Consider the following 72,089-nt stretch of genomic DNA (forward strand, 5'->3'; position numbering starts at 1 on the left):
TAAAAGATAACTTTTAAGTGTTTAAAGGTTTATATGAATCACAATTCAAACTTTTTTATATAGTTTTCTTTCACTTATAGTCTGATCTGTACTTTTCATTAATGTAAGATGTGTTCTTTTTGAGTTTTAGGTGTGCAAATAACTTACCAGCCAAAAAGTAGTTATTGAGTTAATATTATGTGCTAACTACTTTTCTAGGCACTGTGAAGCTACAGAAATTAAAATCCTTGTCCAAAAGAAATTTATGATCATGCGGCAGTTAGAAGATTAATTCTACACATGATAGAGAAGGAATAATAAAGCATATAATCAAATACAGAATAAAATGGTATTAGTTCCAGGTGCGATAAATGTTGGTTTATACTTCCTCATTTTGTCTCCAAAAGGATTGGAGACAAAGGATTTGAGACAATTTGTAGAAGTAATCTGGAAAACCTATAGAGAAGACTTGTAGAGGTAAAGAGGAAGTGAGTTTATGCCACTAAAGACACACCCTGAGCCAAGTCACCAAGGTTGTGATAGGCATCCTCTCATATGGAGGCAACCGACCTGACTAGCCTAGTATTCATGGGAAATAGGAAGCAATAGCATGACAGAGAAAGAAGGATTTATATTTGTGGACTAAGAGTCTTTTGGAACTTCAAACAGAGGAATAATAAGATGTAAGGGTGTTTATGAAATTCTGGTAAATGGGTTATATAGGCTTTAGAAAAAACTGAAGTCAAGTAGTTAGTTGAGCATTTATTTGAGCATCCCATACCATGACTGCCTAAGATGGAGTAATCAAAGTCTAAATGGATAGAGATAAATAAATAGGTATTTCAAGGGGGAATTAGTAGGTTTGGGCTAAATTATATACTAGTAATAGGTGACCAGTGGTGACATGAATAGAGACAGAGAAGTTGAAAGAAAATATTTTGTAAAGTATATAATAATTATTCTGGTATTGTTGAGTATGAAATTAGTAGAAAGCAGTGTAGAGTATGAAGTCACAGTGTGAGTGAGAGGTGCAGTCTGAACACAAAGACGTCTGAACAGCTTTCTTGATGAGATATTGTGACATGATTGAGGACCCAAGGCCAGAGACTGAAGGCATACCAAACTTACAAGGTAAAGGTAGAGGGAGGAAGAGTGGACTAACGTGTTAGAAAACAATATCCAAAAGTTGTTCTAAAATAAGCAGGTCATGTATAAATTTTCAGTTAGGAAACGGTAAACAAGTAGAGACAAAATACTGAAATCCTGGAAAAGGAAGAGGGAATAATTGTGGACATGTCTCACTTCTACCATTATCCATCCCTTCCAGAAATGTAAGACTTTAAAGTCACAAGTTTGAAGATTTAACTTTTGAGAGAAGAGGTAGTTCTTATTCTACATACAGGGTGGGTGGGGGGATACTAAGTTAGAGGATAGGCATACACATAAAAAAATAATCTTGAGAGATAGAAATGAGGGTAAATTTGTCCATTCTGTCCATTTTTATTGTACTGTCCATTATTATTGTACTGGGTAGTGTGCCAGCCCAGTGAGAGTTCAGAGATGAACAAGAGAGAGTCTTCTCTTTGCCTTATTACTTTCTGAAGGAGATAAGTACAACATTAACTAACAAGTCTAGCTATATAAATAAGTACAATGTGCTTCTAAACCATAGTGCTCGTAGTTCTCAGACCAGCAGTATTACCATGACCTGAGAATATATTAGAAAAGCAAATTCTTGACCCTACTCCCAACCTGGACCAGCAATCTGTGTTTTTTTGTTTTTGTTTTTACTTTGTTTATTTACTTTGAAAGAGAGAGACCGGGGGGGGGGGTGCAGAGAGAGAGAGAGAGAGAGAGAGAGAGAGAGAAAGAGAGAGAGAGGGAGAGAGAGAATCCCAAGCAGGCTCTGTGCTGACACAGAGCCTTACATGCTAGGGCTAGAACCCACCAATTGCATGATCACGACCTAAGCCAAAATGAAGAGTTGGATGCTTAAACAACTGAGCCACTAGGCACCCCCAGAAACCTGTGTTGTCACCTGCCCTCAAGATGATTCTGATAATGCTAATATTTGAGAGCCTCTTGTCTAAGAGAATTAGGAAGGTAAGGTGAATTAGAGGCTGGGAGTGGGTTGGTTGGGATTTGGGAAGTCCATGAGGCAGACCATCAGCCTTACAAGGGGTATATCTGATAGGGATATAAGTGAATTGGTAGGGATAAAAGATTAAAAAGTTGCTTTTAGGTATCATAAATTAGTGTTACCATTGGCCTTTTGTACACATTCACCTTGCATTTGTTGCCCATTTCATTAAAGACTCTAAATGTGGGCATTGACATGAGAGAAGGGGCATGGAGTTCCACCACAGTAGATAGTGGTAAGATTAAGTGGTAAGTAGAGTCTTGAAATTTCTTCAAAACATGTGTTATGATCAGTAACTACAGGTGCACAATGACACCTTCAAATTAGTCAAGGCCTCTATTTTCTGTAATATTAGACTGTATAGCTTATATAATAAGTATATATTTATATATAATATATTATATTTACTTATTTTGATATAATCTTTAAATGCAGATAAATTAGGGTGAAACATGATGTGTATGATTATAGTTGAAAGACAGCCAACATAATTCCTTCTTGTCCTCTTTGTCTTAATCATTCCTTCATCTCCTTCCTTTGATTTTCTTCTTTTTGCTTCTTAACACCTGTCATTTTCCAAAGACTGTTCTCTGACCTACTTCTCTCTTTACCAAAACTACTTTAACTAGTACAATTTCAAGGATTTCATTTGCATCCCCATTTTGAAGAGTATATTTATTTCTAGTCTTCTCAGAATATTTTTGGAAGTCCAGGGCCATTTCTTGTAATCACAGTCTACTAAATTTTATGGAATTTAGTCTTTGTTTACTTCCAAATGCACACACTCTTATCTAACCACGCATCCATACCTAGAAACATATACCTTAGGCCTCAAATGAGAGATTGTACATTCTGGTGTTGCTTTGTTTTCCCCTAGATTTCTCCACTACTTTTTCTCATTTATATAACTTTCTCAAACTTTACACCTGCTCCCTTGACTGGACTAAGATAAGTTACTTATTCACATATTAAGTAATTCTCTAGTGTTGATTGGTTTCTGGACAGAACTTGACCTGCAAGCATGTTCTGTGTCCTGTGCTCATCTGGCCCAACATAATAAATCCTGACCATTACCCAATTCCCAGTACCGTGTCTCTAACTCCACAGCTTGATATTTCCAAGTGGATATCATTTCAAACTCAACACATGCAAATTAAGCTTCCCCTTTTATTACTCAAATGGGATTTTCTTCCCAAATTGTTAGTAAGAGTGTTCCCCCCCCCCCCCGTCCAAGCTTCTAGGCTTAAAACTTTTGAGGATTGAAACTTTTATTAATGATCCACTTATGAAACCCTATTCTTTGGCTACATATAATCACTTTGTCCCATAAAATTACTCTGTTATTTTTGTCTCTGTGCCTAATTTCTACCTATTCCCCTTATGTAGAAGGCTCTGTCTTCACCTCTATCAATTTTATTCTTAGCCATATTTTATATTCAGCTTAATTTTTATACCTTGATAAGAAATCCCCAATTAACCTGATATTGGCTATTTATCTTCCATTTAAATATTTCCGGATGACTTTCTTCTATTACTTAGTACATGAACTTATTTATTTATTTATTTTTAGTTTCAAATTTTTATTTGAATTCCAGTTAGTAAACATACAGTGTAATATTAGTTTCAGGTGTAGAATTTAGTGATTCATCACTTACATACAACACCCAGTGCTCAGCACAACAAGTGCCCTTCTTAATACGCAGTACTCATTTAGCACATCCCTCTGCCCACCTCCCTTCCAACAACCCTCAGTTTGTTCTCTATAGATAAGGTTCAGTTTTATGGTTTGCCTCTCTCTCCTTTTTTCCCCCTATGTTCATTTGTTTTATTTCTTAAATTCCATATATAAGTGAAATCATATGGTATTTGTCTTTCTCTGACTTATTTCATTTAGCATAATACTCTCTAGCTCCATTCATGTCATTGCAAATGGCAAGATTTCATTCCTTGTTATGGGTGAGTAATAACCACTTCTATATCTATCTATATCTATATCTATATCTATATCTATATCTATCTATCTACCTATAAAATCACATCTTCTTTATCCATTTATCAGTCAATGGACACTTGGGCTGTTTCCATAATTTGGCTATTGTTCATAATGCTGCTATAAACATTGGTGCATGTGCCCCTGAGTATCAGTATTTGTTGTATCCTTTGGGTAAATATCTAGTACTGTAATTGCTGGGTCATTTCTATCAGTGGTAGTTCAATTTCTAACTTTTTGAGGAACCTCCATATTGTTTTCCAGAGTGGCTGCACTAGTTTGCATTCCCATGGACAGGGTTCTCCTTTCTCTGCATCCTTGCCAACATCTGTTGTTTCCTATGTTGGTAACTTTAGCCACTCTGACAGGTATGAGGTGATATCTCATTGTAGTTTTAATTTGTAGTTCTCTGATGATGAGTGATGTTGTGCATGAATGTATTTAATTACAAGTTATCTTCTGCAATTTTCCCATAACATATATAAGACCCTAAGAATGCAGGGTGATTGATTTCTTATTATTATTTCTGTTGTGAACTTTAGTGCTCAACAGAGGATTAAAAATTGAGTAAACAATTCATAATTGTTTAATAATTGATAATTTATTTATATAAACCTCACTTTCCTCCAAAATGATGGCATACTATAGCAACCAAGAGATCAGACTTTGCCCTCAGAAAGATGTAGCTTTGTGGGGTGCCAGGGTGGCTCAATCGGTTAAGTGTCTGACTTCAGCTCAGCTCATGATCTGGCAGTTCATGGGTTCGAGGCCCATGTTGGGCTCTGTGCTGACAACTCAGAGCCTGGAGCCTGCTTCGAATTCTGTGTCTCCTTCTCTCTCTGTTCCTCCCCTGCTCACGCTCTGTCTCTCTCTCTCTCAAAAATAAATAAAGATTTAAAAACTTTGAAAAGTAAATAAAATAAAGATAATAATTTAAAATGATGGCTGGCAAAAATACAAACAGACCAGGAATATAAAACCATATGAATATGTAGATATACAATCCTAGGGTCAACAATGGGCGCTGAAATGGACTGTCAGGTTCTGTTAACCATAGCAGAAACGGAAACACAATCAATTACAAGGTTTGAAATGGACATAAAGGAGAAACTTACAAAGTGTGGTGGAGAAATAAAGTTTTTCCTATTATGTATAAGAAATAAATTTTTCATGCTGAGACTTCTGGTGGAAACACTAAATGATGTGACTGACAACACACTTCACAATATCCCTGGAATTACTGAGATGACACCATTCCTCTTGAAGTTAGCATTCTTACACCTGAGACATAGTCCCAATGCTCAGGTCAGGTGAAGCATCATTGCAGCAGGCTGAAAGAAATGTAGTCCAAAAGTGTGGCTCTCTGTTAACATTTAGCTTAATCCAGAGATAACATCTAGACGATCCAGATAGGTTCTCCAAACAACCCTATGTAAACATCTATAAAGTATTTGAAAGTTTACACATCACAGTGCAAGATTGTTCCAAAAACAATTTAGCTCTATTCTTTTCCCTAATCTTCTCCCAAAGCCCTCACTGCTAGGTTGTCGGATTTAGGGGCAAATATATCCTTAAATTTGCCAAAAGGAGGAATTTCAGACACACAGATTAATTCAATCTTTTTGGGGTAAGTACTACTTAGTTCAGGGTTTCTCCTCCATTCAGGGTTTCTCCTCCATTCTTCTAGCCACAAGGACACTGGGGGTAGATGAAATCTATAGAGCTTTTTAATTCTGTGTCTGTTTTTATGTCCTCTGGATGCTAATTAGTCAAAGTCAAATTAGTGTCAAAGTTCCCTGCACTGCCTGGTAGCTAGGCCTTATGTTAACATCTGCTCTTAAAATTGTAGTGAAACTTGAGCCTATCACTTAGAATGGAGTCCAGTGTCCCTCCCTTGATGTTTTGCTCTCATTTCAGCTCTCATTGGTCCTCAGAATTTCAATCTGGTTGTTCTTTCACACTCTTGGTTTGGGTTTTACATCTCCACCTGCGGCCTCTGTTACAAGGTTACCTCATTCTTTGTTGTCCCTCTTCTGTTCCCCAAACTCTCCACCCCTGGACATGCAGGAAATTGCTTTCTGTGATACTTGTGATCAGAGGGAGATTTGCCATATACCATATTTGCTCTTCTCTCTGGCAAATATGCCGTTCTATCCATGCCACTACTCCATTCAGTGGGAATGGCATACTGGTATGGGGCACTCTTCAATGTACTTTCCTTGTAAAAGCCCATATTAGAAGTGAGTCAAAGCCTTTCTACGTTTGGCCTCCTGCTCTGTATGAAGTATCTACCTTTTGCCATCCATGCTTTATCTCCAAGGATTGCAACCTGGATTTATAGCTGTAGTGCTTATCTGCCTGTTTCCCTTCTTTTGTTCTCTGGAACAAGAAATGCTTTCTTTTTATTCCTTTTCTGTCTATAAAATACTTCTCTTATGTGCTAGCCTCCTCATGCTTGATATATCATTAACCTGTTCCTTTCCTTGGAGCCATAGTGGCAGGCAGGCTTTGTGGGAACACAATTTGAGGGAAGAATAATAGCTATTTCAGCTTATCATTTTTGGAATATTAACCCATTATGTATAATTTTACTCAGCATAATTTGTCATAACTGTTGATTACCAGATAGTCGGAGGTTACTATCAAATGTCTCAAATGGTACATATTTAATTCTTTTCCTGTCACCCTTCACTAGAGCTGCCCAACTGCACGTTTCTAATCATGTTCTGTGTGAATGACAAATGAAGTACTTTGCCATACATAATCTGACTAATGACTCCACACAGCCTAATATAACCACCCCATATGTTCATTTCTAAATTTTTACTGGGCAGCTAATGAGACTTTCCCACAAAGTTTATCCAGACCTTCTTCATAGTGAGTGAAAGGACCAAAGAGAATTGATGACTCTGGCTGGAGTGCAGATGGCTTTTGGAAAGCCCAAGTTTTTCCTGGCTGTGTGCTGAGGTCTTGGATTAGGAAAAGGCCATGCTGATATTGCATTTGTTTATTTATCAAATTTAACAAACATCTTTTGAATGCCCACTATAGGAAAAGTCTGAAATTATGCCATGAATAAGTGCATTAAAATCTCTCAGTCTACTTGACCACAACATGAACCTCTTGGATTTTATTTTGATATATTCTTGGCACAGGGAAAATAAATATCTTATCTTTGGGTCATTGTACAGTTCTTTGTTTCTAGCATCAACTTTCTAAACATTAGGGGGTGGAGATGTAGGTTTTTTTTTATTGACTAGAATAGAACTTGAGGGCTTTTTGTCTCTGTGGGATAACCATACAATTTCTGGATGATCCTAACATCTGAGTCCGTTTTCCCTTCACTAAATAACCAACACACATACCCCAACTCAAACCATCTGCCTATAAAGTACTTTGGATTCTTCACGTGTTTCACCAGATAGAACTTATATTTCATGCCAGAATTTACCACTGTAACTATATCTTTTATCTATTCACCATGACTGTGATTTTTGTATATCTCCTGGAGCCAGATGTTTACAAATTTAACTATACAATCTTTCATACCCATTAAAGTTTGATGTATCTACAAGCCTCTTAGTGGAAAATAACACAGGTCTCCAGCTGGCTATTTCGCAGACACCAACACAAACACGCTAGCTGTTTGAAGAGTTCCTTCATGCTTGTCCTCCTTCAGGGCTGTCAAAGTCCATAAATTTATAAAGTCTAGTTAAGCTATGAGATTCTCCTTTATCCACCAGACACATTGGTCTTGAGATTATTACCCAAGATTTCTGAAGGATGTCTAAGGGAGGTAGAGAAAAATATGTGCCTGTTTTAAGGATTGATCAGAAAACTGAAAGAGCGCCTTTGTCTTTTACTGACCTTAAAGAAACCATAGAGCATGGTGTTCCATACACTTTGTTTTAAAGCATTAAGAGAGTCCCTGAGATGAGTGAAAGCCCACCCCTTATCCAGAACCATGAAATATCCACGGTAGCAACTGCTACATACATGTTCATTCAGGGCCTCATTTACTCCATGAATTATATAGAAAGATGAAAGCATAGCCTCAAATTCAGTAGGACAAAAAAGGTGGACAAGGACCCTCTAAAACAGCAGGGTTGTTCTACGAGTGCAGTCATTGAGTTATTAAGATAAGAGGCTCTTGTCAGTTAGAAGCTCCTGTAACAGAATCAATCCCAGTGTGGTTTCTCTTTTATCTAAATCTCTTCTTTTGTCATGTGTTTATTAGCTCAGTGAACATATTTAATCTGCACTGTTGACCAAATTAATTTTTATTAATAAATTAATTTATTTTTAAATAAACAGCATTCCATAGTACATAGGATTATGTATAGCATGTAGTATTCTATAATTATACTTCTTTTTCCTCCTACAGTGTTTTACAAACATACTCTCAGCATGTTTAAAAAGTATTATAAAGCCCATCAATTTCAGTTATTTTTCCTTGGAAACACTCTCTATTGGGGCTTTTTGTGGTTCTTTTCCAATCTAGACTGGTTGCTCTCCAGATTATATAAAGCTTGTGTTCTGATACTTCCCTTCACCAATATGATGAGAATTTCCTTTTTTTAATTCTCATGCAGAACCTATTTCTTGGAGTACATATCTAATACCTTTAATTATTCTTTTGTTTATTTGTAGCAAATTCTTTAATGGCTTCTCCTTTTTTGGATGAATGGTAAATTTTGAAGATCTTAGATGAATAAGAAACAATTTTGCTCTGCTCTTATATTAAATATTCATTTAACAATTCTTCTTTATTATTTTGTATTATTTATTTTATTTTTTAATGTTTATTTATTTTGAGAAAGAGAGAGAGCATGAAAGCAGGGGAGGGGCAGAGGAAGAGAGAGAGAGAGAGAGAGAGAGAGAGAGAGAGAGAGAGAGAGAGAGAATCCCAAGCGGTTCCATGCTCAGTGTGGAGCCGAACACATAGTTCAATCTCACGAACTGTGAGATCATGACCTGAGCCAAAACCAAGAGTTAGATGCTTAATCGACTGGGCCACCCAGGCATCCCTATTTGTTTATTTTAAAATCAAGTTTTGTCAGGAACTTAAAAGGCTGCTTTGGTTTTCAGAACTATTTCCAATGAGAAAGTTCAAATTTGGTCACACTTAATATTGTTAATTTTTATGCTTTTAAAGTGCAGAAAATCTAAAAGGTTTTTTTTGTTTGTTTGTTTTGGGTGTGGTTTTGTTTGTTTTACTTGAAGAAAAACAAACACACAGAAGTTGGAATAATCACACAAATATCATTATGATACATTTAGTTCCTAATCACTTTTTGTAAGAAAGATTAAAAAAAGAGATAATGGTGAATTAAAATACGGATACTTGAATCTGGCTTCACAATACCATGTAATATAACAAATAAATTATAACTATATATATTTTATAGAATTTATCAACTATTTTAGAAATGTAGTATTTTGGTATTATTATATCTATATATAGTATTATTTAGAGAGCTCAAATTTTGAGAATATTTTGCAGGTTTATTCTGCACATTTTCTGAATCCAATAAATTCATGATCCTCTATGACATTATAAATGGACATACATATTAAACACCAAAATTCTATCATTCTTACAAAGCCTCCACCCTTAATCAGTTGCCCCCAAATACACTTTAGATTGATTAGTAATTATTAATGGTTAAATTGGTGAAAAAAGTTTGCAAAGATCACCTAGACATCTTTAAATATTGATGACTCCAGAATGTTATTGAGATTTGTCATTAAGCAAGAAAAAAATTTATTAAAGAGAAGTTAATACACAATTTATGCAATGTTTTCTTACTGTTTACTAAACTCTTTTTATAATAACATAAAATTACCTGTAATAATTTCATTATCCAAGACAAGAAGGCTGTTACCCTACCTAAATAATGAATACGCATGGGCTTGTGAACTTATTGATTCTAACAGGAAAATGAAAGTGGTAAATTGTAGTTGGGGTATAAAGCTGGGGTACAGAAATAGAAAGGAATGGTTTCAGCAAGTAAGGTTTACAAAGTAAATTGATTTATATTCTCAAGGCCCTTGCAAGGCAGGTGAAAGCAATTGAACTTGACTCTATGGCCTGTGGGCAGCCAACAGAGAGTTACATGTACATGAGTGACATTATTCTATTTGCTTTTTAAGAAGGTAACCAAAAACAACGTGCCTACTGAATGAGAGGAGAGACACTGGAAAATCCTAGGAAAAGATAATGGGATTAACTTTAAGAAATCATAATAATGATTTGGAGAGAGAGAGACAGAGAGAGAGACAGAGAGAGAGGGAGAGACAAACCAAGAAACAGACTCTTAACTATAGAGAACAAACTGGTGATTACCAGATGTGAGGAGGGCAGGGGAGTGGATTAAACAGGTGTGGAGACTAAGGAGTCCTGCGGTCATTATGATCACCAGGTGATGTATGGAAGTGTTGAAACACTATATTGTACATCTGAAACTAATATAACACTGAATGTTAATTAAACTGTATTAAAATAAAAACCACTAACTAAAGAAATAAAATTGAACAGTAGAGAAATGAAAAAAAGTAGTCATAAAAATGATATTTAAAAGGGAGTGGATTGGTGAGATATTCCAGAGATAAAATCTACAACTGATGGTGGCCAAGGGTGATGGAGAGTGGGAGATACAGGCTTCTAGTTATGGAATGAATAAATCACGGGAATAAAAGTCACAGCTAAGGAATATAGTGATATTGTAAGAGTGATAATGTAATGGGACAGATGGTAACTACACTTGTGGTGAATGTAGCAAAATGTATAAATCTGTCAAATCACTAAGTTGTACACCTGAAACAAATGTAACACTGTGTGTCAATGATGCTCAATTAAAAATATATGCACATGTTTTACAAAGTTAGTGTATGTATGAAGCAAGGTGAGAAAGAGTGAGGCACAAAGGATGACTTGGACTTCTGTCCTGGGGGTGACAGAATACAATTATACTTTCTATTTATATAGCATGTCACAATTTACAAAGCACTTTCATGTATGCTGCATTCCATTGTTTCAATCATCTGTGATAAATTAATATGAATTAAATTACAAATAAGGTTTATATAACAATCTTAAAAGGCTCTGACCACTACTAAGTAATTTCTTTGGGAGATACTATATGCAGGTACCTTTCCCAGTGACCTTTCTTCCTTAGAAAGTAGAAGTTGACTTGTGTTCCCCATTTCGAAGATACTTGTGTACACCTATATTGTCTTTGATTCTCCCCATGTTACTAGATGAATGGATTTTTACAATGTCTTATTTAATAGGCATATAGTTGGGTCTCTGAAAAAAAAAGTGATTTAGATAGTACTTCTCAAGCCTTTAAAACGCATATGAATCATCAGAGAATCCTAATAAAATGCAATCTGATTCAGGAGACGAGGGTCTGAAATTCTGTATTTCTTAAGGCTCCCTGCGATATCTATGTTACTAGTCCATAGAACAAATTTTGATTAGAAAGGATTTAGACCAAAGCCACGCATACATTTGTACAGACACACAGACACAAAGACACACATTGACACACACGGAGTGCCTTTGATTAAGCAGGTGTGCCATTCTGGGATATTTGTATCTTACTTCACTTCAAAAGTCACAATTATTTTCTCACAGGTTTCAAGACAGACAAAAATTGCTACTAATTGTATACATTATATGTGTGTTTTTGTGTTTTTCAGGAATGTAGCTACATTCCATTTCTGTTGCTGTTGGCAAGGATTCTCCTAAAGGTCTCTCAACACGTTAGTGGTCTTTTTCAAGACGAGATCTCATAAAGAACCACCTCATTGTTAGTTGTTCATTAATAGTTCTCTTATTGGCAACTTGGATGTATGCCTCTTAATTTTGCAAGTATTTTAAAATTAAAATTACTTCCAAAGCATTTCAAATACTCCTGGCAATAACGTCTGCTTGGAAGCAGAATTTCTAATTCTCCTCCCACAGGTCTTTTCTTTTATGGTTCCATAGCCTTGTGGGTTTCCTTAATAGTCTGAAATTCCACAATATAATCCATGTGTGTTGAAAGACATCTGAAATCATCGACATGCCTCAGGGTCTCAGGATTGAGCAACTATCAGCTCTGTCCTCATGTAATTGGACTCTAAGAGGTCATCTCCCACTTAGGTCCAACTCAGAAATTCCTTCTCTCTCTTTCTCCTCCTCTATCCCCGTACTTCCTCTTAGAGAAAACCCATTTATGGTTCAGACACATTTCTTAAGGAATGCATTTTGATGTCCATGGAAGCCTGTCAAGTCAAACTTCAAGAGATTAGTACCTTTTTGTGTACATGACAGAGAGGTAACCTTGAAGGCAATGGTTGATTTTTATGAGATTCTAAGCAACAGCTCAGCCATCCTGAAGAAAGGCTCATCTGCTCCTTGGGCAATAGAGTCCTTTAGTCCTATATATGCTGGACAGCTATATGAGATATATTGAAAGGTATAGGTTAATCAGTGCTAGCACTAAAGTCTCAAAAGTCCTAGGATCTTTGAATGGATGGCCCCAGAGAGTATGTTGCCCAACTTCCTATTTAGTTCAGGAATCCTTAACACTGTGTCTTTGAGATTCATTCAAGGTGCCAGGCATGAGTACCTTCTGAAGGGGTAAGACACTAGCTGGACAGCTCCATTTGTTGGAAATCTGTAACTGTGAGCAGCCACATGCATTGTCTCAAGCTACTCTAATTTTTGTTATTATTCCTGCTTACCTCCTGTGCTTATATATTCTTGCCTTTTCAATTCTACAGTGTTAATTAATTTCTGTTTACAGCTTTCAGTATTGCACCTTAAGCTCTCCTAAAATGACTTCACTTTAGGTAGGAGCTTAATACTTGCTAAAATATAGTGAAACTTGAACTTTGATACATGTTAACATTTAAGACTGCATCTCATCACTGTACTTTGAAATTCAGAGAAACTTCTGGCTTCAAATGCCTTACTGTTCTCTTCAGGAATTTGATGACGTCAATCTCGCCATAGGATATGTACCTTTTTCCTCCTATTTTTGGCTGCACCAATGAAGAGTTAAACAATATGCATCAGGCCACACATACTGCTGAAGACCCAACTGGGAATATAGCCCAGGAAACTTGGCTCCCAGTCCGGTGTGTTTCTAACCACATGACCATCATTTCTGATGACTGTAAATTCACATAGTACTCTTCCTGCCGAAATATGCAGAAGACAATCACATTGGCAAACTGGACAAGTCAGTGCAGGTTAAGTAAGTTCCTAAACTGAATAGTGTGCATTTTCCAGGATTCCTGTTGCCACTGACTATGAATCGTCCACATTTTACTAGTGATACCATGACACATGGCATTTTTGAGGGTCCTTCCATTGCAGATTGCCCTAATATTCACATTCTTGGCACTTGTCTTGCTGGACACGGCTTTTGCTCCAATGCCATCTTTCTGAGAAGGAACTTCTAACTGTTGTCAGCCAGTTGCTGCTGTTAAATTCTTCATTGCTTCTGTGCTATGCCCTCCAGTATGCTTCCTGAGAGGCTGAACCCCACTCTGCTTAGATTTCAACTATATGTTTTTAAACCTGAAACAGATGTGATCTTGGCTGCTGTCATTTTGTTAGGAGCTTCTCTATTTGCATTATATACAAGGCAGGTAAAAGGCAGGCAATTTGCTGCCTCACTCTTTGGGGAAAGAAAAAGGGGAGAGAGGGTGAAACAAAACAAAGGGAGAGAATAAATACATACACTGGAAGAATAAAGCCCCATGGAGACAGAAAGTACAACCACTTGAGCATCTATTATCCTAATATCATATGCTATAGTTTGGCTACTACTGATCTGCCTGGCATTCCTCTTGAATCATATTTGTGGCCACCCAGATTAATGATGTGAGCTGATCTCTTGATTTAATATCAGCTTGCTCTTTTCAGCTCCCATGTCATTTACTGTCTTTAAAAAAAAAATGTACTGCTTGTTACTCAGCCGTCTCTGTTTTCAAGAACTCAGTCTTCTTTTATTTTTTTTTTCTCTCCTTTTTTATGGGAACCAGGAACTAGAAAGCATTACATGAGGGAAATTAACCACTCACAGAAAAGGTAGAAGCCCAGAGAAAAAGGGGTTTGTCTTTTATGGTTTCTACTTTGTCAGCTGTGGGTGTGACTCAATTTCCTCACCACCCACATAAAAAGGTTGCCACCCAATCACTGTTTTTTTCTATCCCAAACCCCTCCCCTTTGATTTTGGCTAGGAGAGACCCTAAGAAAGACTGCCCTTTCTGGAAGTTGCAGACTGTGACATATAAAAGCTGTTAGCTGCTCCTGCAGCCAGCAGCATTCAAACCTTGCAGAGTTTTGCTCTCTGAGTTTGTAATAAGACACACTCTTACGAGAGTTCATGCTACAACCTAGCAAAGAACTTTAAATTTTTGGAAGAACAATATATTCATTTTGGCATTGTGCAGAGGTAAGCTCTTTAGCTCGACAAGTTTATTTTGCATGCATTGATTTTATACTAGCTCACATTTTTATTTTTATTTTTTAGAAATGAGATTGGCTTATTATAACTTTTTGGTATGTATTCTATCACTTGGTGTCCATATATGTCTGGGACACATTATCAGCACATTCTCTGTTGTTAACTGTGATGCATTTTTCCTTCTCACTCTCAAGAGTAATCTCAATTCCTAAAGAGTTCCCTCTGAATATGTGCAGTAATGCATTATGTGGTACAGGCATTTGGGGCAAGCGGTTCACATTCATTGTAGGGTTTGTAGTCACACTGTTTATTTTTCTCTAGCTATAGGCAGTTTCTCTTAGGTATCTGACTCATAACACCAAGTAAAATGTATAACGACTACTATATAGGTTGTTTCCTAGGCTTGAGTTCAACATTTGTTTGAATTTTTCAGAGAAAATCAAATAAATGCTCCCAAGTGATGGCTTCGTAAATTCATACCCACTGGACCCCCCCCCCTTTTTTTTTTCTTTTCATAGACCCTAACTCTACCTTTCTGCTTTAAAGCAAACTCGGTGGCCTCTTCTCCACCCCTCAAAATGATAGCAATCTCTGCAGTCAGCAGCGCACTCCTGTTCTCCCTTCTCTGTGAAGCAAGTGCAGTCGTCTTACTCAATTCCACTGACTCATCCCCGCCAACCAATAATTTCACTGATATTGAAGCAGCACTAAAAGCACAACTAGATTCTGCGGATATCCCTAAAGCCAGGCGGAAGCGCTACATTTCGCAGAATGACATGATCGCCATTCTTGATTACCATAATCAAGTTCGGGGGAAAGTGTTCCCACCAGCTGCGAACATGGAATATATGGTAAGAGGAGTTTGTTTCCTTTAAGTTCTGGGTGAGGACGCTGTATTTCGATTGTTCGTTGAAGAATCTAAACAGTGGTTATGTGTAAAGGGATATGGAGCCCTGTACACATTTTAACTTAGGTTCTTATGTGCATAGTAAGCTTAAGTTTTGTTCCATCATGGAATTAAAGGAGGTAGGTGGGGGGGGGGGCAGTTCTCATTTTCTTTTGTGAGTCCCATAACCACTAATGAATCAGGTCTTATATAAGAAACAAAGATAAAGAGCGGGGTATGTTGACTGACCACATTTGAAAGGTACACTTTTTAAAGAAGACTCACATGGGATTTTTCTGTGCTTTGTTTATCTAACAATCATATTTATAAGCTCAAACATTTCTTGAAACTAACTTTTTTAAATTACAGGTTTTGTGTCCATGATTTGTCCTCTGGGTAGGTGTCTTTTCCCTTTCTTGGACAAAGCTCTTTCTGACACAGATCTATGTGTATTTTCAGAGAACATGCTGACTTTTTCCTCTTTGTGATTTAGTGCCTTGTTGTTCAGATAACAGTGAAGCCAGCACACTTGCACACTGTTCCAACTTGCCATGGACACATTTTTTGCTCTTTTAAAAATAGGCACGCTGTGTTTAAATCATCCTGCTTAGGAAGTAAAAAAACAAGACAAAACCCTTGAGTTGGTATTGAAAGGATAGATGTCTCTTTAAAGTTACTTTATTTTTTGTTTCGAATTATGCAAGGTTATGGTTTAAAGTTCAGCACCTTCTGAGAGCACAGCTTGGAGACTGTTTAAGGCAATGAAGATCACCAGTCTGGTATTTCTCAGTTGGGGTCGAGGGTGGGGGTGGTACCACAAAAAACCTTTTATAAGTGCTCACCCAAAAATTTAGTATTTCTATCAGACTCTAAATTCACCTTTTATTTAAACAAGCTTTTTAAGTTTGACTAATTGTAGATGTCAGTTACAGGAAAAATAAAGACTTGCCAAATATAAGAGAGTCATAGTTCATAGAAGTACAATTTAGACTCCCTGAAAATGCAGTTTCTTAGGATTTTTTAAAGGAAGAGGAAAAGAGGATATAATCAGTTCTGGTGTATGAATGGCAATATAGTCTCATGACTAAGAATATGGGCTTTGGAATCTAAATGCTTAGGTTCACACCTCAGTCCTGAAATATAACATGCATGAATTTGTTATTGCATTTTCATCACCTTTAATATGAGGATACATGTAGTATCTGCCACTTTGGGTTGTTATCAGGAAGGTATGAGTTGAGGGGTTGAGCAATTAGACCAGAGCCTAGAGCGAAATAGACTTCAATAAACATTAGCACTTTCTAGAAGGTGATACACCGATGTAGCAAAAAGAACAAATAAGTTTTTTTATTTAGCATAAATTGTGAGAGCAATGTGCATGAGATTCTACGTGAGATCAGAAAAGCTTAGTATGTAGACTGTGAGTTTAGGAAAGATTTCCTCTGCCAATCACATGGCTATGCAGACCAAAGTAGGGCCAAGGCCACTGAAGTGCTTTAGAGGCAAGATCCTCTGAGTTTAAACCCTAACTCTGCTGCCTACTTTGTGACCTCCTGCAAGTTACACAATGTGTGTGAGACTCAATTTCCTTATTTTTAAAATGGGAATGATCATGTAGATAATAACCAGGGCACCTGGGTAGCTCAGTCAGTTAAGCTTCTAACTTCGGCTCAGGTCATGGTCTCATGATTCTTGAGTTCGAGCCCCACGTTGGGCTGTGTGCTGACAGCTCAGAGCCTGGAGCCTGCCTCTGATTCTGTGTCTCCCTCTCTGTCCCCCTCCTCTACTCATGCTCTGTCTCTCTCTTTCTCTCTCAAAAACAAATAAACATTAAAAACTTTTGAATAAAAAAATAATAATATAGATAATAACCAACCAATATATAATATAATTCACTATTTTAATGATAGTGAAGGCAGAGGGCTCATCATGAGTAACATTGGGGTACAACACAGTATAAATGGTTGAAAAAAGCCATATTTTTCTGGTTATATTTTCCCCCACTGGTCAAGAATTAATTCATTCCGAATGCGTTTATTTTTTTTTCTACATGCCAACGAGTTGGCTAATTGTTTTTGTAGATGATCTCATTTGATAGCTCACATTCTCCCTATGAGGTTAAGATTGTGATCTTTATTTTTACAAATAAAATCACTTCGACCTAGAAAAGTTAATGAGTAGGCCAAGGTGGTATTGATAGTGAATGGTATTAATAGAGTTAGAATTTAAATCTGTGTAATTTCAAAGCTGATGCCTGTGTTAGGAAGCCTCTTTTCATTTGTTAGGTTTTTATGTCCCATTGGGGGAAACCCCTAGAGGTGTAAGAATATCTTTCCTCCTTTAAAAATACCACCTGAAATCCTATAATATGCATATTCTTTTCTATTAAAATTTCTCTAATATGGGAGCTATGATATGATTTATTTTGTAAGACCCAGATACAGTGCTGGTTGTATCAGTAGATGGATGCTTTATAAATCCTCTTTCACTTAGTCAAGTTAATGAGAAGCAGTAATTAGCACAGTTAATCCTATAAAATAAAATGACTGTCTCAAATTGTCATGTAAATACTGCATGCACTTCATTTGCCCATGTATTTATTCAGGTAATATTTATTGAGCATTTATTCTATGTCAGGCACTATTGTAAACACTGGGGTACATTCATGAATAAAATGCATCTGGTTCCCCTGGGTGGAAAACCAGAGAAAAAAGAAGATAAATAAATAAACTATATGGTACATTAAAAGGTGATAAGGTTGAGGAGAGAAATAAAGCAGGTTGTAGGCAGGTTGTGAAATTGAATAGGGTGGCCAGGGATGGGCTGGAAGGAGTCAGGCACACTGATAGGTGAGGGAAGAGCCTCCCAGGTGGAAGGAAGAGCCAAGGAGAAGGCCCTGAGGTAGGACAAAATTGATTAGTTCAGTTAGAAAAAAAAATGTGCTCAATTTAATGAAATTGTGGGTTAGAAGGATGGTTTGATTAAATTGAACCATTGAAATAATTCATGTGGATCCCTTGTGAAGACTCAGAGAAACATTGAGGGAAGTACAATGTAATTGGCAGCTTGGAGTTGGGAGCAGAAACTGTTAAGTGACTAATCTCTGGGCCAGGTGAAAAATACAGATCTCAATTTAACACCACTACCTTCATTTTAACATGTTCAACATTGATTTAGATTGTGAGCAGTCTGAAAGTGAGCTTAGTTCCTAACCTCTACTAGGTACCTCAAAAATTTAGGATTCTTAGCTCACTAGGACCACCAACTGTGTCTTCAGATTATCCTCATCAGTGAGTGATAGCAGCCATGGGAGCCTCATAGAAGAGGGTATTCAGCTCAGGTCTTTTTCTTTTCTTTTTTATTTACTTTGGGAGAGAGAGTGCGCATATGTGCAAGATGGGGAGGGACTGTGAGGGGAGAGAGAGAGAGAGAGAGAGAGAGAGAGAGAGAGAGAGAGAGAATCCCAAGCAGGTTCCACACTGCCAGTGGGGAGCCCAACCCAGGGCTCAGACTCACCAACCGTGAGATCATGACCTGAGTCAAAATCCAGAGTCAGACACTTACCCAACTAAGCCACACAGGTGCCCCAGCCCAGGGCTTTCTTTAACTGTGTGGCCTGATTTGGGTCCCTTTTACCCACAACTTTTCTCTCTGAACCTTTTTCCCATGCTGCCTCTCTCCCTGTGTCTCCTCCTTAGGTTATTCCATGATTTACAGCTCTGCCCTTCAAGTCTTAGAATGCTGTGTCATATATATATATATATATATATATATATATATATATATATATCCCTCACAACTATATTTGATTTCTCCTTCTTTCAACTTCTTTAAATAACCATTCATGTCTGTTATTCTGCTGTCATCAACATTGAACTCAGTCTACGCTTATTTGTATAGATCTTGCAAACTTTCTAGTTTTAAGCTTTCAGGCCATGTTTATTCACCTTCATATCTCCATGTTTTAAGCAAATTCTTGAGTATAGCAGTGATCAACATTTATTTGATGACTTTAGTTGAAATGTCTATGAATTGTTACATGTTTATAAGTAGCATCAATTTTGGTATTACATATTTTAATGAAAGTATTCTCATCACATATGATATTTTATCACATGCACCTGAAGTTTAAATAAAAGGTTTTTCTAAATTTTAAAAAAGCCCCTTAAAATTAAATGATTTTATCATCTTTTAAGTACTTGGTTATATCAGTGTACCCTTGACAAAGTAGAAGCAATTTGAACTCTGAGTGTTGACATTCATGTTATAGTTGTATAATATTTTCTTTGGATATTTGGCCAGATTTTAGTAAAAAAAACACATATTGAAAAATTTTATTTTCTAAACATAGTATCTTTTTTTAAAAAAAATATTGATAGGGCTTAAGATATGCAAGTCAAACTTCTTTACTCTTGGCCTCTGTTCCACAATTAGTTTATTGACAAATTTCCAGAGCTCCTTGGACACCAGCTGTTTTTCATTCTTCTAAGGGCAGCTTAAACCATGACTCTAAACCACAAACCACACTAGTTTCTTAGAATAAGAATTATCCCTAAAAGAATGAAATTGCAAGACTCACACATAGAGTAAAATTTGTAAGATATTCCTTGAATTCAAGTCAATTGAACAAATTGATTTTAAAAATGATAAGGTCCCTCCATGAGAGGATAAGATCCACTGATAACAGAATCTTTGTCTTTAAAATATAAACAAAACCATAAAAAAAAACAACACAGGAAAGAAAACACTAAGTATATAATTCAGTGTAATACGCTACTGCATAAGATTGATGTAATAAATGAGGTACAGAAAAATACCATGGAGAAATCAAAGAAAGAAGTGATAATCCCTGTTGGCAAAATCATGAAAAGGCTCCTTGAGGGAGGAACATTTGAGATAGATGCTCAGGAAGGGGCAGGCTTGGCTGTTATAGTAGGTAAAGTAACACATGAACAAAATCATCAGGAACAAAAGAGTATAATGTGTTAGCCATACTTTTGAGGAGTTTGAGAAAAGACTGATCATTTCTTCATACAAAAGTAATTAGAGAGACTATAGAGGTCTCGGAGCAGGGTCAGAGGTGCATTTTAGAAAGATGGCCCTAGCAGTTGATGGAGTTTAGACTGCCAGTGAAGTTGATTGGGGAATAGGCAACCACTGGGTTAGGAGTGCCATCCCTTTAGGCCAGGTGAGGAGAAGTCAGACACCTGCACCTGCAGAGCGACAGGTATGAACAGCTAACTGAAGCACGGTGCCTGAGATAGCAGTCTTCATAGACAGTATACAGTGATGGCAAGGCAGGTGAGGGACAGTGAAAAGACAATGATGGATATGTACTGAACAACTTAAAGCTGAAAAAGTGTAATATAATTTCACTATGTTGATAATATGGGCCATTTCATTTGTTTGGTGTCTGTAAATATCCGCAGAGCTAAGAGAATAAGGCTTCCTAGACTTTTCTGGAAAAGAGAAAAATACTAGTTACCAAGTCACAGCAGGTAGTAAAGTATCAGAAAGCATAACTGCAATGAATGAATGGAGAATAGATTAATCCATCCTTGAAACAGCCAATAAACTATTTGCCCACAATAATTTATGACTCAGGAATGATGAAAAATGCTGATTTTGTTCATTTGGGCTTCATGGGAAGAGAATGGAGATAATGTTAAACTCCTTATTTTTTCTTTATTCAATAGTTGACCAAACACTTATGTCTATCCATTGTCTTTTTTTTTTTTTTTTAAATGAAACCATATATTGTCCCAGATGGTGCATTTCCTCTCACTTGGGAAGGATAACTCAATTTTCTTGTTATAAACATGAGAAATTTGATGTGTCTAACCTAAATCTTTTCAATGACTGCTTTTATGACTACTAGAAAGCCTCCTGAGACCCGTTGCCAGCCAGTGGTGAACTGAGAAAGACTGCTGACAGGAAGGCATTTCTCCAGCACATTTGGAACGCCACATTCCTGTTCTCATAGATGTAGAGCCTTTTAAGTGTCTTGGCTTCCAATCGACACTGGGCACATTTTGTAGGAATTTTCTTCCAAGGTGCATGTTGCTTAATATTACTTACTTCGTGTTACTTATATATGAATGTTCAGCTATTCATGTATGGAGTCAGCTGAAGGTTAAGAACATTTTCTTTGCAACCATTTTAAATACAGCCTCTAAAGTGCAAATGTAAATGTTAACACACTTCATGAACAACTTTTAACATTTTCTGGGCACCCAATGTAAAGAATGCATGGCTATGGTGATCTGATGGGCAAGAGTCATTCATTATTCAATCACTCATTCCACAGTATTTATTTACTCATGTGCTGGCACTGTGCTAGGAGATTCAATGGGGAGCAAAGAGACACTCTTTTATAGGAAGAGCTGTGAGCAGACAAGTGAGTGGAAAAGTAGCGACTTGAGTATTGAAGTAGAAAAAATACAGGGTGCTTTGGGATTACATGAGACATATTTTGCCCTGACTTGGACTCGAGGTATAGAGGCAAAGAAGGTGTGGTAGGTGTGGTAAGGTGCTCTAAGAAGGTAAATGGTACACCGAAGGCAAGGATAAATATTCAATGTTGCTTGGATATAGTGTATAAAAGAAAAAGTGGTGTTTGATAAGGCTGGAAAAGGCATGCAAAAACTTGTTTAGTTTTATTTTAAAATCAAGGGAAGTTATTGAAGGTTTTAGTCAGGGAAGTTATATACTTAATTTGCATTTCATAAAGGTCTTTCTGGCTACAAGGTGAGGAAGGGATTAGAAAAGGCAGAAGTGGGGCGCCTGGGTGGCTCAGTCGGTTAAGCGTCCGACTTCAGCTCAGGTAACGATCTCGCGGTCCCTGAGTTCGAGCCCCGCGTGGGGCTCTGGGCTGATGGCTCAGAGCCTGGAGCCTGCTTCTGATTGTGTCTCCTTCTCTCTCTGCCCCTCCCCCGTTCATGCTCTGTCTCTCTCTCTCTGTCTCAAAAATAAATAAACGTTAAAAAAAATTAAAAAAAAAAAAAAAAGAAAAGGCAGAAGTAAAGGCAGGGTGCATAGTCCAGAGGCTGTTCTAATAGTCTGGATAAGAGATAACTGAACACTGACATTTAAGCCCATAGGGATATGACAAAGTGAATTTAGAGATCAAATCAATAGAAGTAAGTTATTTACATTATGGGAGAGATTGAAGATGTATATGATGAAGCAGTGAAGAGGGTTACCTCTGTTTTTTACCAGGACAACAGGGTTTCTCTGGATTTTGGAGAACTCAAAATCAAAATCAGATTTCAGGTAGTTATGAAGTGGCTGCAGATTTATTTTCCAAGGTATGCATCTATAATGATTGAAAAAGGTAGCTAGTATATGGGAGGGAACATTCTTCCTATAAAAATGTTTGGATAGGAATATGCTTTGGTAATCAACATGGACTACTTTGCATAATAGGGGTAGGATACTGTCATGGAGACAGCGTGGATGGATGATTTTATGTCTGGGAATCTACTCAAGAATTTTTGCAAGAAGGTTTCATGTACCTTTTTTTTTTTTTTTTTAAACAAGTACTGAGGCTTAAATCAACACAAATCTAAATCCATTTCAGGGGCCTGGGTAGCACCAAGTCCATCTAGTCATTTTGACACATTCAGGATAAGATATTTTTGGAAACTAATCAGAGGACTTCAGGAAAATAGAAGTTAACTAGTCTGACTGGTCTGATGTCCTGAACTTAGCATATCTAAAAGGCATGTAATAGCCAGTGGCCATTAAATAGTTATGAACTTGGGATATTTAATTGCCAATGAGAATTTCTAAAGAATGTTGTAGGAAGAGGGTAGGAAAAAATCAAGATTAACAGCTTAAAGTGGTCAAGGAAAGAAAATGTTTGGCATAAAGCACATCAATGGGAATTGAATGTTTCCAGTCTGTGTTACCCATAGTGTCTAAAATCAGGTACCAAGCATTTTTTTTTTTTTGACATCAATATGGAACAATGCCCAACAAGTTGGGGTTTTAGACTAAACTTTTCATGACTCTTAAAATTTCACACCACATACTCCAAACTGAAACAGTTGAGAAATGTTGCTTAAGGACACAATATTTTTTCTCCTAAAAAGTGCATCAAATTCACGTTTCATAATTTCATTAAATATGAACATTCTACCAAGTTGATCTCTGCATTCCAGAGAGATCATGTTTTCAGCAGGCAGTGGGTAGGCGGAAAGGCATTTGAATTCTTCTAACGATGTGGGCAATGGCAAGATTTGGGATTTGCATGTGTATCACAGGATAGTTTAACAATCAAGAAATCAGTTTTTAGATTATTGTAACACTGAGCTGGTGAAAAAACTTAACCATACATGAAAATGTCTTCCTGGCTCACAATTCCAGTATTAAATGGTAGGTGATGGGTATTACATTTCCCTGGGAAGGAGAATTCTTGCCAGAATCCACCAAAAATGATGTTAAAACTTAAAGATTGAACATATGTAAGAGAGGGATTTACACAGGGGCATTAATAAGTTTTAAGACATCTAAAATGTTCTCTAAGTTTTATCTTTCACTGCCTGATGTTATTTCCCCTGGAAGCAAACTCATTATCTACATACAATTTTGTTTCTGATTATTTAGTTGCTTAAGGGTCTATCTGTTTTCACTTTATCTGATTGCCTGCTTTGTTGAGATTAAAGCTTGGTCTCTTAAACTTTAGGCTGCCAGATAACATGATCAAAAGTGCACTTCATGCTGCTTCTGGTTTTAGGTGGCTTTCTGGTTAACTTGAGATCACAACCATTCCAGGGCCTGAGCCTCCAATGATAATAATGTTTACCATTAAGCACACCCTTGTCCTCCTAGGGCTGTGCTCAATACTCTTCAGTCACAATCCTGTCTAACCCTTAGAAAAGTCTTGAGAGATGAGGACAATTTTTCTCATTTAGAAACAGGACTTGGAACTTGGAGAGCAGTGAGTAAATTCCCCCAGGTCCCAAAGCAGGTAAAACAAAATGGTGTGAACACCGTTTTAGATGACAACAAAGCCCCTGCTTTGAAAGACCATATGATACACACTCCTTTTCATGTGTTCCTCTCCCACTGTTGAGACCATTGGCTGGGGAATTTCCCTACATGCATTTTATTTGAGGACCTCACTGAATATTAGAAAGTATTTCTTCATGTGGAATCAAATCTTACTCCCGGTATTCTTTCTCTCCCCTTGGCAACCATATAGGAAAACTCTGTATTATGATAGTGCCTCAAGTCTTTGAGAGCCATGAACATTTATGTCTGGGACTCTTGATCTTAAATCACTCAGCTCTTTCTTAGCCTTCAGCCCTTGTATTAAGTACCTCTTGTATGCACAGTATTCCAACATAGCTTATCAAGAAGGTTGTACAAAGACACTTGCTTTCTGAAAATACTGGAAAAGGTACAATACTGTATTATTAAATAAATGGAAAATCAGTGTACTCCCCACACACTTTTTACCACACATACACAGATGAATGGTGCCCATTAAAGTCTCAGGAAATGGAAGCAATGTGGCTCTGAGCAAGGAGTTCCTGTATGTGCATGCTCTTCTGATAATTAGATGCCTAGAATTCATGGGACCTGTCAAGTGCAGAGTACCAATGACAAATCACTCTCCATTTATTCTACTTCTGTGGATGCATCCTAAAGTTAGGTTGGCAGAATCAGTGGACACCTTCTCCTCTGATTAGTGTAATATTCTCGTATTCTCATAAATTGCATGTAGGTTGGATGTATATTTTAAATACAGATTCAGTGTCATTATAATGCAAAGTGTTTGCCTTATTTTTAAAATTTTTATCTTTTTTTTCAAGATTTTGGATTTTCAGAAAGTTCTGTATATGTTTTTCCCATATGTTATTTGTGATATCTTAGTTAATAAAGACATTTAAAGTTTCCATGATTTCTAAATAAGCACTGTAAATACCTCTGTTATCTCTGTTATTCATATCCGTGTAGCCATAGAATACATGTTCCTTTCTACTGAAATTGTCAGTCTCAGAGTGAATAATGTTGGCTTATTTGTATAGCAACATACACGACCATATCTCTACCTCTCTCACCAATAGTTCTGTTTTCTGTGAACACAGAGAACAAACATCCTCATAGAGTTTACCACCCAGTGTCTGTGACAGTGAGACATTTTTCTGATAAAATGCTATTTTTAATTTTATTTAAACTTCAATCAGTAATAGAGCAGAGTTGAGAGGAAGGATACTGATGTAAATGCTTATATGTGACAATTAACAGATGTTAACCATTAGAAATATCCCTTTCTTACTGAAAAGTCCCATGTGGTATGGCAGGACAAGGAGGTGAGTAGGGATGGGAGAGGTGAGGGGAGGCCCAGAGTTCTCTGCAGTCAAAATGACTCTCCACCAGATAAAGCTTTACACAATTATTTCTAACCAGAAGAGAACAGAACTATTTTTGCAAGCACACATTCAAGCTCCCCGGTCTTAACATTTTGATGTGATAGGTCTGGGATTGGGCTAGGCATCTATCTTCTCAAAAGTTCCCCAGGAGATCCTGGAGTAATTTCCCAGGTGATAAATTTCTTAAATCATGGTTTAGGACACAAAAGTGAGCTGAAGAAAATATTACGTCGCTCAAATATCCACTTATTTGTCAAGAAACTATATATTGAAAGGATTAATAGGCTAAGCAAAAGGAAGAATTATCCTAAGTATAATTCTATATTATTGCAAAATTTCACTTGAAAGTATTCACCACCTGCTTTCAAAACCAAACATCATGTGGACACTGTGGGTCTAGAACATGAAACAAGGTTCACTTGAGAATATGGTTGATTGGCTAAGGAAACTTTAAAAGAAGCAAACTTTTAAGTAGCACATGATTCTTTTGGAGCATTTTAATATGATGCATTATATACATTACATATATGTATAGTGTATTACCTAATAATGTATTTATGTGATGCATTACAATTTGCAATTATTCATTTATTTATTTGGTAGTGTTTTTGTTACCTGTCTCTTCCCTAAACTTTAAGATAGAGTCCATGTCAGGCCTGCTGACTGCTGAACCCACGATACCTAGTGCCTCCCAGTGAATATTAATTTATTGGCTGCCTAGATGAATGCATTACCTAGGATCTTATTGGTTAATCTAGAAATTTGTATTTCTTGCATTTTTCATTGTTGAGGATAAAATAGCAGTCCTTGTGTGGTAAGTCTGTTGTAGGAGTTTTGGGGCAAAGGTGGCTCCTGGGTCACTCTTCCCTGCCAGTGTCCACGGATATTAGGAGGGAAGATGCCACATCTATGTAAACATAATTATACCTTACTCAGAGTTCATAAGCTGTAGTCTCAACAACCATTCTAATTAGTGAGCATATTTCTCTGCATGATATTGAACTGTATATAACTTTACATTTAAAAAATTATTTGCCAAATTTTAAAGTTGATACATTTCACATATACATCAGGATTTCTAGATTATCCTGCGGAGTGAAAAATTCTAGAGATATTGAGCCCACTTCATACTTGTCAGCAATTGGTTAGAGAGGAGTAGCCTCTTTGGATGGGATAAATTTGCTCATTTCTAAGTCTTTCTCTCTCTCTTTTTCCCCCATGTAACTATCCAGAGGTCCAGCAGCAACAGTACTTTCCCATCTCCTCCCAACACTACTTTATTCATTTTCCTTATTAGCCCATCCCCCCAACACAGTCATTTGAGAGTGACTATATTTATACAGAGCTCTAATGTCTTCAAAGCACTTGAGTCAAGTACAGTTTCACAGTGCAGATTTAGCCATGCATAGATTTAAAGCACTGAAACTTTCTTTCCTAACCACCAATCATATTTAAGTACTCTTACTCAAATCTGAATACGTATCTTTTATCCATACCCTCATTAATGCATATATTAAGGCTTCGTACCTGTGAAGCCCTGCCTCAGTTAGGAGTCTCTTGCAATAACCTAGATAACATATGGTAGTGGCTTTGACTGAGGTGGTAGCAATAGTGGTGGTGATCAGTGGTTATATTCTGAATATGCAGTATTTTGAAGGTAGGGTCAACAAGATTTGGGGAGGAGCAGATAAGATAAGGAAGCAAAGGAAGAGTAGAGATGACTACTTAGATTTTTTGGCCTGAGCAACTACAAGAGCAGTCGGTAAATTTCTTCTGTGAAGGAACGAATAGTAAATATGGCATATGTTGCAACTGCTCAGCTCTACTTTTGTAGCACAGCAACAGCCATAGACAATATATCAACAGGCTCTGGGACAGATCTGGTGACCCCTGAACTAGAAGATGGGCAATGCCTTTCACTAGTAGAAGGAATACTACAGGAGTAGCTGGTTAGGGGTAGGGAGTGGGGTAGGGTTGTGAATATCTGGAGCTCAGTTTGGGATATGCTAAATAGAAGGCTTAAAGTGGGTAGATGGATTGTTAGTTTGGAATTCAACTGATAATCTAAAGATAAAATTTGGAACAATACCGCCAGCATAAAAATGGTATTTCAATTTGTGAGACTAGATGAGATTACCTAAATGATGAATATAGATGAAACAAAGGAGGGGGAGAAAAAAGAAAAGAAATGGACGAGGCCTGAGTCCTAAGAACCCTCCCGTAAGTAGAGGTTGGAGAGATGAGGAAGAATCAGCAAACATATGAAGCAGCAGCAACAGAGGCAAGTGTGGGGTCATGAAACCAAGAGATGGAGGTGTGTCCAGGAACAGCAGGTGTCAGTTATGTCAAAAGCTACGAATAAAGAAAGTAAGATGGTGAGCAGGAAATGACCACTAATGACATTGATAAGAGCAGGGTGGTGTGGAGGTGGGGTGGGGAGTCTGCCTGTGTGAACTCAAGAGAGAAGGGTGGGAGAAAAATTGGTAATTCTCAGTTAAGACAGGGAATTTCACTGTAAAAGGAAGGAGAGAATGATGCAGTAATTGGAAGATGAAAAGGGGTCAAAAGAGGCCTTTTTGTTTGTTGTTAAGAAATGTATGTCATTGGCAATGATTCCCATTAAAAACCAGTGCACTTTACATCATCATCTTATATAAATTTTCCTTTCCCACCTACATGAAAGGTAGCACTCACCTCACCTGAGGGAAATCTTCATTATCTTCTCTTAAGCATTGAAAAAATGCTTAGGACCTCACTTTGATATTTTGTGATATAATGTGTTCCCATATTTTGTAGTTATTTTTGAGGCTTGAGGGGATTTTTTTTTATCATGTTCCTTTAACTATCTATTTCTCCTATAAAGTAGAATCAGTTTTGTATTATTTCATTAGTCTAATGCCAAAAATTTCCCATAGGAAAGCCTTTTCTCTTCCTGTGCCCTACCCCTCCCCAAACATCCCATCCTTCTCCAGCCTTACCAAAACAAATTCCTACCCTCCTGTCTGGTTTAACCCTGGCCCTTATGTGTTCAGCTCTCGGTTTCCTTAACTGGCTATTTCACTAGGCATTTCTACCTAATAGAGATAAACCCACCAATTTCAAAAGCCCATGAAGTGTTTTAAAAGCTTTTGGCTGCCCTTGGAGGAAATAATTTTGTCATCACTTAATGTCTTTTTAATGGTTCTTTCTCACTTTTGTAAGTCAGTACTCCTTTTCCAATTTGACTAACTCAGGAGAAGACCAAACAGTCCTAGCTAACTTATCTTTTTGAAACCTCAACACTTGTCTATCTAAATGGACTTTACTTTGTATCAGAATATACAAGAAATGGCCACACAATGCTCTAAAAAATACATGTCCAAGGGACATGTCAAACTGTCTCCAATGGCATTGTTATCACAGCATCCATGACAATAGCCAACTTAGAAATGTATCTCTAAAAACTCAAAGTGTGATATTTTTATTTTTAGCATTTTATGTCTTTGAAGATGGTTTCCATAAGCAGGATAGATTTTTCAAGAGGTCACTTTTATTTTCAAAATTAATATTCCTGGTTCCTCCTTAATTTAGCTGCAATTTATAAATCTTTTGTTCTATTCATAAATCTAGCATTTTTACAACATTTGTTTAATGTTTATTACCAACAGATTTAATTAACTAAATTTCCTAAACTGCACTTACACATTTAATATATTTGACTTTTAAAAGTATTTCAGTTATTTTATTGAAAATAATTTTCATATACTGAAGTGTCTTCAAAGTCTAAAATAAAGTGACTCTTCAGCTCTATATTTTGCAATACTCCTTTAAAAATTTAACAAGTTTTTTTATAATTTCCAACTCAAAATCACAAAAGTAAGTAATTACTCATTTGTATATTTAATGTTGCAATTACAAAGCTAACCTCTTGTTTTAATGAGCACATTTTCTTCACCACCACTAATAATATTAAGTTCACATAGGTTCCTTAGTCAGAAATTCTTTTCTAACACTTTAATTTGATTCTTTCAAACACTTCTATATTTAAATCTTATGTGTGGAATTAAAAGATATTACCCATCAAAAAAAAGCACTATGTCATCCCAAACAATGTTGGGGATGTATTCCCAAGTAATTTCTAGGGTTGCCTTCCATTCGGACATTTCTTGTTGTCCAAGCTATTGACTGGGATTTAAGATGGGTGTTTCAGATGTCAGTGTGCTTCCTGATTCTGGCTGTCACTGTGCTGTGGATACCAAAACTTACAGAAATAGCTGGTAAAACAACCTCATCCTTGGACTGGACCACATCACTCTTCAATTCTGTCTGCTTATGAAAGTCAGCAAACTTCTCCCACACTGCAACATTCTTTGATTTGATTTTGTATTTCTTCAGCTCAGGCTCTAAAGACCACCGAACTTGATGAGAATCTGCATTCTTTTCATACCCCTTCTATTTCTTGGAGCTACAACTCTTCTAGATATTTAAATGACATCAGGTTGAATTTTGGATATCTCTCATAGCTTAGTCCAACTACGATTTCCACAGACAGGATGCTAATATTTACAAGTAGAGTACCTCATGGTGAACATTTTAGTACAAAGTAAATCAATCCATTTATAAGCTGGCCAACTAAATGGCTCTAACAACAAGAAATGGAAGAATACTATTTGGGGCACTGGGGCATACCTACAAGCATATGTGTGTTTTAAGCAATCTTTATTTTGTCAACTATCTAATTGAGTCAATATCTAAGCTCTACTGGGTCTTGTAAATGTTTTTGGGTGTCCATGCATAATAGGCCTAATTTTTGCCTCACCTTTAGGAGGCAAGATCAAATTGTACGTGTTTACAGCTAAATTTTCTGTGACTGCATCTTACCTATTTAAGAAGGACAAAAACTAGAAATACAGAATGTTCAAGCTTATTGAATAAGAGCTAAGTATCAGATATTTAGCTTTTCCATAAAGGTAACAAGTAGTATGCTGCATATTTACTAGGCATTCCATAGGGTGTTAAGTAAGTGCACATGTGTGCCCTTTTCTGTTGCTGTATTTGTAGGATATAATATTAAAATTATTTCAAATAAATGCTACACATACTCAGAAAAAGTCAGAAGATAGATTGTCCATCAAGCATCCAGAAAGCTATGTTAAGTTAAATGCTTAAGTAATTTACATGTTCATTTCCTGAACTTTTGTTTCTTTCACATGGTTACACTGGCCACATTGCACATTGCACATTCATTGCAATTTAGAGCTTCTGGATAGGAAAAAATAGATCATATTGGACCACTCCCTATAGCCCCCAACTTTTTGTTGAAATTTCCTATTGTTATTAAGTAAAGTTATCATTGCTTGCTATTTTAAAACCTCCTAGACCTCTCATCATATTAACAAATTTAAATACTACTGGATATTAAGGGGATAAATAATATACCCATTTTCTCCTGGAAGTTGTAACCAATGGAGAAAGACTGATGGCAAATGCAGATCTTAACTTTCCTATAGATGTGACTGATGTAATTCCTAAATTTCAGAGCTCCCTACTCAAGCTGGATCTTCCCCTTCTCTATGGGATGGCTGTGAGTCTTGCCTGAGGACAAAGAGGCAAGAAAGAGTATATAGCACCTTTGACTTCCCTTGCAGTAGGTATCAAAGGGACGGTGGACCATGTCTCCCACAGGAAGTCAAAATGACCGGCTTTCTGTGGGGGACCTAGCCCATGCCCAACATGCCCTCTAGCATCTTCCTTCAGGAATATAGAGACAGGCAGAAATCCCTCCCATCAGTTCCTTAAAAGTAAACACACAGAGAGAAAGAAAGTGACTATCCCTCCTCCATTAACTATCTTCTCCAGAATTTTCATTGTAATATTTGTACATAGAAAGTCATGCATAAAAATGTAGACATCAGTAATGCTAAATACATTGTCTTCTTATCAAAGTCCTTTATCATGGTTAACAAAGTATGTTCATGTAAGATATTTTTCAGGCATGACTTTTTGGTTTATCTTTTTGACATACACAATTTTAAGTTTTAAAGTATATTAATGAGCATAAAGATAGAGTTATATATGCTAAATTATTTTTAAATTTGTAACAGCCTTAAATATTTTTGATTATTTTGAAAGGAATCTAGTTTTATTCTTTCTGTGGAACAGAACAGGCTAGAATTGAGCAAGCGGTAGGCCACTTTGATGCTGAGGCTACTTAGGTATATTAAATCATGAGAAGGGAAGATGAAAGGTACCCTAGAAATGACCCCATCCAATGTTATTTCACAAATGAGTTAAGCGGGAGAAAGAATAATTGACATGTCTTCAGTCACAGACAATCTTAGCAGTAGAATTGGGGTTAGAATAAAAGATTTTTGATTTTCAGGTCAGTGTTATTTGTGCCATGCTGGGCTGATATTTTAGGACAAGACTATAATTCAGTGTTTTTAGCAGTTATTGATCTGAGTGCACATTGTAGTTCAAAATGTAAATAATATTTAGATGCATTGTTTTCCCAAGTGATTACAATTAATTAGGAACCCATCAGGGGACATAATTTTTTGGTGCTATTCCATCTGGAATTCCTTTGTAAATTAATTATGCTATTATGTACTTCAGTGAACTGTAACCCATATTTAATAAATCCATATTTCATTGAAAAAAACATGAAAAGAATAAATACTAGATAAATCCATCATCAGTCAAACAAATGGCTTTTAAAAGTTCATTTCAGTCCTAGAATATTAAGACTTTCATTATAAATGTATTTCGTATTGTTGATACACTTTGCCCAGATTTTTACAGATAAAACAAAGGAGAAGTTTGAAGTAATAATTTATAATATTTATGTCTGTGCTAAGTAACTGAAAACAGTAGTACAAAATCTCATGATAGAAAGAGTGGTTTCCATTTTTGATACTGTATGTAACATTGAATACTGACTGATTAAATGGCATTGTGTAATGTTTTGCCACATTTAATTTAATCCTCAAAATTGGCAGATGTAGTCTGGATAACTGAGGAAAGTGTATCTTGCTATAACTCCTTCAGTAATCTTTCCTTTATATGGACAAAGGAGATGTGGCTGTTGCCACCATAGAACTACTCCAGATCCTTTCTAAATAATTCTGATTTTATACAAACTTTGTAAGTTTATTTTAACATAATTCTAGATATTCTCTCTTTCTGTTTTTGTACCTTGTAACTTGTTATAAAACAGATTACCATTTCAGGGATGCCTGAGTGGCTAAGTTGGCTGAGTGTCCAACTCTTTATTTATTTTTTTTTAAGTTTATTTATTTTTTAGAGTGTGCAAGAGAGCAAGCAAGAGTGGGGGAGGGGCAGAGACAGAGAAAGAGAGAGAGAGAGAGAGAGAGAGAGAGAGAGAGAATACCAAGAAGGCTCCCCGCTGCTATTGCAGAGCCTGACACAGGGCTCCATCTCATATAGAGAGAGTCTATGGCTCCATCTCATAGAGTCTATGACTCCACCTCATAGAGTCTATGGCTCACTCTTTATTGTCGGCTCAGGTCATGATCTAACCGAGGTGAGATGAGCCCCGTGTTGGGCTCCCTGCTGGATGTGGAGCCAGCTAAGACTCTCTCTCTCCCTCTCTGTCCCTTCCCCACTCGTGTGCACACACTCTCTCACAAAGATATGTATTACCATTTTAGAGTTGATTTATCATTGGCAGGTCCACAGATGCTTGGCTTAACTTCCCCATACAGCTTTAAAGATGAAAATGTCAATCTATATGGTAACTAATATAAATGTATATTAAATCTAAGGCTTATTTAAATTTGATCCCACAATTCTTTTCAAAGAATAAGCTATACATCAATAACACCCTCATCATCAATTTAAACACCTTCATTTTTTGAGAAAAATTTTTTCTTAATTTATTTCATTGGACCATCATATGCTATATTTTCATAGCAGTCCTATGTAGCATAGTCAAATTATTTTTTATCATAGTTTGTTTCCAGTTCATACCAACTAAAATTTACTTCTCATATTATTATATTATTTCTACTACCAAAGACTCAAATGATATAAAATATGAAGGCTCCTTGGGAATTATTATACTATCATATGGTTTGACCCTTAAAAATTACAGTATAATATTAGACATTATTAATTTTGGTAAATTGATTTGAATAAATAATTGGATGATATTAGCTTTTAAGGTATATTAATCACATGGCTCCTTGGTGCTGTGAAGATGACCTCTAGGAACATCAATGGACTATGGTGGACTACAATTTCGGTAGTCAGTATGAAGTGTCCCCAATTACAACCAGATAGGGTATTTTTGTTCACCTATCCTTTACTAAAACTGATGTTTGTACTTAGGATTTGGAGGATGCCATTATATGATTATATTGCATTACAGAGTTTTGAATATCAATGGCCTCAGTTTGCTTCCTTTTATTTAAAATAGTCTAAAGAACCAGAATTGAAAGGACTTTAGGAGGTAGTAGTACCACTTCTTCCTTTTACTTTTTGTCAGTTACTAGCAAAACTGGCAAAATGAAAGGTTTTTTTTTTTTCCCCTTCACAGGTTTGGGATGAAAATCTTGCAAAATCTGCAGAGGCTTGGGCAGCTACTTGCATTTGGGACCATGGACCTTCTTACTTACTGAGATTTTTGGGCCAAAATCTGTCGGTACGAACTGGAAGGTAGGAAGCAGTTTCACTGATACAGTTCATCCACATGGTTTATTACTTATGAATCCCAAGGGGTAGTGACACCAATTTCAAGTAATATCAGCAAATATTTATTGAGTGCTCATTATGTGTCAAGCAATGATGCTTGGCCTATGACTGTCCCAGATGTCTTCAAGGATTATTTATTTGGTTTAAAGGGCCTAAGGAGACCAGTTTCCTATTTCACCTTTGGAACACCATTCCTTGGCTGTATTCTTCACTTACCTCACATAGTCTTTGAAAGGATTAGATGTGTGCTATATCCTATATCCTCAAGAAAAGTTTTGACTGTGGCAGAAGCCATTTTTGTGTTTATGCAACTTTCCCATGATTGCATATATCTGTATGTGTATGCCTGTGTGTGTTATACAAAATATTTATATTTACATGTATATATATATATATATATATATATATATACACATGCAAGTATGTGCAGCTATGAGAAAGGCTGTCCCCAATGAGAGGATAACTTTTCCACCACTGTGGAATGCCATCATCCAACATTTCAAAGACCCATTCTCTTCCATATAGAGGAGAAAAATCAGGTGTGCTATTATTACAATGAAAGTAATTCAAGTTTAAGGGAAAAAAAACACACTAAGTTCTAGTATCACAACTACATTTGCATATCTAATTTTTAATTATATATATGATTCTGGTGGGAGAAATTTTTGATATAGATAAAACAAGATAAAGATGAAGATTCTTGAAATATTTGTACTTCGTTTTTTGAAACAACCAGACATACTCTTAAGTGAGTATAGGCTCACCTGCTTTGGTCCCGGGTATTTTCATGCTTGGCCCTACTTGGAGGAATAGAGGATTCTGCTAGGTGGTGATGGTAATTATGAGGCATGGATTTCCTCTTCATTCAGCATGAATAATCAGTAAAAAAAACTAATTAACTTATAATTTAACATGAGTCCACTATATATTACCACTACTGTATTCTAAGTTGTCATTGTTTTTCTTGATATCTAGATATCGCTCTATTCTCCAGCTGGTCAAGCCATGGTATGATGAAGTGAAAGATTATGCTTTTCCATATCCTCAGGATTGCAACCCCAGATGTCCTATGAGATGTTTTGGCCCCATGTGCACACATTATACGCAGGTTATTTCAATTGTCTTGTTAAGTTTTGATTCATAGTTTTAAAAACGTTCTTGCTGTTTTGGGGAATATGCCTTTTCTTAGCTTTAACTTCAGTAATGACGTATTGGTTTATTTTTGCAGATGGTCTGGGCCACCTCCAATCGGATAGGATGTGCAATTCATACCTGCCAAAACATGAATGTTTGGGGAGCTGTATGGCGACGCGCAGTTTACCTGGTGTGCAACTATGCCCCAAAGTGAGTACTAGGCTGGATTCTACTTCCTGGAACCTTTAATGATGTTAAATAGCTCCAGTCAGATAATTGTTTTAATATGAATAAGGCTTGAGTACAATAGCCTCTAATTCTCAAATCTCCCTTCACCCCAGTATATCTGAAAAATACTGAGATGAACAGTTATTTTTCACAAAGACTGGTATTTGGGGCTAAAATTTTACGCAAAGTAATTTGAGGTATGGAGATTCACTAAATTCCCTTCACCATCTTTTTTTAGTGACGATAACTGTAAAATAAACACTGTACTTCCAGGCTTTCGATAGCTCTATAAAAGTTACCAGAAAAGAATCTCATAGGGACTTTATCAACACTGCAACATTCCCATCTATCAGTACTAGAATGTTGGCTTATTTTTTTAACTGGGAAAGCAAAAGAAAGCCCTTCTTCCTTCTTTCTTTTAAGAATAAAACTAAAAGTTACGGTTTACTAATTTTATAGGTGGCTAAGGAGTCATTTATTACTGGAAGGGAAAATTTAAATGCTATGACTTCTTTTTAAATGAAAGGTTTGTCATGATTTAAGTTTCAATATTGAAAGTTAAAAATTTTTTCATTAGTTCTATCTTATGGAATACATAAAAATGTATTGTGAAAATTGATCAAGGATTATAAAATATAGTCATATTTATAAATATTCTTTACAAGATGAGAATAAATAAGCCTTTGTTAACATTTGATAAAATGCCTTCTTGATAACAATACTTCTTCAGATGATAAAATGTTCCAGTATTTATACATGAGTCTGTTCCCATTTGGAGTAAATACCAAAATGTGCAAAGGATTTATGACACTCTTGGTGTCTTCCAAAGTAAGTTCCAAACAAAGATTTTCTCTGACTTTGCCAATATGGGGAGGGAATGAGAAAACGTTTCACAAATAACTGCATTACTCATTTATATGGTAGTATGCCAGTTGCAGTGTTTTTGCAAAGTTAGAAAAATAGTGATTTTCCCCATGGTCCCCCTTCACAATTATTAGAATAATAAGGTTTGGAAAGTAAAATGTGTCTGCATTACCAAAAGCATTAAAATTGTGCATTTGCTGGATATTTTCAGTTTCACACTTTATACTTTCCTATTAATCCTTTACCCTTCTTCCTGACATAAATAGGCCAAGTAGTACTCATATGGTAAAAGAGACTTGTGTTTCAATTGTTTGTTCTGTTTTTAGAATTTTCTAGTATTACTGATGAGATATCTGATTGTTTTATGGGTACAAGAGATTAATATATTGTGTTAATATGCTTTATTTGTTATAAATAAGAACCACTATTTTGAAACGTAGGCAATGAAGAAAGTTGTAAATTCCTAATATTTGAGTGTGAATTTTCCGATGCAAATATAAAGTTATCTCATGCCTGTTTTTGGGGAGTGGGGGAAAGAGAGAGAGAGAGAGAGAGTTGGAGTGAGAGAAGGAGACAGGGAGGGAGAATTTAATTAGATGGAATAGGAAACAAAAAATAAAAGGATTAACAATATACGTTTATTAGTTGACTGATTTACTATTGAATATAATTATCCTCTATTTGGTAAAAATCTGTGATTTATATAAAAGTTTGTAATGTAATATGTAATACTTTTTACATGCAATATAATTATATTTCTAAGTTTATGTTACCAAAAATATGTGCTATATAATTTCCAAAGGTATGTATAATAAAGAGAAAGATATGAAATCAAAATAGCATATGCTTGGTCCATATACATTTATAGCTTTGGGTAAAGATACAGAGGGAAATAAGATTATGAATATAAAATAGGAGAGATTAGGATAGAAGGGTGAGCTACACTCATAAGAGCACGAGCTTCTTGAGTGTTTCTGGGTAAGCATGTGACATTGTCAAATTATACTCGAGGAAGCTTATCCAGAGGGCAGAGTATAGAAAGAACTAAACAGAGGTGGACGCTCTTGGAATCTGATGACATTTTGTAATATGAATAGCTAATCAGCATGTTTTTTATGTTTATAGATAAATTTTCCTCTATAAATATTTTATAGATCAAAGCCTGAATTTTTAAATGACTGATTTCAGTAGATAGTTTATGTAGGTACACTTTAAGTGTCACTGCTTGGTCTTCTTTAGGTCTTAAAGAAGATGAGAACCACCTGTTTCATATTTTAGCCTCTTACCTACTGTTGTCTTATCTTCAACCCTGATTTTTACTATTGACAGGCAACCAAATTTTCTCCTGACCATTCAATTTCCTTCAAATTGCTGGCTATCTTGCTATTTCTTAGTACTCTAGGTACCATGCTACTGAAAATAAATCTATTACTTTCTTCATAAATGAACAGTAAGGCATTATGGCTATTTTTAACTGTCATGAGTGATGGCTTTAATGTATTACTATTATCATGGCTATCAATACAGATAAAAATATGGTTAACACAAAACAATTTAGTCTGTTTAGCCTTATCAAAAAACAAACTGTATTACTAAGAACGAAAGCTATGAGTTTACACATGACAAAAGGTTTTGAAATCACCTTTAATTGCTTCTCTGAGCCCTTAGTCTCTTACCATGAGAATGGAGTTTTCTGTATCTCATTTTATAAATGTTGAGAACTTAAAATGTTTTACAACTTTAGAAACGAATCTATTCGTTTTGTGCTTATGACAACTTCTTGCTCACCTCATCATTTCTAAGCCTCCCAGAAAATACTAAGTACATGTATATATTATCATCTTTAACATTAGCGGGAGTTTTAAAAATGGGAGTATGTCCTGCCAATGTGCTCTAGAAGGCAGTTAGTTATAGGACAGAGACAGATGTGGTGACTGAATAAGCATCAGGCCTTGCTTGACATTAATTATGTCACTATTCATTGTAGTGCTTTACTTCTAGTCTGTAAATTAAGATAATATTAATTTTTGCAGAGAGAAAGATTTAAAAAGTGAGATTTAGAGAATAATACATTGCTGAATAAATAAGAAATGGATACAATTTTCAGTGCCTTCCTAAACTGATTAAACTTCTCAAAAAAGATCATTACATGTCAATACATGTGGTCATGTGCTTAAGGACAATCAAATTGTTCTAAATGGGCATTAATATAGCACTTACATGTTTTTTTTTCTTCTTTCTAGGGGCAATTGGATTGGAGAAGCACCATATAAAGTAGGGGTACCATGTTCAGCTTGCCCTCCAAGTTATGGAGGATCTTGTACTGACAATCTTTGTTTTCCAGGAGTAACATCAAACTACCTATACTGGTTTAAATAAGCTTATCTTTTCCTTCAGGAAATAGAATGGTTTCTGGGAATAGGCATATATATATATTGAGTTTTGCACATAGTATACATATTTTATAATAATCTTGTTTTCCTTTTATTATTCATTGTATAAATTTGTGTTTGTCTAGTATGTTTGCTTCATCTTGAAGTAATCAAAACATCCATTTCTATCTTCTGATCTCTAAGCCCAAATTAAAATACTGTAGATATAGTATTGACATAGTTGATGCATCCAATCCCAAAACTTGCTTTCCAAAGGAATTATGTTATGTTTGTAAGGAATAAAATATATACTTGACTTATATGTAGTGTGCGTGTATATATAGATACATATATACATATATGTATATTTATATACACGCACACACATATAATAGATGATGTAACGCAGACAATAACGTGATTTAGTAGTTAACTTGAGGGAAATTTTTAAAAACACTACTCTGAAATATATATGAGGTGGTGGGACATCTTCAGTACCCATTTCTATAATTCCTACAAAGTGATAAATTGCAAATAATACTCAGTGATATCTGGACATAATAATTTAATTGATCACCCAAGATTTCATTCTGGAGGTATATTTTGTCTTATTTGGGTTCACCAAAGGATATGCTCAACTTATGTAAGTGTCAAATCATGCTTTTTGTTTAATCACTTTTATTGAATCAGTTAATCATGTGTCGAGTGCTTACTGTGTGCAAGGCACTCTGCTCGTTATGTTCTGAAAATGCAAAGATAACGAGATACAGTTCCTGCCTTCAAGAAGCTCACAAAAATATTCAGAAAATAATGCAGTTTAATGATTTTGCTATAAATTTACAGTTTTTTTTTTTTAAATTGATTTTAATGTAAGCTTGAGGAAGTAGATGCCACCATGCTCACCTGTTGGGGGAATAGGTGGTAAGACACCCAGTATAATATGTGAGGCTTCTGATTAGCATGAAAATGTAGCTACAATGCTTGGAACTAAAAGAGGCAGGACAAGAATTAACTGCCCAGGGATTACTGTATTAGAGTAAATAGTTGTGACTTTGGAAGACAGAAAACAAAACGCGGAAAAAATTCTGAGAAAGCCCAAGAGAATTAAGGTATGAAGTCACAGAAATACAGTTACTGCACAAAAAAATATAGGCGGAGAGCTTCAGAAGGGCCTATCCTGAGAGTGTAGCATATCTTGAGCCCATCAGCAGAGGGTAAAGGATGCCAGAAAAAAAAACAAAAAAACAAAAACAAAAACAAAAACAAAAACAAAAACAAAAACTGGAGAGATGCCAGGACACTTCTGTCTCTTTATGTCATTATTTGGTGAGAATCAATCCAATCACCATGAGCCTTTGAGCATCACATTAAAGATCCTGCACGCACACCATAGTTATGGCTTTGCAGAGTAGCCCTCTTCAGATGGTTAGCTAAGGACTACTTACCAAATCTTATTTCTATGTCTGTGAAGAAGAATAATTTTCAGTCCTCCATTAAGTTTGATTGTGGAAGTCCAATCAAAGTCACTATGAAAATTTCACTCATATGATTTTGGAAATGCGGTGTTTCCTCATTCAGGAAACCGCTTTAGAGAGAAAAAGTCAACATCTGGGTCAAGACACTTATATTAATTTTATGTGTGTGGTGGGGGTGAGTGAGTGAGAGAGACAGGGAGAGAAAGAGATTCAAGTTATGTAAAGCTTCCATAGAGTTACAGAGTAAGCAAACAGCGTTAGTTCCAGAGTGCAAATAACAGAAGGAAGCTACTTGTTTAAAATTCTCTACACATTTGCAGTTTCTTAGGGTGGATGCACTGAAAGATGAGTTAATTAAATCCATTCAATGAGGGAAAAATCCACCATCTGGAGTTTAGGTTTACATGATGACAAACAATTGGCCTGATTCCTTTTACAAATTGAATGTGGTGACCAAATGTTTTCATATCATAATATTCTGCTTTTGTGGGCACATATATAGACTTTACTAAACATAAATATGTTTGGAGACTAAAACGGAGAACAGAAGTAGTTGTAAGACTCGGCCCCCAGTCTAACTTTTATCTAACTAAGGGCAATTGGAGCAAAAAGTAATTAGTGGGATGTTTACTTGGTTTATCTAGAAAGTATTTCCATCCTTCATTTTCCTATATTAGTTCTACGGAAGTAGCAAAAGTACTATTAAACAAAGATGACTGTTCTTAGTTCCAGTTCTGTTGCTGGACTACTTGTGTGGCTTGGTTTCTCAGTTCTGAAAAAGAATAATGATATTTGCTACACATTTCACAGAGATTCCTAGGAGGCTAAAATTACCATATTAATAGAAATTAATGAATATGAAAAGCATCATTAACATTATGAAACTTATTTGGGATAAAATTAAGTCTTATGAGCTTCTCTTTGGCAGAAATTTTGTCTGATTCTTTGTGTTCATCCCAGTTTCTTGTATAGTGGCTATAATACAGTAAGTGTTTAATGAATGTGTCTAAGAATATATTTTTAGAATTAACTAAAAAGTCTAGAACAGTGTAGAGGAGTCCCACCTTTCCATGTTTTATTGAAACAAAAAAAAAAATGTCTTAAATACAAAGCTCTGAATGCATCAAAAATCCAGATAAATCATCAAACATACCAGATGAAGACTAGGGTCTCTGCATGTATAACTCATACCACAGTCCTTTCCAAATCACAACTAGAGCTAGACATTTATTTATGATTTAACTACTCAGCTGAAAATATAACGGGTATTTTTGTTATGCTATCTGTACTTTTTAAAGTTAGTAATATAAAGTAGCCATGTGAAATGTTTCATTTTCCAGGCTAAAGCAAATGAAAATTTGCTGGTGTCAACACCATGTGTCATATTTTTCACAGCATTCAACCGTGGTGCTAAGAGAGCTATTTCTCGCTGTAATTCCCAGGGGCAGAAAGAGTCTGGGTAGAAGATATTTCTTAAGAGCAGCTTTAAATAGTCAATATTGAGGTTTTCATTTCAAATGATTTCATTCAAAAGAAGTCGCATCCTACATATTCTACATCCTACATATTCTACGTATTCTTCTGATCCTCTATGGTATAGATTTTTTATCACCCTTTATTCAGTAAAAAAGTAAAAAATTTCTGTCACAATATAGATTTTTTTTTTTGGCTTTCATGTCATCAGAAGACTGAAAAATGACAATTTTAGCTGTTACTCTGATGGATTTCTTTATAGAATTGTATTTGAGGACTTGTGTAGGCACAGTCTTAATGTCCCTGGTGAGGACAGATCACCTTTTCAATCTGCTTTTCAAATGTGGTGGGAACAGTTTTTATTATTATCATTTTTGTTTCTGTTCAGTAGCCTAAGGATTGGGACTTCTGTGGTCCTTCAGGGGATCCCTACTGGCTTCGTTTGGCTGTGGCGCCATAATGTTCCCTTGAAACCTTTGTGGAAATGTTCCTTTGGAAGCTCCGTGCAACTTCAGCACAGAGCTGACCAAACACTAAGGCAAGTTCAACTACTACAATTTATTCCGACTATTTGAATTGAAATAACATGAATTTTTCTCATTAACACATGTGTTAAATCAACTTATAACATTCACCTAAGCAAATCTAATACACAGTTAGGCCAGTTGAAGTGTTTTGTGAAATGCTTATGAAATGAATATAGACGCTAAACAGATCATTTGAATGTGTCCAGGAAGGAAAGTAATGCTCAGCCTGTGGTATATGTTCTCCCCCTTGTATAACATCATTCCTTATGTTCCTCAGTATCATAGGATGCAAATCTAGACATAAATGGAAGCTTTTACCTACCAAAGTGTTTAGGGAGAGTAAAGTTAGATTTTTATCAATGTCTAACAGTATATTTGACTATATATATATATATATTTTTTTTTGTATCATTATATGTGTGGGGAAAGGCATATTTAAACCCATGCAAAATGACTTTTTAAAAATTATGTCATGATATAATTTTGACTTATGAGAAGTCAATCAAAACCTTAGGAAGTTTAACAATTCACTCATTAATGGTGCTGAAAATCTGTTAAACCACCATATCCTTACTACAATTTTGAGATTTCTTTTTAGTTAAAGTTTTTATTAAGTGTGAACTAGCAATATCGATTCTGGTGCTAAATATATGGTGCTAAATGAATTGTTAGTGTTAATAGCTTCAGTAATGCTCTTTTTATTCATTGTTAAAAGTATTATCCATTTAATTCCTGATTCAGATATATTAATAAAATCCTGTTACCCATAAATAGGCCAGTGAACTCTTTTTTGTCTGACAGTCCAACATTATTTAGATTTTACAGAATTTAAATACATATCTTTAGAGGTTATCAATTTTCTTTTTAAGGCCTTTTTTAGCTTGGCCATATCCAAGTCCAAATACCACCTGAAGGTTAGATCACACCTACATCAACCATGCTGTAGGCACTGGCGCCCTCTGGTGATTATGAAAATAAATTTTTGATGGCTGCTTGGCCTGGAAGAAAAAGCCAGTGTTTTCTTCAAAAAAATTTGAAGTTGCACAGTATTAGAATTCTTGCATACTTCTTAAATCTGACAGCATTTGAAAATTCTTGCCTTTATTGACATAATTTTCTAAGAGGATAAAAGAGAGAATATATCTTGGCATTCACTTTCCTAAATAATGTTTTTTAATGATATTTTAGTTCTGAGGTGCTTATCGAAGTGTTTTTTTTTCTTAACTAAGTATTGCTAAAGTATATTTTTCATTTAGTTTACATCATAAATACAATTAGAATTAAAATTAACAAAATTATAAGTGTGTCTCATTTCAGAAGTGTTTATTTTTATTTGGCATAGTACATAAGATTGAAAGGAGATGTGTTAAAATAATTAGATTATCTCTCCATTTTTACTTGTTGGTCTAAAATATGATAGTGTTCTTCGGTCATAGTATTTAGCTAATGATAAAATTGTATTATTCCCTTCAAAGTCCTTGTAGTCTAACAAATGTACATAAAAGCTTAGAAGTTTATCACCTGATATAATTAATGAAGACAAAATTCTTAGGTAAACTTCTGGTTGAGGTATGTCATTGACATTATATGTGTGTATCACATAATTGTGATGATCTGTTTTGATGGAAATATTTCTTAAACTATGTTAGTACAACCAAATGAGATATATTTTGAAGCAGTTTTCCATGTTAGTATTTTCAAACTTATTTTAAAGCAAGAGAATACTTTTTATGATCTCAATTATATATAAAACTCTAACATATGCTACACATAAAATGAACCTGCTTATACCCAAGCCTTCCCCAGTGCCTGGGAAGTTTCTTCTGAGAGGCCTAGGAGTCCATCAGTTAGAAAAACGTGAATCTAAAATATCCAATTCCCCCCCATCCATTTTTCTCTAATATAATCAGTTAATTAAAGCAAGAAAAAATTTGAGGCACTTAATTATTTCAATGATTCTTTTAAATACCCACTTCACTTTGCACATGTTAGAAGTTTCTGGTTTGATGAAGAATTAAATGCTGACTTTAACTGGTGCTTGGATATAGATCGTGGGATCTTGTGTTTTGTTATTTGACAAACAGAATTTTGGTATCATAGTAGTTTGAGAATTGGAGACAATTGTGGTGCACATATGAAAATAATGCATTTTTAAAGCATCTAAATGTTTCAAACATGTACATAATCCTAAAATATACTATATCGTTTTAAATTTTTTAAAAGATTAATTTGGATGTTTTATTCACTTCCTAACACTGTGGCAGTGAAAGGTGCTCTGATGTTGTGATATAATGTCATGAATGTGTGCATACATAAAACCTGTGTAAACCTCTGTTCTTATAAAGCATAACAACTGTAGCTTTGTGAGCTCTGCTGTACTTTTATTCTTTCAATAAAATATTATAATTAATAATTTTGCTTTAAAAGTATATCTAATTCTTTTATTTTCAATAGAGTTTTTAAAATAAATCTAGAACTAGATGGCATGATAATTTTGGTAAGGTATTAGGAACTACTTTTCTAAAGCAACAATGATTATACCTTTAATACATCACTGAAATACACCAAAAATCTTCTATTTTCCTTTTTTCCCCTTTCTTCTTTTCCCTGCTTAGTTCTTTCCTTCTTCCTTTTTTTCCTTTTTTTCCAAAAAATAGTTGGAAGTAAAATACAAAAGACATTTCCATGGAGGGAGAAGAAAAGAACAATATATCAAGAAGTTCTGGCTGAGGGAAATTGCAGCAGTTGAACATAAATATTTTTATGCTCCCCACACAGAAGGCCTGAGAGAAACCAGAGATGTTCCAGAAAGGCACACCTCAGGCCACTAGCTGGCCCAAGGATAGTGATTCCCAGGGTGGCTCTGCCTTGTAGAACGGTGATTCCTTTCACTCTGGTGAGATGTAGATCCAATAGGCCAGTTCACTGAGAAGGGTTTGAATCTAAGACTTCAAATTTCTCCTTACCATGTGTGATATTGTGATTTATTATAAGAAATACATATTTGGTCTTCCTCTGGTTTTTGGCTCACATCTGTCAAATCCTTGGAATTTCCTAACTGTTGAAGGAGAGTGGTGACAAAGGTGTGTTTTGTTATGTTAATGAAGTTACATTTGGAAAACACTTAAGAATGGGCACTGGTTGTGAATGGAGCCAACCATGTGATTAGAGGGTGGGAAACTTTGGTCCCACTCTTTGACCTTTGTGGAGAGGGGGACTGTAAGTTGAATCAACAGCCAATGGTCAATGATGTAATTAACCATGCCTATCTGTTGTAGCCTCCAGAAAAACAAACAAAAAGACAAAAAACAAAAAAACAAAAACACTAGGATTCTGAGAAACTTTCAGGTTGGTGAACACGTGGAGGTGCTAGGAGAGCGGCACACCAAGAGAGGGAATGGAAGAATGGAAGTTCTTGCCCTTTCCACATTCCTTGCCCTATGCATCTCATCCATCTGTCTGTTCCTGAGTTATATCCTTTTGTTGCAGGATTTTTTACCACAATACCTGAGGTTCATTGTCTCGCAGCTTCAGAAGAATGAAGAGGTGGATACAAAATGAGCAGCAGGAAAAAAATTATGAGAGTATAAAATTAGAAAGGAAGAATGGTAGGAAAGCTCTCTCCACAGAGAGGGGACATTGGAAAATGAATGCCTGAGGACTATAAGCAAGGGTCACTGTTTTATAAGGCTCTGGTCAGCCCTCCCCCATCCCTTCCTCCATGTTCCTTCTCAGGTTCTACCCCTATTGGCTTGACAGCTCTGGGTTGTCTGTTCCTGATTGGCTTATTTCCATTGTATGAGGGGTGGTCTATGGCCAGACTTAGGTCTTTTATAAAATTCCTGAGGGGAAACCTGAGGGGGAATAGGTAGGATCTGTTATATTCTTAAGAGAAACCTAATGCTTGGGGGGGTTTGCTGTGGTCAGACACTCCCAGCACTGTTCCAAAATTGGCATTTTTCCCCACCCAGGGACCTCAGTCCCTAATCTTTCCTTCTCTGCCTACTGAGTCCTATCTTCTCTTATCATACTTTTATAATAAACTGGTAATCTAGTAAGTAAATTTCTCTGAGTTCTATGAACTGCTCTAGCAAATTAACTGAGCACAAGGAGGAAGTGGTGGGAACCTTTTATTTATAGCCAGTTGCTTAGAAGTGCAGGTAATAACCTGGACTTGCACTGGCATCTGAACTACAAGGAGGGAGTCATGGGAATCCCAGTCTATAGCTGGGTGGGTTGGAAGCATAGGGCTCCCAACTGGCATCTGAAGTGGGGGGGGGGCAATCTTGTAGGACTGAACCTTCACCTGTGGGATCTGATGCTACCTCCTGCTAGACAGTGTCAGAATTGAGTTGAATTCCTGGATACCCTGCTGGTGCCTGAGAATTGACTGGTGATGTATGGGAAGCCTCCTACCCCCTAACACACATACATTGGCATTGGTACTACAACCAATTTACCATAATTCACCCAAGACAAGAAAGCCTCACTAACCTAAGCCTTTTCAGAGGGTCTCCCCAGGAGTCTTGTGGCTTTCTGTCAATTGCTTCTCTTTCTCCTGCTGGTCCTGACTGTTTACTTCACTCTGTCATCTTTTAAGCCTCCAGTTTCCCATCCACATATTTGGAAAGTTACATGGCTGAATAGTACGTCACATAAGGGAATACTATGCAAATAAAAAACAGAACGAGAAAAATCTCTGTATACTGGTAGAGAGTTGTCTTCCAGGATATGATACTAAATGAAAAGGTATGGTACACAATTATAAAACTAGAATGTTACCCTTGTAAGAAATATTAGCAGAAACAATACACTTAAATACACATGCAGTTATAATATACATTTGTTCTTATTTGCAAAAATGGAGGTAGAATTATAAATTAAGAAGAATAAAAATGATTACCCATGGGAATAAGAAGGGAACAGGACAGAGAGGACAAAAACATATCAAATAACTCTGAAACACAATAAGCATGTATCTTTTTTATTTTTTTAATATTTATTCATTTTTGAGAGAGAGAGAGAGACAGACAGACAGACAGACAGCAGGGGGGGAGGAAAGGGGGAGGGGCAAAGAGAGAGGGAGACACAGAATCTGAACTAGGCTCCAGGCTCTGAACAGTCAGCACAGAGCCCCGATGTGGGGCTCAAACTCACGAATCATGAGATCATGACCTGAGCCAAAGTTGGACACTTAATGGACTAAGCAACTCAGGAACCCCACAATGAGTGTATATCTTTAGCAGAATATATTGTAAAGACAGAGCTGCAAAGAAGCACTTAACTTTATTCAGTAGTCCATCCATAGTAGTATTAGTGGGGAACTGAGGGAGAAAAATGCAAATAAGGAATTAGGGTACTTTTTTTTCAGTTTTTCAATGTAAGAGAAAAGAAGTATACTTTCCAAAAAGTTAAGAAACACTAGAATGTTAAATAAGAATTTGAAATATTAAATATGAATTATTAACTCAAGGCATCTTCTTTTTGAAAATTAATATATTTTTAGTTTTGAATGGTGAAAAGCCCTAGATGCTATATGGCAATCCAATAACAATAAGTGCCATTTGCTGCACAGATTGTTGTCTCTGACACCATTCACCACTAGACGTAATGCTTGGCATCAGCTCAACTTTCATTGGCTTAATCCAAGTCGCCATAGTTTCTCACATAGATTAATGGTGTCCAATGTGGGGTTTGTGTTCCCAGAGTGTGCACAAGAAGAACCATTAAGAAAAGTACTTAAAAAACACAAGAACTTCTATCAAGAACTTCTATTTGTATTTAATTTTACCTAGGAAAAAAAATATTGTTAAGATTTTCCGCAGGCTAATGGGGTAGACAGCATCCCCTTACCCAGGTCCACACATATAAGAGTTGCATGTCTTCTGAGGAAAGTGGGGTGACCTGAAGGAATAAGGAGCTGTCCAAGGCAGCATTGCCATGCTCCTTATCTGGCTATTTGCTCTCAGGGCCTTTCAGTGCATTTTAGTGAGTCAGGTAGAGAATTATCTAATTTTGAGATCTAGCTTTTACTGAACATTAAAAAATGTTTTTGAAAAATTCCTGCAGAACCAATATTCAGAATAATTTTCTAATGAAAGCCCAAGTTAACCCTAAGGAAGTTCAACTGTTGTAACTACCACGCTTATGATAATAGGCTTTCTGTCAACCGCACAATGATGTAAAAATATTGATGATCCAATCACACATGGCAGACTGGGCAAAGAATTAAAATTTTCCAAACCTACTTGGAATGGTGATGATGCTATTAAATTTTCATTAATAATGAACATTTGCCTTGATATATTAGCTGGTGACAGCAAAGCTTTATGATTAGCAAACATTTTTAAACCAACATAAATGTAAATTTGTGCTTTATGGGATCTATATCCTTAAAGAATCTCTGCTAACAGAATTAATTTACCACAGAACCAGTTACCCAAGCCTGTTTTTCCAGAAAACCAATATCTTTCATCTAAATTACCTTTTTGTTTAATCTGTAGCTGAAATCAGAATTAAATTAATATCCTTTTGGGAACATGTCCATGTAGTATGAATAGTCAACTTATGATAGAGATTGCCTAGAGAAACATTTTTATGTTTACCCCTGATTTCACCCTTATATGGGAAAGAATGAGGCAAAGAATGCTAGTTCTGAGAGAACAGCACCAAATTCTTCAGCTTTTTCCTGCACTATTTGTACTTAAAAATGAGAGTAGGCTACAGAAAAAGAGAAAGAAGCAATAAGTAAAAAGAAGTATGTCAACATCTGCATTTGCTCAGTAATGCCATGTGAATCAAATAGGACAATCTGGAAATAACAGAATTAATTGTGTGTGAAACCTGGGTCTTTTCCCCAAAGCACTTAGGGAGTTCTTGTACACAAAACACCGAGATAGTGAGAATTCTATTTTGACTGGATTCATGAACTGAAGCCATAAAACCAATTTGAAGAAGAAACACGTTCAAATAGAAAAAAAAAAAAAAAGTATCAGAAGTATCGGCTCCTGGGTGGTTCGGTTGGTTCAGCCACCAACTCTTGATTTTGGCTTAAGTCATGATCCCTGTGTCCTGGGATTGAGCCCCCTGCTTGGATCCACACTGAGCAATGAGCCTGCTTAAAGATTCTCTTTCTCTCTCCCTCTGCTCCTCTGCCCCTCTCCCCAACTTACAGGGTACTTTAGATGGTGGCAGTCAAAAAAGGTCTCCCTGAAGAGGTGAAATTGGAACTGACTGGGAAGATCTGTGATCTATTTATTGAAAAGAGCGAGTACTTATTTTCTTCACTCTGTTGGGTTCAAGGCACTCTTCATTCTGTTTTGTTTTTATTTCTTTGTTTTTAATTCTTCTCCTTGGGTTCTGTACTCTCTTTGACCTCTATTGTCTTTGGTACTTTTTTGTGGTTCAAGTGAGGAATAAGTAGGTTCTTAAATATGATGTGGAACTGAATTTCTGGCACATCTTATTGCTAAATCAGTCTTTCTGAGGCCAACCCTGACACGTAACATCCCTGTTCACATACTTTCCTTTGCTTCTTGCCCCCATAGAATAAATGCAAACATTTCCTTACAGTTGACCTCCCCTATGCGGAGATGACAGTTTTTGTTGATAGCTTTTTCCTGCGGTGCTTCATACACATTTCCTATAGATGAACTAACCTAAACTTCTCAACATCTCTGTCTAGTCTTGTATCGTTAACATTTTCTGGATGCTTGTGTGTGTGTGTGTATGTGTGTGCCCTCCATGACATACGTCCTTCTCACATAGCTTTAAAACCTCCTCTGGCAATCTTAGGATTCAAGCTTGTCCTTACAAGCTTGTTCTCTTTAAGCACCAATAGCACTGAACTGCATCTCAATACTGCAATTACCTCTTAGCCTCCCTTATTGCATATTCAAAAATATTCCAAAACTCTTATTTTATTATGCTACAAGGCCTATGGTAGGGTCATCTTTGTATCACAAAGTATTAGCACAGAATAGCCTTTCACTACTTAGATAATTAATGCTTTTTATGTAAGACTGTGGTTAAGGTGCTACATTATTTTTGCTATAGTCCCGTATCTGCAGATATACATGAGTAACCTACAGATGCCACTCTTGTAACTATCTGTAGAAGCATACTTCTGTTAAAAAACTCACAGCAACTTAGAAGAATTTAATCATAGGACATTTAGTATTGCTCTTCTGTTACTTATATTAAATATAGAAGCAATGATCAATACATGTTAATAAAATCTATGCCAAGAATATGCAAATGATTTTAAGATTCCCAGCCATTGACAAAATAATGTAATTCATTCCACAGGTGGACAAGCAAATGGATGGTTATTTTCTTGAAGATATTTGACGTTGTAGTTGAAGAGAAACACTGACTAAGAGTTTGAATAATTGATATAGAGTTGTAAATATTAAATAATGGTTTAGTGTTATACTTTATGCTTAATTAAAAGTAATTTCAAAGGTGAATCTACTGTAGGCATTTTATACTTACTAAAAATTTAGAAATCAATTACAATGTAAGCATTGATCTCCTTATCCAGTAAATTCAATGATATAGGGGAAAACATAACTTTACAATTTTAATAAGTAGCTCTTAATTGTAAATACTATTCAGGGCATTTAACTTTTTTTATTTTATTTATTTATTTTTAAATAGTTTTTTAAAATATTTATTTATATTTGAGAAAGAGAGAGAGTGGGGGAGGGTCAGAGAGAAAGGGAGACAGAATCTGAAGCAGGCTCCAGGCTCTGAGTTGTCAGCACAAACCCACAAACCACAAGATCATGACTTGAGCCGAAGTCAAATGCTTAGATGACTGAGCCAATCAGGCTCCCCTATTCAGGGCATTTTAAAGCACGTATTCAATTGTCTAGTTTTAAAAATTTTTAAACAAGCAAAACACACAAACAAAAATACAAATAAATAATGGCATAATAAAGTCATTTTTATGAATATGATTATATGCTTACTAAAAATTATTTTTCATATGTTTGCATACACACACATTTGTTCATATTGGGAAAAAAAGGTCCATATTATTTGCATTCTGCTCATTTCTAGTGAAAGAGACAGACAGGCACAGTACGTTATTAAATGTGCGATAATGCAACATTCTAGGAAATAACACCTAGGGGAGACATAGGGTTTATGAGTAGGTATGGGACTGTCCAAAGACTTTCTAAAAGATCTGATATCTGAATTAAGTCCTCTCTCCCTATACCCCTGTTCTCTGATCCATAATCATAATGCAGGTTTTACACTCCTCTGATTTACTGAGATTTTTCCCAAAGTGATATGAGACATTTACCAAGAGATTAAAGAACCTCAATACATATCATATATGTATCATATATACATTACCTATATCATTCATATAATATGCGATATATATATGTATGTGTGTATATGTATATATATGTGTGTCTATATACTATATATATGTATATGTATATATATGTATATATATATATACATATATATATTACCTTAAGGACATCATAGTCAAATTGCTAAAAGTTAAAGACAATAAAAGATCTTAAAAGCAACAGGAAGCAAAGGCCCATTGTCATTAATAGAGCAACAATAAGACAGATGGGTGACTTTCCAACAGAAACTCTAGAAGATGGAATGCAAAGGAATATTGTCTTTAAAGTATTGTATTAGAAGTAGAAACCTCTAACTTAGAATTCTATACCTATGGAAAATATCCTTCAAAAATGAAGATGAAAAAAGAAAAATGAAAAATGAAGATGAAATTGCAGATTAAAAGACAAGAAAGTTGAGAGAATTATTGTTGGATGCCTGTATTTTCAGAAATACTAATGGGAGTTCTTTAAATACAATACAAGAAGGTGATCCTGGCTGGAAAATAAAACTACATGAAGAAACAAAAAGCGTCAGAAAAGTAAATATTGGAATAAATGTAAATGAATGTTAACTGTTTAAAATACAATAATAATAATGTCTCATGTAGTTTATAATATATACAATAATATATATGCGACAATAATGTAATAATGCAAATAGTCTAGGGAAGGAAAACTTTCCTTTCTTCCATTCTTAGTTCTTTGGTTGGTCTAATAATTAAATTGACACCAGACAGATTGACAGGAAAAAAACAAATTTAATTTCATACATAGGGGAGCTCATTAAAATATGGAAATAAAAAACGTGGCCGAAGTAGGCAGCTTTCATATCATTTAAACAAAGAAACAATAAATTTGTGAAGAATTGACAAGACAGAAGGGTTTGGGCTTGGAGTAATAAATTAGTAAAGAAGTAACAAGGCTTACAGCCTTCTTAGCCCTAAATTCGCTATCCTTGATCATAAGGGTGTCTCTTCCTCCTGAGACAGGGAAGGGACCTTTCACAAAGAGATTTATTTACTACTTTCAGGAAGACAAAGGAGGGTCACAGTGTCTTTCTTGCCCTGGATTTTGCTTAAGTAGCTTTTATTCAAAATAATCAATATACCAAATGGTATATTTGGATGTGGTGTATTCTGTTCCCTTTCAGGGATAGATGGAATTAAACTGTCCTAAGTTTCTTGCATTGAGGAAATGTAAGCAGTATCATGAGGAAATGATAGCAGTATTAATTTAAGTAATGAATTATGAAATCATATTTTAAACTCTAGAGCAATCATTTAAGGAATGATAAAAGATTATAAAAATAAGAGCCCAACAGAAAAGGAAAATGGAAAGACAGTGATTAGTTGAAGGAGGTCAAGAAAGGAGGAATTCAACAAAGAAGAGTTGGACAAATAGGAAATAAATAGCTACATGTTTATTTTAAAATCCAATTATCTCAGTCTTTAATTACATTAAAGACTCATTATTCTTGATCCTATAGAAAGATATAAGAATTATAATTTTTTTTGTACCAAATAACATAGCTTCAATATCAAGAGATGATAGAATTAAAAGAAAAAGTAGATAATTCAGGAATCATGGGAGGAGGGAGGGCTTAACACATGTCTCAAGTGACAGAATCAACACACAAAAATTAGGAAGGACATAGAAGGTCTGATCAACCAAGATTACTTATTTGCTACATACAGAAGATTTCATCCAACAACTGCAGAATAATGTTTTGTACGTGTGACCATTTACCAAATTGGACCATATGCTGAGCTAGAAAGCAAGAATTAGCAAATCTCAAAAGACTGAAATAACACAGAGTATGTCCTTTGTCTCAAGAGAATTAAACTAGGGGGGGGGAAGATAAATATAAAGAGAACAATCCCGAATGTTTGGAAATTAAGGAGTTCATCATGGGTCAAAGACTAAATCACATGGAAATTGTAGGATTTTTTTAAACTGAATGATAATGAAACAATGACATAAAAACTTGGGTGCTGCAACAAAAACCAAAAAAGTGTTTAACTATAAAATTACAGCTCTAAATGTATGTAGCAGAAGAGAAGTCAAACTTTAATGACTTAAGCTTCTATCACAAGAAGCTAATAAAAACAGCAAAGTAAACTCAAAGATTGTAGAGGGAAAAAAAAGTAAATGTAAGAGCAGAAATCAATGAAAAGAAAAACAGGTGTATGATAGGAAACACAGATAAATCAAAAAGAATTTTCTTTGCAAATATTAATAAATGTGATATATCCTTAACAAGATATATCAAGAATGAAAAACTAGAACCCACTATAAATCTTATAAGTATTAAAAAATAATAAAATATGTTATAAATGGCTTTATGACAATGTATTTGAAAATTCTAGTAAAATAGACAAATTACTTGAAAAAAATCAACAAAACTACCATAAGAAGAAATGAAAAAGTTGCACAGCAGCATATTTATTAAATGGATTGAATCTGTAATTAAACATTTAATTCAACTAATGTTCCTTTGAAACATTCTTTCAAAGGACTCTTCAGGACTAGATGATTTCCCAAGTGAATTATGCTAAACATTTGAAAAAGAAATAATAGTAAAATTCCAAAGACTCTTCCAAAAAGTTGTAAAATGAGGGACATTTTCCAGTTTGTTTTATGTGGCCAGTATAACCTTTGATACATGAAGGTAATCAAGGACATTACATGAAAGAGTAACTACAGGCCAATACCTCTCAAGAAACAAAACACTAAAAACACTAGAATCCAGTAACATATGTAAAAGACAGTATATGTGGACATTATGACTAATAGGTATTAAGTTTTACAATTTAAAGTTTATTTACCACTCAGAAATCAATCAGTATAATTCTTATTATCATTAAAATAAAAGAAAATTCATATATCACTTGAATAGAGGCGCAAAGATCATTGATAACAATTAGTACACTATTATAAAAAACAAAAATCAAAACACTTCTCATTGGTTTGGAAAAGAAGGGAACTTCCCTTAATTTGATAAAAGCTATTGACAAATGTTTTACTGCTATCATCATATTTAAGCTGCTTAAATATTGGACAATTTTCTACTAAGAATAAAACAATGATGTACATTACCATCACTTCTATTCAATGTTGTACTTGAGTCTTACCCAGTGTAAAATGACAAGGAAATAAAAGATAAAAAGAATAGAAAAGAATCTTTTCACAGTCACTGTTTTTTTTAAATGTTTACTTATATATTTTGCAAGTAAGAGAGAGCGTGAGCAGAGGGAGGGGCAGAGAGAGAGGGGAGAGAATCCAAGCAGGCTCTGTGCTGTCAGCTGGGAGCCAGAAGAGGGGCTTCATCTCAGCAACCCTGAGATTATTATATGAGCTGACCTAGCCCAACTAAGAGTTTGGCACTCAACCACCCAGTGGTTGTGTCACCCAGGCACCCCAAAACTGTCATTATTAATTCAAGACATGCTTGCATGCCTAGAAAAGTCAAAGGAACTTACAAATAATTAGAATTAATAAAAAGTCACTATTCGCATAGATGTCCATTTGAATTTCTTCTTATTAGCAACAAAAGTAAATAAAAATTTAAAAATTCATTTACAGGGGCACCTGGGTGGTTCAGTCAGTTAAGCGTCCAACTTCGACTCTCATGACAGGCTGTCATGATCTCACAGCCTGTGGGTTCAAGCCCCGCATCAGGCTCTGTGCTGACAGCTCAGATCCTGGAGCCTGCTTCAGATTCTTTGTCTCCCTCTTTCTCTGCCCCTCCCCAACTTGTGCTCTCTCTCACTTTCTCTCAATAATAAATAAACATAAAAAAATTAAAACAAAAATTCATTTACAATCGTACCAAAATACCAAATGTCTAGTCTTTAAAGAAATATATGCAAGATAAAAAATTTACTATTTTTACTATTAAAAAATCCAAAAAATGAGGGAGGAGTGAAACAGATAAAAGGGATTAGGAGTACACTTATCTTGATAAGCACTAAGATATAGATCAAATTGTTGAATCACACTGTACACCTGAAGCTAATATAACACGGTATGTTCGTTAGACTTCAATTTAAAATGCACAAAAAATGCTGAGAGAAATTGTAAGAGTTTGTCAATTAAAATGTACATATTTTCTCATGCATTGGAAAACCCAACATATAATTTTTTAAGCTTATTTATTTTTAGAGAGACAGAGACAGCACCAGGGGCAGAGAAAGAGAGAGAGAGAATCCCAAGCAGACTCCACACTGCCAGTGGAGAACTTGATGTGGGGCTAGAACCCATGAAGCTATGAGAATATGACCTGAGCTGAAATCAAAAGTCCAACACCTAACCAACTGAGCCATCCAGGCACCCCAAAATACCCAATATTTTTAAGACATCATCTGGGTGGCTCAGTCGGTTAAGCGTCCGACTTCGGCTCGGGTCACGATCTTGTGGTCCGTGAGTTTAAGCCCCGCCCGCGTCAGGCTCTGTGCTGACTGCTGAGAGCCTGGAGCCTGTTTCAGATTCTGTGTCTCCCTCTCTCTCTGACCCTCTCCCGTTCATGCTCTGTCTCTCTCTGTCTCAAAAATAAATAAACGTTAAAAAAAAAATTTTTAAAAAAGACATCAATACCCTCCAAATTGATCTACAAATTCAATGATATCCCTCTTAAAATTCCAGTACTAACATTTTACAACTAGTCGAGTTAGGTCAGAGTGGTACAAGGATAGACAAATCAAAAATTAGTATATGCAAAAATTAACTTGGGATAGATTGATAGACATATAAGCAAAAAGTAAAACAATCATATTTCCAGAAGAAAAGAGACTATCTTCATAACCTTGGGATAGACATTTTCGGCAGAACAAAATAAGCAATAAAACTAAAAGAATAGATTGATAAATGGAACTTCATTACAATTAAGACCTACTGCTTATCAAAAGATGGTATCAAGAGAATAAAAAGGCAAAGCATGAATTGGTAGAAACAGTTTAGACTGCACCTCTAGAAGTTTTTGTATACGGAACTATTAAGTAAATCAGTATAAAAAAAGACATAATTCTAAGTAACAAAACATTTGAGTTTTTATTTTCAAAGATACAATTGGCATTTACTCAAAATTTCTTGGTTATTATTTGAAGCATCTTATTCCTTTTATGGGTATTTTAGGCTTCATTTATTTCTTGCAGGAATTAAGTGTAGTTATTTTATCCTCTGTATCTGCTGATTCTCTCCTCCACGTCATGCATACAACCAGGAATGTTATCTGTAGATTATTTGGGGCCTGGGTTCAAGCCAAGTTCCTCCAATAGGAGCTTCCTTTGCTCAGTTAGTCTCCTAGGACACTACGAATCTTGAACTACCTTAAATTAAGTTCCTTGATTCAGATTTTTCAGACCACAAAGACAGAGTGGAGTTGGACCCGAAATGTTTGTCGAATAAGGGCTTGTTTGTGGTTGCAATTCTCAAGGACAATTGTATTTTCTTACCACCTAGTGCCAAGATGAAGTCAGGCAAGTTTTCAAGCTGTCCCCTCCTGTGTGGTGGGTTTATTTCTCATCTTCTCTTACACTGATGGGGGCCAGCTTTATGTAAAGTCCCCTAGGAAACTGCCAACTGCCCACCTGTTTCCTCTTTGGTTATCACATTCTTCAGATTCCTCCCCTCTCAAATAGGATTTGAAAGAATCCTTGAGAATCTTTAGCTAGTAAGTGGCAGAGTCAGGATTTGAACCCAGGCAAATTAATTCCAGACTGTGTTGTTAAACCATTATTCAATTTCATAGGTAGATTTCTTCACAGAAAGACTAGTAAATTAGTAAAAAGTAGATAAATATTGAATAATGACATTGCCCCTAGTTAAACATCGAATAATTGGTTGTAAATAATGACTATTGTTATCATAGATAGTAACACCCAAGTGATTATAGAAGCGAAAATAGTTGTCGTAAAGAAAAATAAAAAACCTTGTCTTACAAATATTCTCCATGTGTTGCTGTGTTCACCCATAATCACATCAAGAAAATTGAGCTGGCCTTTGGATCCACTATTTGACTCTAAATCATCAAACAGTTTTTCATTAATATTTTTGATCCTCTTCTGAAGTCAAGAGTTTTGCTCTGTGTAATTCAATTTCTGGTATAATCATATCATTTGTAAAATAAAACACTTTTTACATTTTGACTTTCCTCCTCCCAAATCAAAATAAATCTTTCATTTTTGCAGATTTAATTTTGTAAAACATTTATGAAACTACTAGTTTGCCCACATTCTCCGTTGAAATATTAGTAGGTAATTTTCCCCTTTAAATTTTTCCCTTTTAGAGATTTCATCAAATTTCTAATATTCTTGTCAAACAGACCTTTCCCCTACAAGTTTAAAAGAGAATATGTTCCAGTAATCTGAATTTTCATGAACAGATGGTTGAGAAACAATCCCAATACATAATGGTTTAACATGATAATGAAAGTGCATTCACATTTAAGTACAGTTAAAAAGACTAGCACTTAACTGGAACTTGATGTTAGTTGTTTTGAATACCTTTTTCTATTCTAAAATTTCAAGAGAGTAGGAATAGTTTCCCATCCATTGCTGGAACTAACCAGAATCCAATAGGAATATAAAAATAGGAATAATACGTAATTTAAGCACAATGCAATAAAATTTACATAGCTTTAGATTTTTGACTAAATGCTATATTGTTACTCCAGAAGACTAACTGGACATCTGGATTGGACAAAGGGTAGACTGAGAGTTGGGGAACATTAACTAGAAGTCAAAGAATATGCAAGGTTAACATTTTTATAATGACAAAAAAAAAAAAAGAAAAGAAAAGAAAAGAAAACTAATGTTAGCTTCTTCTCTGCCAGATGGATTCACATTTTCTCTAGACTACTTTTTCGTTCATCATGAAATAGAATTTTTCTACTGGCTATCTCAGGTTCACAGTTACTTAAAGAAAGATCTGAATCTGAGGCTTGCCTTAAAGGCACTACATTTCGTATAAATGAATAATTCAAACAAACGCTTTGATAGAGTGAATGATATGAGAAACAATGTAAGGAGTGAACACAAGATATCTTTACTGCTATCAGTTCATTTTATTAAAAAATTAATTCATTAAAAAAATTGGATACAATTTTCACTACACTTCCACTTAAGGTCTTCACATGATAGATAGATAGATAGATAGATAGATAGATAGAGACAGAAGATATATTTCCATGGAGAATTGGATTGAGAGGATTTTAGAGAAAAATGTAAATTCCTGCTAAAAATATTTAAACAAGAAATTATATCCAATGGGGGGAAGAAAAGCTCATTAAACTAAAAACAGAGTATGCACCTTGCTCAATATGAGCAATAAATGGAAAGGTGCTTTTTTCAGTTCTAATTTGTGGCACCTATCTTTTCCCCACCTGCATTTGCCAAAAGGGGCATGGCACATTTGGACATGGACTCTGAATGGACAAATATCTACACTGATATTTCCCCAAAATGTAAGCCAGTCTGTTCATGAGTAAGATCATGTGAGTACCTGGAAGAGATCCTGGTGAACAGAGCTAGCTGCTCCATGTAGAAACTAGCCATGCCTATGTATAGTTCTTTTCCTCATTTACAATGTGATCACTCTTCCAGTGGAAGCTAAAGGACACTAAAATTAGTTTTCAAGCTTTCACTGGAAACAGTTATCTTTAAAGTAATTTCCCCAACTAACTCTTTTGCTGCCGTCAGTTAACCTGAGGTTAAGAGGAGAAATAATTCCAATAAGCAACTGCGGATCAAGCACAATTATCCACTGTGATGGCAGCAACTCTAGACCGTAAAATAATTTCCAATGTTTGAAATCAAAATATGAGGGTATGAAGATTATTTTCCATTCAGTCATTATTATCTTCCTTGGATTAAAAGTTTCAATTTCACCAGATTCCTCAGATCTGTTTCTTTTTAGGGTTTTGTTCAAAAGTTGCCTTTTTTCTCCCACTAGTTTTGCTTCCCAGAACAAATAAGCATTTCCACTAACCACGGCCGGCAGTTTGGCTGGTTGTTGAGCAGAGATCTCAGTGCCTGCTTGTACACAATACTGTTTCAAAAGGTAGAGAGCTGGCTTCTGGCTTAGGGGAAGCTTTGGAAAAAAGTTTACCCTCTCTTTGACCTACATATAACATATCTGTGCATACAGGATATTAGCCCATTATTTCTTTGAGGATTTAAACAGCTGGGGATTCGCCCTCAATCTTCCAATTACAGTCTATGGGCTCACCTGATTTTAATATACTAGTTCCCCCTCTCTGCACTCTCTCTACCACATTGAATGGAAAACTGGACGGCTTCCGCTCTCTGAAGTTGTATTAGCTCTTCATGTTCTTTAAGGAGCTATTTACTTTATTGAAACGGTGATTGGAAAAGTGTTTCAGTGACTAGATGATTTGTACTGTTTCTAAGTTTAAACACAATGCTTAGGCTTTGCTTCGGCACTGTGTATTGTTTTAATTATCCCATCTGCCTTTTCTCATTTGGTATTGTTGTCCATACTGGTACAGTTTCCAAGAAGTATATGAGATTTTCCACACACTACAGAATACCCCTGCCGTTATATTCTGTCTTTGTGCACACACAATTGTCTTAGGGACACTTTTGTGGAGATTTCTGCAGTCTCAGCTCACAGCAACGCAAAAAATAGCTCCTTTGGATGTCATGGATAAAGAGAGCTGGAGAGGTTTTTCCAGTGAAGTCTGTCACACTTACTTTGTCCAGGAGAATAGGTGGGAAAAGGTATGTTCTTGAATACTTTGCACTTCCTTTACATAGATTCAACACCTGTGGCAGGCCAAGGTGGTGGAAGAACAGACTGCAGATTTCTGGAAAGTGAGTTGGGATGAGTTAAGAGTAAGATATTGTGACACTGTGATATCCCCCTGTCCTGGCAGTCTCTAATGCTCTCGGGCTGCTGGCTTCTCTTATTGCTCTGTATTCCCCAAATTTTGGCTCCGATCCATTCAGGAACATCTAGTTGGCAGAGGTACACATTGTGTGCAATGATCATTTTAGTTTAGTATTTATTTACTGTGCCTACTTCTCCTATTTGTAAGGATCCAGCTTGGGGAAGACAGCCAAAGAAAGTCCAAGGGGTGCCTTTGTCTCTCCACTGGCTTGTCTGGAGAGACAGCTACAAAGGGAGCACCCATTAGTGGGCACATGGTGGGTCTCAGAACAGATGTGTGGATTGGATAGCCTGTGATGTCAACTGTCCTTTCAGTCTTCAAGTGTCATGACTCTCAGATTGGGTCAGGAGACATACAGAGTAACAGTGAGGGTCTGGTACCTTCTATCTAAGTAAGAAGACCATAAAGGAACTTAGATCAGTATAGGTTAACTTCCATTCACACTACTAGATATTCCAGGGCCTTGGTATCCCAGTTCTTTAGAGCTCATCTTTTCTCCTGGGTCTCCCTTTTCACCCTCAGGTCTCTTTTGACTCAGTTCCTAATTTGTCCTTCTAATTCTCCCATTGAGGGGTTCTTGGGTGACTCAGCCGGTTAAGTGTCTGACTTTGGCTCAGGTCATGATCTCATGGTTCATGGGTTCGAGCCCCTCATCAGGCTCTGTGCTGAATGCTTACTCAGAGCCTGAAGACTGCTTTGGATTCTGTCCCCTTCTCTCTCTGCCCCTCCTCCACTCGTGCTCTGTCTCACTCTGTCTCTCAAAAATAAATAAATGTAAAAAAAAAATTTAGTTCTCCCATTGAATAAAGTTCCACCTCTCAACTCCAGTCATCTTGTCATTAGTCAGCCATTATCAATTGGAAAAATTCTGTGAAACCATGCATATACAATTAAACTTGAAACCCTGAGTTTGGCTCTGCCTTTTTGGTTCAATCCACCGCTGCTAGATAAATGAACGTTTGGGTACCAGAATGTGAAATGACTTACTAACAGTTTGTGTACACATGTCTTTTCCTCTTTTAATTACTATCCCCACTTTAGATCTCCTTTCAGATTTATATCCTGTGGACTAATGGACTAAGCCTCATGCCCCCCCTTTTTTTTTTCTTTCAGTCCTGGAGGAAAATCAGGAGAGAAGAGGAGTGTGTGTGTGAGAGATTCCTTTGTAGATTTTATTTCATCTCACCATATCCTCTCTGGTCTATTCCACTACTATCCAAGCAAGCTTGATTTTATTTCCATACTAGCTTCCTAAAAGCTATAGACAAAAAAGGCAGAATAGCATAATGGAATAGACTCTGGAGACAAAAGACTTGTTTGAATCTGGCTTTGAGTCTTGAGGAATTTCCTCATCCTTATTGTGTCTCAGTTTTCTCATCTATAAAATGGGGGTAAAAACAACCTCATAGGATTATTGGGATAATTAAGAAAGTTATATGTAAAGGACTCGAAACAGTGCCTGATCTGGAGACATCTCTCAAGAAATGTTGGCTATTTTATATGGTCTTTGATCTTGAAGAAAACGTAGCAATTTCTTGGGTAGATCTACCCATCTCACAGCACAGCCTAAGCTAACAATAGTCCAGAAAGTTATTTCAGGGCTTTCCATCCTCAGTTCTAGACCTATTCTTCTCTGCCTGCAACTCTCTTCCCCAGACTTTTACATAAATTACATTTCATCATTCATAGCACCATTTAAACGGTACCTCTTTAAAAGACGCTGTCCCTGGCTCTGCTGTCTAAAGTTGTACCTCATTGTTTTCTATCTCTGGTCTTTACTTTTTCCTCACAGTTTACTTTATTCCTATTTCATCAATTTGATAATTAACTTTTTGGTCTCCTTCCTCCACTGGATAGCAAATTTAATGAGAGTGGGGACCAAGTTTTACATAGATAGATCAATAGATTCAAGAGATATTGATAAGTACTGAATAAATATTGAAATATTACAAGACCATCAGAAATTTCAAAACAGAACATCCATGTTACACTTGCTTCTTTGAGGAAAATTGGAGAAATGAAGATGTTCAGAAAATCCTCAGAATGCTTCACCTGTTTTTCCCCCCAAATAACCCTACACTGATTCAGTATTTTATAGTCTTATTGATCTTTCTGAAATCCAAACTCTAACTTTGTTATACGTGAGCTTGAACTGAAACTTGATATCACATTGCAGTGTACTTAAGGCATTGTCCAAAATATGATCAGTTGGCAAATTCTACACCTGACCCAAGAAAACTTGGGACTGATGAAGCCAGACTGTAAGTGACGCATGTTCTTCTCCAAGTGGGCAAATGCATCTCAGCTTCTTCATACTCTTGTTCTTGGGTTAATTACCTGCTTGTAACAAAAGAGACAAGCTAGAGTAGATGATTTTGTATTTTATATTCCACCAAGATTATATGCTCTAGGAGTCACTTTATATCTTCAAACCCTTTTTTAAATGTCAAGTCAACTTGATTCAGTTAATATTTATTAAGTGCCTCAGAGCAGGCATAATGCAGTGAGCTGTCAAGGATACAGGTGAGTAAGATGCAGTCTGTCCCTACACTTCACAAGGATAGAGGCTAATAGAGTTGTTAAATACATCAAAAAGAGGGGCACCTGTGTGGCTCAGTTGGTTAAGCGGCCGACTTTGGCTCAGGTCATGATCTCACGCCTTGTGAGCTTCAGCCCTGCGTCAGACTCTGTGCTGACAGCTCAGAGCCTGGAGCCTGCTTCAGATTCTGTGTCTCCCTCTCTCTCTGCCCCTCCCCTGCCCACGCTCTGTCTCTCAAAAATAAATAAATATTAAATTTTTGTTAAATACACCAAAAAGATAATAAGACACATTGCTAAGTATATTATGATAATTCCATTGCTATTCAAAAGCCAAGAAAGTACAGTTAAAAATATTACTTAACTACCATTTATCACACAGTTGCATAGAGCCTCTGGACACTATTTGTTTCTTATTTAACTTATTTCATTCGACATTTAAATCTGGTGCTTGAAACCTGTTTTCTCCAGATGTACTCTGGGGCTTCAGATAAAGGACAGCATAGGAAAAGAAAGACAACTAGAAAGGTGCACAGTACATTGGAGAGACTGCAAGGAGAACAATGGGATTGAAGCAAGGGTTCCATGAGGCTGAGGCAGGAGCTGAGGCTGCGAGGGTTGGCTGCATGAGAGCCACTTCATGACAAAGAATCCAGAAAGTCTGTTGGCCAGAAGCATCTATCTACCAAAAATGCATGTGTTAAGACTGCACAACAATTTTTTCAATAAAACATACTAGTATTACCATAAGATACTATTGGGAATGCCAATAGTGTATTGGGGTTACTAGTAGTAGTGTACTTAAATATATTTTTAATTTTATATTGATATATAAATAATGTTATTATTTATTTACTTAATATTTATTTATTTTTGGGAGAGGGAGACAGAGCACGAGTGCGGAAGGGACAGAGAGAGAGGGAGACACAGAATCCGAAGCAGGCTCCGGGCTCCGAGTCATCAGCACAGAGCCCGACGCGGGGCTCAAACTCACAAACTGTGAGATCATGACCTGAGCCAAAGTCAGATGCTTAACCGACTGAGCCACCCAGATGTCCCAATAAATATATTTTTAATAGCAATACCAATGCATGTCAAAATACTCCAAGATTTTGTTTATTTGGGGTTAAGGCATCATAAGCTAACTATTGATTAACTAAGCTGTGTATTGATTAATTTAGATGGTGTTGGAAAACTGATATTTAAGAAAAGCTGACATTCTTGGAGAATATTCTAATATCTAGTTAGTTAACCATTGGTCTCTCTCATTTTTTTATTTCAACGGTGCTTTCATAGAAGGGACTTGAACAGAGCCAGGTGGCCCCAAATATTACAAGGACTAGAACTTGACCACATAATGATGAATTGCCGATTTAGAGGGTTATTATGCCCTTTTGAAGGGCATGAGTCATTATTTTCAGCTTTATTTGTTCTTAAAAATAAGCCATAGATTGGACTGAAGTTTTGTCATGTATATGTGTGTGTGCTCAGGTATGGTTTAGCGAAAGTTTTGAATCTTTGTTTTCTCTTGTATTCATAGACTCTGAGGCAAAATTTTTGAAAATATGATATAAATAATGAATTAATGGACTTGAATTTTAAGAAGTATCAGAGTGATTTCTCTTACGAAAAAAGAATGTGAAAATCTTAACATACGTGAGTTTTAAACAACATTTTGACAGCTTTTTTGAGCTATAGTCAGCATACAATAAACTCCCCATATTTAAATTATATACTTGGATAAGCGTTGGCATATGTGTATTCCTATGAAACTACCAGCACAGTAAGATAAGGTACACAATGTCCCTATTACTCCTCAAGTTTCCCATGTTGTTTTGTGTTGTCTTCCTCAGCCCCTCTCCTTGATCTCAGGCACCTCTATTGGCTTTCTGTGTGTAATTTACTAGAGTTTTATGTAAGTGAAATTATATGCTGTACATGATAAACACACACTGATGACTCTCTAAATAATTATACTGAGTGGAAAAAGCCAGACCAAAAAAAAAAAAAAAAAAAAAGTGTATTTTCAGGAGCTTTTAAATCCAGAGAGTTTTTGGTAATATTTATGCTCATGTTTTATCAAAAGAAGACCTCCTAATTTGTTTCATGAATCTTTTCAGTTAATTTTGAAAAATTCAAAATTTTAATTAGTAATTATACAACATTAGGAAGGAAAAGGAATTATAATCTTAAATACAAGTGGTAAAATCAACAAGTTGGATTCTCCAATGTCTTAGATATGATTAAAATTAAATCTCAATACTTTACAGTTTAGCCACCTTCATTAAACAATAATAATAATAACAACTAAATACTTTTTAATAATATGGTTCAACTTTAGCCAAATATCTCAGAGGGGAATAATGAAAATTAAAAGTCACAGTTTCAATTTCTTTCTCTTTATGGGCAAATATTGAAACTGACTTGTAAGATTCTTAGTAAAATCCTGCCAGTGAGCAAAACTATTAGAAGCCTGGAAGAGCAATTTCTCTTTCATCTTGAGAAAACCATTAAAATATGATTTTATGTTTTTATTGTAGATGTCTCATCTCATTTCAATGATCTCAGATTTTCCATGAGAATTCTGACCAAAATGTTCAACTTCTTTAATGGCAGGCCATTCTGCCTTCCTATATCATGTGTTTAGATAATTTTTAAGAAATTATAACTCTTTATTCTGCTTAATATCATGTCTGAATGCATGAGTGCACGCATGCATGCATGAATTAATCTCCGTTTGATTCATTGCTTCTATAGTGAATGTGCCATCTTAACCTAAGGTTCATATTATTTTTCAGCCTATACCTCAGTCTAACAATGGTGATCATAATTTCTGATCCTATAACTTCCAAATCTGCTTGGAAACATTGGATGATGTGACTTCTGAATGAGCCTCCCTTTTCATATAACTGAGAAACAAATGAATTTCAGGACAACTTCCACCAACCATGAAAAATGGATATGAGAGTCAGGTTGGAGTTCTTATGCTTCTGATTTAAAATTCAGCAACAGGGATGCCTGGGTGGTTCAGTTGGTTAAGCATGCACTTCTTGATTTTGGCTCAGGTCATGATCATATGGTTTATGAGACCGAGTCCCTGTGCTGATAGTGCAGAGCCTACTTGGGATTCCTCTCTCCCTCTCTCTCTGCCCCATCCCCGGCTCACACACTCTCTCTCTCTCTTTCTCTCTCTCAAAACAAAACAAAACTAAACAAATAAAACTAAAAAAAAAAGTCAGCAAGACAAAATCTTAGTGTTTGATGAGAACACAGAATTGCACTGAAATCTACATAGGGGTGATATCAATTAAGCAGAAGTAAATCATAAAATGAATTGTAAATGGTAAGAATTTCACTAGTTAAATGGAAGGGCATCCCAAGCCAAAGAAATAGCATGTACAAGGAGTGTATTTGAAAAGTTTATGGAACAAATTCTCCTGGTTAGTAACACAATTCTTCCTGGGCCTGTTTTGTAAACCTTTGTAAATTTTTTGTTAACATTTCTTACAGTTAGATTTATGTCACCAGAATTTAAAAAGCACTTTTATTAATCAATTGGTATATATCACTTCTTCATTAATAAAATACCTTTTTCTCCTAGAAAAGTTGACGAGACCCAACTGACATTAGATACTTTTGTCACATGCTCCCTCCCTGTATTTAATCACACACATTTGTGAAATTCCTGCCTTGAAACTGAGGAACCCTGGTGTGTCAAGGGGGTCATTTGGATTTTCATTTACATACAAACACCCTTGTACTGTGGATGAAAATCTCAGGAGAGTTGAGGCCAATATTCAGACTCTCAAAGAACCAAAATTAAGACTCTTGAGCATTTTAATTCCACTAGGAAGTATATATGTGTGTGTGTGTGTGTATACATACATGTATATATACACATATATACATACATATATATATATATATCCCTGAGTTCAAATATATATATATATATATATATATATACACATACATATATATGTATAATACTGATGAGTATTATCTTATACTGATAATATCTGTATACTGATATATCATATATATATATATATATATAATACTGATAAGTATTAATGGAATGAAATGAATATGTACTAATTGTGTGTGTGTGTGTGTGTGTGTGTGTGTGTGTTGAAGGGTTGATGGGAGCTCATTACAAAATCACTGAGGTTTTAAGTCTGTCTCTTCACTCTTCCTTCTCACAGCACTAAGCATGATCTGTATATGGGGGGAAGGGGTACAAATTGCTTGCAATGATCTAAAAAACAGAACATGCAACACAACATAATGGTAGATAAACTCAGATACACAGTTTTCAGTATAAGTTACAGTTCCATTTTTTTTCTTGTTAAACAAAGTATATGGACTAAGAAAGAAAAAAAGGAATTTCAGAGCCTAAAAGGAGAAGAGACGGCAGTGGTTAAGTGCTTTCACTCAGATCCCGGACTAGCAAGGCAGCTGGACAGGCAGAGAAGTAGCTTGCAGGTCATTGCAGACTACCCAAATACATTACTTGCGGTCATTGATCAGACAGCATGCTTTAAAGTTAGCCTCCACCAGGAGTGCCTGGGTGGCTCGATCTGTTGAGTGTCTGACTTCCACTAGGGTCATGATATCACAGTTCACAAGTTTGAGCCCCCCACTGGGTTGCTGACGGCTCAGAGCCTAGAGCCTGCTTCTGATTCTGTGTCTCCCTCTTTCTCTCTGCCCCTCCCTGCTCATGCTCTGTCTCTCTCTCTCTCTCAAAAATTAATAAAAGCATTTAAAAAAATAAAAAAAATAATGTTAGACTCTACCAGCTGTTGGACATTACCCAGAGGACGAAAGATACAAGTCTAGGAATTTCAGTGCACACAGAACCTTGGGTGTTCTTAGTCATTTGACACCAGCTAATTGCTTCAGTTAGGACTATGTATACTTCAAGTGTGATTTATTTTGTGTGTATTCCCCAAAGAAGACTATCCTCAAAGACCTCAGTCTGTACTCTTAGACTGTACGCCATATCCTCTTCCAGCAGTTGTGCCTTATTATTTTCCCACATGAATTCCCTCCCTTTAATCTCAAGTTTGTGTCTTCTCAGTTCTCAGAATCTCCTTGCCTTCTCCCTCAATCTATTTAATAATTGTCTGACTTCACAAGATTTAGCTTTCAAGTCTACCTTTTCCACAAGCCTTTCTGGACCCCTTCAGCTTGCAGACAGCTCCCAGCCTTTGTCGTCTTCTGTTACATGGCTATTCTTCTCAGTCTGTCTATAACACCATGATTTACAGGTGTATCATCTCTTCAGTTACACAGCATATTTCTGAATGGCAAGGATAAATTGACTTGCCTGTCTTTCATAAAATCTAGTTCCTCTAATAGATCAAATACTAATTTATGCTCAGTATTTATATTTAATAAATAAATGCATGAATGACAAAAGATTAGCTCTGAGCACTATCTCAGGGAACTGCTATCACCTCAAGGTGAGATTATGACTTTCTGGTATCAATGCTTCTACTAACAATGTCAAGGGCTGCGGTGGGAGAGTAGGGAGGAGTTGGGGGTTGTGTTATGATGGCACCTCTCTTCCCCAGAAAGAGCACCAGAAGGAACCAGAGATAGAGTTACTGCCACGTTATAAATCTCGGAACAGCAGGAATAGAGAAATGGAACATGGTCCCAACTGCCCGTACACATCTAATGGCCACAACTCCTTCTTGCAGGTGGAATGTTCAAGAGCAACCTCACAGAAGAAGTATAGAGAGGAGAAAAGGAACTAGAGAGTTCATAAACAAAACTGGGTAGGGGCTAGAAGCCAAATACCATAACCAGAATCTGATTATTTAATTCCTCCAATTTCAGTAGAGATCAGGGAAGCAAAGTTATTTATAAGTGGCTTATCTTTGGTAACCAAAGTGGTTGTACAATCTAAAAATATTTATTGAGCATATACTATGTTCCAGGTACTGCTTAGGAGCCTTAAATATATATACAAGTAATACTGTATAATTATGTTCATTTTCTTTTTTTTTTGTTTGTTTGTTTCAAGTTTTTACCTGAATTCCAGTTAGTTAACATATAGAGTGATATTAGTTTCAGGAGAACTTAGTGATTTATCACTTACATAGAATGCCGAAAGTTCATCACAAATATGTTCATTTTAAAGATAAGGAATCTGAAGCACAGAGAGGTTAGGTTACTTGCTCAAGGTCAAACAGCTAGTAACTGGAGGAGGCAGTATGCGAACCCAGATGGAATAGAAAATTTTTGCTTTGAATGTAGATTTAAAATGTATTAGAAACTAGTTATAAGAAAACACAATGCTGAATAAATGGCAAAAAGTAAAACCTACTTTTCTCCAGAAATTTTCAACCTTATTCCACTAGATTACATGATTAAATATCAAACTATAAACATCAGTTATAGGCAAAACTGGTCGCAGTTAGAATTCTGAAAATATCCAGACTATTTTTTTTTTAATGTTTTGGGCTTGGCAAAGCCTCCTAACACATTTTTACCAAGCCGTTTGCTCCTTAATTTTTAAATCCTTGAACATTTCAAGGGAAATATGATACATTTCCGATTCATTTACACTTAACTCATCAAAACTTTGGTAAGGGTTATCTCATGGCCAAAAGTTCTTTTCCCTTCCGAGGAAGTCATGTTTCACTGACATCCAACGGCACCCAACGCACAAAGCACAAGATCTCTCCTAACATTGCCAGTTCTAAAACTGGAAAGCCAATCAACTACTGGGTAATTTACAGTGGGCATAGTTGGGGGAAACTATAAATGGACTATGGCCTTGTTTGAATTCACAGTCTATGATGTATTTTGGTTATGTAAGAATAAAAACTGTGACAAAAAGGAAGTATCTAAAAAGAAACATTTTTGTACAAATCATTTGTGTCCATATCCACCTGAAATATAGTCAGTTGTAAGGTACCTTAAGTGTCCCAAATCAAACTATTCAAAACACAAACTAATAAATAAAAGAACAAATATTTCTTAAAATTGCCTAAATATGTAAAAAGAAAAAAAATGTATTCTTTTCATACTTAGAGGCTCAAGAATAAGGTCAGGTTCTAAGTATTCAATGTATTTTGATTGATCACTATCTTTCTTAATGATTCCATTTTAAAGGAACAGCTTTCAAGTCCTTGTTAAAGTTGTCTCAGTGACCTAGTGAAGGATTTCCTGGTTGCTTCCAAGTTTTGGCAATTATGAATAAAGCTTCGGTAAACATTTGTACACAGGTTTTTAAGTAAATGTACGTTTTCAATTCAAATACCTTGCAGGGTGATTACTGGGTCATGTGGTGAGAATATGTTTACTTCTGTAAGATCTGCCAAAATGTCTTCAAAGTGCCTCCTTTCTTTGATGATAGCTACTTATTAAATGCCATCTTAAATCACTTTAAATATAGAAATTTGAAAATGTTCGATTAAATGTATTAATCTTTCTTTGTGAATTGCACAACTATCTATGTGTGACACAATGGTTGTGATGTACAAACAGCTCTTCCTCTAATCCCAATCTCCCTTTCCCCCTCCCAGGCTGTCCTGCAACACAGCTGGAAAATTGACATGTGTCTTAAATTCATTGCTTACATTTAGGTAGAGGAAGGGATATAAGTGGAACTCTGTCTCATAGCTAATTACTTGTCAATTTAATAGCTACTTGATTTAATTTATGGTTACAGGATATATTATAATTATTGAACTATGAAAATTTTGTATGTTGAGACTGACAAAGTGATTGTGCTATTCAACATTCACTCAACAGCTACCTCTTGATATCCTTCCTATATGTCATACATTGTGAATTTATTCACCCTTTGATTCATGAGACCCAATGCCAGGTTTTGTAAGATTCTTTGTTAGTCTCCTAACAAAGCAAAAATAATAACTATCATAAATAGGGATACAATTCAAAATGTAGTATTTTCTATCTGCACATAAGCATGGATCCACTGTAGTCTTATTTAACATATATACAAAAGAATTTCTAGTCTGGGTTCCATTCACTGTTCATACAGTACAGCATGTGGTTTTCTCAGTGGCATTAAAACATGTGGAAGTGTGTGTGTTTTCTGTTGAAACTCCATCCCTCTTGCTGTAGTGTCCCTTCCTCTGGCCATTCATCTGTGACATTTATTGGCCTCTCTTCCTCTGCCTGCATTTTAATTGCTGTGTTTCTCACGTTTCCTGTATTACTTCTATCCTCTCTCAAGATGATCTTACCTATTCCTCCCAATTCCCCTACACTGAAAAATCATTACTTTTTTAACTCTCTTCTTTTTCATTCGCTAGACAGGAATTGCATCTGCTTCCTGAACATTTATCCCTGGAGGTGGCACATAGCACATATTTAGCTGGTCTAAAACTTAACTCATTGCCTTCCTCCAGTGGCTACTTTTTCCCTTCCTTCCTTCCTTCCTTCCTTCCTTCCTTCCTTCCTTCCTCCCTTCTCTTTCCTTCCTTCTTTCTTTCTTTCCTTTTTTCTTTATTTAAACAGATAATTCATGCACACATTAGGAACAAAATTAATCAATACAAAGCAATTCCTTGGAGACAACTGTCCTTGCCAGTTACTTGTGTTTCCTCCCATAGACATTAGATGCAAATGAAAGGATATATGTATGTGTGTTACCCATTTGTGGCACCAGCAAGTACATATACAGACTGTTCTG

The 72,089-nt window shown here is 35.9% G+C and overlaps 1 protein-coding gene across 2 annotated transcripts; it reads left to right on the forward strand.

Moving 5' to 3' along the window:
• The first annotated feature begins 14,473 nt into the window (after nucleotides 1–14,473).
• PI15 (peptidase inhibitor 15) lies at nucleotides 14,474–43,803 on the forward strand. Of its 2 annotated transcripts, none has more exons than XM_042973487.1 (6): nucleotides 14,474–14,563; nucleotides 15,122–15,426; nucleotides 34,377–34,495; nucleotides 35,507–35,639; nucleotides 35,760–35,875; nucleotides 39,001–43,803. In XM_042973487.1, exons 2-6 carry the CDS (start codon nucleotides 15,154–15,156, stop codon nucleotides 39,134–39,136), a joined length of 777 nt encoding a protein of 258 aa, XP_042829421.1. In that variant the 5' UTR covers nucleotides 14,474–14,563; nucleotides 15,122–15,153; the 3' UTR covers nucleotides 39,137–43,803. The 2 variants fall into 2 exon arrangements, with proteins under 2 accessions (XP_042829421.1, XP_015392238.1); XM_015536752.2 differs by having other exon boundaries at nucleotides 14,538–14,563; nucleotides 15,094–15,426.
• The last annotated feature ends 28,286 nt before the right edge of the window (nucleotides 43,804–72,089 follow it).

This window comes from Panthera tigris, chromosome F2 (genome assembly GCF_018350195.1).
Source record: "Panthera tigris isolate Pti1 chromosome F2, P.tigris_Pti1_mat1.1, whole genome shotgun sequence".
In the NCBI taxonomy this organism is placed as follows: Eukaryota; Metazoa; Chordata; class Mammalia; order Carnivora; family Felidae; genus Panthera; species Panthera tigris.

Bases quoted from the DNA above. Each gene is read 5' to 3' on its own strand.
- PI15 (XM_042973487.1), top strand. From the start codon at position 15,154: ATGATAGCAATCTCTGCAGTCAGCAGCGCACTCCTGTTCTCCCTTCTC. The intron at 34,496-35,506 runs GTAGGAAGCAGT...CTTGATATCTAG, and splicing joins CTGTCGGTACGAACTGGAAG to ATATCGCTCTATTCTCCAGC. The intron at 35,876-39,000 runs GTGAGTACTAGG...TCTTCTTTCTAG, and splicing joins GTGTGCAACTATGCCCCAAA to GGGCAATTGGATTGGAGAAG.